The 72,089-nt window shown below is 48.0% G+C and overlaps 2 protein-coding genes and 1 pseudogene across 4 annotated transcripts; all 3 read right to left on the reverse strand.

Annotated features, from left to right (window-relative positions):
- Nucleotides 1–19,694: 19,694 nt before the first annotated feature.
- On the reverse strand, nucleotides 19,695–22,383 carry LOC123142176 (uncharacterized). 2 transcript variants are annotated; one of them, XM_044561176.1, is made up of 4 exons: nucleotides 22,195–22,383; nucleotides 21,250–22,098; nucleotides 20,579–21,144; nucleotides 19,695–19,998 (listed from the first exon to the last, which is right to left on the reverse strand). In XM_044561176.1, the coding sequence occupies exons 1-4, from the start codon at nucleotides 22,222–22,224 to the stop codon at nucleotides 19,767–19,769; spliced, it is 1,677 nt and encodes a 558-aa protein (XP_044417111.1). In that variant the 5' UTR covers nucleotides 22,225–22,383; the 3' UTR covers nucleotides 19,695–19,766. The 2 variants fall into 2 exon arrangements, with proteins under 2 accessions (XP_044417111.1, XP_044417112.1); XM_044561177.1 differs by lacking the exon at nucleotides 19,695–19,998 and adding an exon at nucleotides 20,356–20,499 and having other exon boundaries at nucleotides 22,195–22,381.
- A 14,262-nt stretch (nucleotides 22,384–36,645) lies between these two features.
- On the reverse strand, nucleotides 36,646–40,061 carry LOC123142177 (uncharacterized). 2 transcript variants are annotated; one of them, XM_044561179.1, is made up of 5 exons: nucleotides 39,852–40,061; nucleotides 38,917–39,630; nucleotides 38,070–38,594; nucleotides 37,249–37,974; nucleotides 36,646–37,121 (listed from the first exon to the last, which is right to left on the reverse strand). In XM_044561179.1, the coding sequence occupies exons 1-5, from the start codon at nucleotides 39,885–39,887 to the stop codon at nucleotides 36,837–36,839; spliced, it is 2,286 nt and encodes a 761-aa protein (XP_044417114.1). In that variant the 5' UTR covers nucleotides 39,888–40,061; the 3' UTR covers nucleotides 36,646–36,836. The 2 variants fall into 2 exon arrangements, with proteins under 2 accessions (XP_044417114.1, XP_044417113.1); XM_044561178.1 differs by having other exon boundaries at nucleotides 38,917–39,768.
- A 2,973-nt stretch (nucleotides 40,062–43,034) lies between these two features.
- On the reverse strand, nucleotides 43,035–46,125 carry LOC123146204 (FBD-associated F-box protein At3g52670-like; annotated as a pseudogene).
- Nucleotides 46,126–72,089: the final 25,964 nt, after the last annotated feature.

Here is a 72,089-nt window from a genome sequence, read left to right on the forward strand (position 1 = left end):
GTTCCGGAATGGTCAGGAGGTGAAGAATTATATATAGGAAGTCCAGTTTCGGCCACCGGGAAAGTTTCGGGGGTCACCGGTATTGTACCGGGACCACCGGAAGGGTCCCGGGGGTCCACCGGGTGGGGCCACCTATCCCGGAGGGCCCCATGGGCTGAAGTGGGAGGGGAACCAGCCCCTGGTGGGCTGGTGCGCCACCCCTTGGGCCTCCCCCCTGCGCCTAGGGTTGGAAAATGACCGTTGTTGGATCCCTTCCCGCTCAATATTTGGGAAGAGGACCAGGGCCTCTATAAATAGGGCTAGCCACCATAGTAGAAGGGACGAGTTAAGTTCATCTACACAGCACCACAAGAACACCTCTCCTCGCGAGGCTGTTCTTTCCTTGTACTGTTCATCATCAACCCAAGAGGCAATCCACCACACCACACATAGGAGTAGGGTATTACACCACAACGGTGGACCGAAAACCTGTATAAATCTTGTGTCTCTTGTGTTGTTCATCGAGCTAGCTTAGAGATCGCGGCGAGGCTGAGGGCGTGTTTCGTAGGGAGAAATCTTCGTGCGCACCCCAGTGTTTGAACCTTAAGGGTTTTGCCGGAACCCGATAACCGACATTTGGCGCGCCAGGTAGGGGGTGCGCCGAAATCTTCTTTCCGTTGATCTGCGTCCCATCGCTTCGTCGCATCCATGTCGGACGCCCGCCGAGCCCGCGCCGAGCGCCGGGCTGCTCTCGCCGCTCGCGTTGCCCAGACGGCTCCTGTCGGCGGGACTCCACGTCGTTCTCCGTTGCCTGCCATCAACGCCGCCACCGGCCCGGCGGGGAACGAGCAGCAAGCATCCTCGCTGCACCCCTCGGTGCGGCGGGAAGGCCGCACCGCCACTCTGTCGCTGACCCCAGCTGGCTCGTCGTCTCACGCTCGTTGCGCCCCCACGGACGCGCAAGCCGCGCTGCTTCTGGCACGTGAGCTCCTACATGACCACCCCGTCGACGACCTCTACTAAGAATGGCTCGCTCGCATCACCGAGCTCGTCAGCGCCGTGGGGTGCTCTCCCGCGCCGTCCCTCTCGCTGCCTCGCCCTTCGCCAGGTACGGGCGACGCAGCTCAGGGAGTGCCTCCACCACCTCTGCCCCAAGACGGCACCCTGTCTCCAAGGCGCGCGGCCCCTGGACGTGACCCACCGCATCCAGCGCCCGCGCGACAAGAGAGAAGCTGCCAAGAAATCCCTCGGCCACAAGAAGGCGCCCCCGTGCTCCCTGCACCGGCGCGACAAGACCGCGTACTGCCTCTGGCTGTGGCGCGCAGGAACCATCAAGAGCAAGCTCCGCATCAGCAAAGGGCTCCGGTGACCACAGTAGGTTGTTGCGCCTTCACCCCCGAGCTGCGTAGCGTCGCCTGGCCGGGCAAGTTCAAGCCGGACCTGCCTCCTCGCTACGATGGCACCGCCGACCCCGCGGAGTTCTTGCAGCTCTACGAGCTGAGCACCGAGGCGGCCAACGGAGACGAGAAGGTCATGGTGAACTGGTTTCCCATGGCGCTCAAGGATGGTGCTCGCACGTGGCTCCTGAACCTGGCTCCCGGCTCGATCTCCTCCTGGGACGAGATGCGCAGCCGCTTCATCGCCAACTTCCAGGGCACTCGCGACTGCCCCCCGGCAGCGGGTGACCTGCGCCGCATCAAGCAATAGCCTGGGGAGACCCTGCAGAAATACATCCAGCGCTTCCACAGCGCCCGTCTCAAGACCCCCAAGGTGACGGACGAGGCCATTATCCCAGCGTTCTCTGATGGCGTCCGTGACGTCAAGATGAAGGAGGAGCTCGCCATCCATGATGAGTTGTGCACATCCCTGGAGCTGTTCAACCTGGCGACCAAGTGCACAAGAGCTGAGGAGGGACGCCTCTCCCTCCTCGAGCTTCCAGCTGCTGACCCAGAAGAGAAAAAGACCAAGGCCAAGGATGTGAAGCGCAAGGGAGTAGCCGTGCTTGCGGCAGAACCAGACACGAAGCGCGGCAGGGACCAGCCGGAGTCGTCCAAGGGCAGCCGACCGTTCTGCGCCTATCACAATCTCCACACCCACAACACCAGCGACTGCCAAGAGCTCAGGGCCGTTTGAGAAGGACGCTTCGGTTGACGCCCCGAGCGCAACGACCTGGGCTACGGACGAGGAGGAGGACGAGGCGGAGGACGATGGGACGACCGTGGCCCTCGCCAGGAGTGGCGTGACCAACCTCGTGAGGATCGCTGGCAGGACCAGCCTCGTGAGGGTGCCTCGAGGGATCAGCCTCGCGAGGACCGCCCGCAAGGCAACGCAGGCCTTCCTCCGCTGCCTCCGCCGCCAAGAAGGAATGACGACCACCATCAGGACGAGGGGGCTGGGGGCTTGCAGGAGCCACGTGCTATCGCTTGCATCTTGGGCGGAGCTCAGGCCCCAGCCTCTCAGTGCATCTTCAAGCAGTTTGCTCGCGAGGTGAACGCAGTCCTCCCCAGGATTGAGGCCACGCGCCCGCTCAGGTGGTCCAAGTGCGCCATCACCTTCAGCTCAGCAGATCAACTCAAGTGCGCGGCGGCTGCTGGCGTCCTCCCGATGCTTTGTTCCCCAGTCATCAGCAACGTGTAAGTCACCAGGACCCTCACCGATGGCGGCGCAGGGCTTAATGTCCTGTCCGTTGAGATGTTCGACAACCTCCAAGTGCCATATGATCAGCTCCAGCCTACCAAGCCTTTCTCATGAGTTACCGACGGTTCCACCACCCCGATAGGGCAGGTCCGCCTCCCTGTCACCTTCGGCAAGCGCGACAACTACCGCACCGAGCTCATCTACTTCGACGTTGCCCACATCCACCTGTCGTACAATGCCATCCTCGGGTATCCAGCCCTGGCCAAGTTCATGGCAGTGACCCACCATGGTTACAACATCCTCAAGATGCCAGGAAGCGGCGCAATTATCACGGTCCCCTGCAAAGAAAGATATGCGGTGTGCTCCCTCGAGCGTGCCTTCCAAGCTGCATCAATCGAGGACCCGGACAGCAAGGGCGAGAACCCTCCGGAGGCCACCCCCAAGAAGAAGAAGCAACCGTTCAGCGCAAGGCCTCAGGAGGTCGGCATCTCAGGTGGTGCCGTGTCAGGATCAGCGCCCGTGCAAGGGGCGCCTCCTTCCATCGCATAGGAAGGCGCGCCCGGCGCCCTCCTCAGGCAGGGCTCGGGGGCTCTGTTCTGGAGGGCCTCAGACCTTGCCAACATCACGAGGGAGGTGCTCGGGCACCACTTGGAGGCGTGCTTCGCGACACGTTTCCCTCAGGAACGCACAGGGCGTGGAAAGCCCAACGTTCAAGAGTTCATCACCAAGACCACTCAGGAGCTTTAGGAAGCAAGAGCCATGCGTGGCGATCGCCGCTTGCCTGGCGTGGCTCTCTATCCAGGCGAGGATGGTGGGCTGCGCGTCTGCATCGCTGTCCCAGGGCTCAACCGAGCCGCATCTCAGGAGCGCCTCTGGCCTTCGCGCATGGGACGCTGCGAGGGCCCGCCGCACAGCTACATTCGCATACCTTTCAGCCTGCCGAACGCGGCTGCCACCTACCAGCGTCACCTGTGGAGCATTCTGGCGGCTCAGGAGGCCAGGCATCGCGCGGTCCTAGCGGAGATGGAGACGGTCCTCAAGGAGCCACCTGGACCCCCAGAGCCTCCCGAGGCTCAGGGCCCCGATGGCTCGTGAGGGTCGGTCTCTTCACCGCGCATCTTTGGCTACCTCAACGCCCCTTCTACAACGGTACCAAGTGACATCTTCCAAGTTCATTTCAGCCGGGAGCACCATCAGGGCTACATCATTCCCAGGCCGCGTGGGTCCGTCCCTGCGGCATGTATCTTTTTCTTATGTCTTTAGTTTACCTTGCTGGGGGCGCCCCTTGAAGGAAATATGCCCTATAGGCAATAATAAAGTTATTATTTATTTCCTTGTTTCAAGATAAATGTTTATTATTCATGCTAGAATTGTATTAACCGGAAACATAATACATGTGTGAATACATAGACAAACAGAGTGTCACTAGTATGCGTCTACTTGACTAGCTCGTTGATCAAAGATGGTTATGTTTCCTAGCCATAGACATGAGTTGTCATTTGATTAACGGGATCACATCATTAGGAGAATGATGTGATTGACTTGACCCATTCCGTTAGCTTAGCACTTGATCGTTTAGTATGTTGCTATTGCTTTCTTCATGACTTATACATGTTCCTATGACTATGAAATTATGCAACTCCCGTTTACCGGAGGAACCCTTTGTGTGCTACCAAATGTCACAACATAACTGGGTGATTATAAAGGTGCTCTATAGGTGTCTCCGAAGGTACTTGTTGGGTTGGCGTATTTCGAGTTAGGATTTGTCACTCCGATTGTTGGAGAGGTATCTCTAGGCCCACTCGGTAATGCACATCACTATAAGCCTTGCAAGCATTGTAACTAATGAGTTAGTTGCGGGATGACGTATTACGGAACGAGTAAAGAAACTTGTTAGTAACGAGATTGAACTAGGTATTGAGATACTGACGATCGAATCTCGGGCAAGTAACATACCGATGACAAAGGGAACAACATATGTTGCTATGCGGTTTGACCGATAAAGATCTTCTTAGAATATGTGGGAGCCAATATGACCATCCAGGTTCCGCTATTGGTTATTGACCGGAGACGTGTCTCGGTCATGTCTACATAGTTCTCTAACCCATAGGGTCCGCATGCTTAACGTTCGGTGACGATTTGTATTATGAGTTTATGTGTTTTGAAGTACCGAAGGTAGTTCGGAGTCGCGGATGAGATCGGGGACATGATGAGGAGTCTCGAAATGGTCGAGACGTAAAGATCGATATATTGGACGACTATATTCGGACATCGGAAAGGATCCGAGTGATTCAGGTATTTTTCGGAGTACCGGAGAGTTACGGGAATTCGCCGGGGAGTATATGGGCCTTATTGGGATTTAGGGGAAAGAGAGAGGGGAGGCTGCGCGCCCCCCAAGGCTTAGTCCGAATTGGACTAGGGGGAGGGGCGGCGCCCCCTCCTTCCTTCTCTTCTCTTTTCCCTTTCCTTCTCTCCTACTCCTACTACTTGGAAGGGCTCCTAGTTCTACTAGGAAAAGGGGAATCCTACTCCCGGTGGGAGTAGGACTCCCCTAGGGCGCACCGTAGAGAGGGCCGGCCCCCCTCCTCCACTCCTTTATATACGGGGGAGGGGGGCACCCCATAGACACAACAATTGATCTCTTGATCTCTTAGCCGTGTGCGGTGTCCCCCCTCCACCATATTCCACCTCGGTCATATCATAGCGGTGCTTAGGCGAAGCCCTGCGTCGGTAGCAACATCATCACCGTCATCACGCCGTCGTACTGACGGAACTCTCCCGGAAAGCTCTGCTGGATCGGAGTTCGTGGGACGTCATCGAGCTGAACGTGTGCAGAACTCGGAGGTGTCGTGCGTTCGGTACTTGGATCGGTCGGATCGTGAAGACGTACGACTACATCAACCGCATTGTCATACTGCTTAGGAATTTTTTTGAAATTACTACGTTCCCCAAGGTATCAGAGCCAGGTTTTATGCGTAGATGTTATATGCACGAGTAGAACACAAGTGAGTTGTGGGCGATACAAGTCATACTGCTTACCAGCATGTCATAGTTTGGTTCGGCGGTATTGTTGGATGAAGCGGCCCGGACCGACATTACGCGTACGCTTACGCGAGACTGGTTCTACCGACGTGCTTTGCACACAGGTGACTGGCGGGTGTCAGTTTCTCCAGCTTTAGTTGAACCGAGTGTGGCTACGCCCGGTCCTTGAGAAGGTTAAAACAGCACTAACTTGACGAACTATCGTTGTGGTTTTGATGCGTAGGTAAGAACGGTTCTTGCTCAGCCCGTAGCAGCCACGTAAAACTTGCAACAACAAAGTAGAGGACGTCTAACTTGTTTTTGCAGGGCATGTTGTGATGTGATATGGTCAAGACGTGATGAGATATAAGTTGTTGTATGAGATGATCATGTTTTGTTGAAGTTATCGGCAACTGGCAGAAGCCTTATGGTTGTCTCTTTATTGCATAAGATGCAAGCGCCAAATAATTGCTTTACTTTATCGCTATGCGATAGCAATAGTTGCAATAGCAATAGTTGGCGAGACGACCATGTGACAACACGTTGATATAGATCAAGATGATGGAGATCATAGTGTCATGCCGGTGACGATGGAGATCATGACGATGCTTTGGAGATGGAGATCAAAGGCACAAGATGATGATGGCCATATCATGTCACATATTTTTTGATTGCATGTGATGTTTATCTTTATGCATCTTATTTTGTTTTGATTGACGGAAGCATTATAAGATGATCTCTTACTAAATTTCAAGGTATAAGTGTTCTCCCTGAGTATGGACCGTTGCGAAAGTTCTTCGTGCTGAGACACCACGTGATGATCGGGTGTGATAGGCTCTACGTTCAAATACAACGGGTGCAAAACAGTTGCACACGCGGAATACTCAGGTTAAACTTGACGAGCTTAGCATATGCAGATATGGCCTCGGAACACTGAGATCGAAAGATCGAGCGTGAATCATATAGTAGATATGATCAACATAGTGATGTTCACCATTGATACTACTCCATCTCACGTGATGATCGGACATGGTTTAGTTGATATGGATCACGTGATCACTTAGAGGATTAGAGGGATGTCTATCTAAGTGGGAGTTCTTAAGTAATATGATTAATTCAACTTAAATTTATCATGAACTTAGTCCTGATAGTATTTGCATAAATAATGTTGTAGATCAATAGCTCGCGTTGTTGCTTCCCTATGTTTATTTTGATATGTTCCTAGAGAAAAACTATGTTGAAAGATGTTAGTAGCAATGATGCGGATTGGATCCATGATCTGAGGATTATCCTCATTGCTGCACAGAAAAATTATGTCCTTGATGCACCGCTAGGTGACAGACCTATTGCAGGAGCAGATGTAGACGTTATGAACGTTTGGCTAGCTCAATATGATGACTACTTGATAGTTTAGTGCACCATGCTTAACGGCTTAGAATCGGGACTTCAAAGACGTTTTGAACGTCATGGACCATATGAGATGTTCCAGGAGTTGAAGTTAATATTTCAAGCAAATACCCGAGTTGAGAGATATGAAGTCTCCAACAAGTTCTATAGCTAAAAGATGGAGGAGAATAGCTCAAGCAGTGAGCATGTGCTCAGATTGTCTGGGTACTACAATCGCTTGAATCAAGTGGGAGTTAATCTTCCAGATAAGATAGTGATTGACAGAGTTCTCTAGTCACCATCACCAAGTTAGTAGAACTTCATGATGAACTATAGTATGCAAGGGATGACGAAAAAGATTCCAGAGCTCTTCGTGATGCTGAAATCGACGAGGGTAGAAATCAAGAAAGAACATCAAGTGTTGATGATTGACAAGATCACTAGTTTCAAGAAAAGGGCAAAGGGAAAGAAAGGGAACTTCATGTAGAATGGCAAGCAAGTTGTCACTCCCGTGAAGAAGCCCAAAGCTGGACCAAAGCCTAAAACTGAGTGCTTCTACTGCAAAGGAAATGGTCGCTGGAAGCGGAAATACCCTGAATATTTGGTGGATAAGTAGGATGGCAAAGTGAACAAGGGTATATTTGATATACAGGTTATTGATGTGTACCTTACTAGTGTTTATAGTAGCCCCTGGGTATTTGATACTTGTTCGGTTGCTATTACAGAATAAACCGAAACTAGTTGAGGGTGAAGTGACGATGTGTGTTGGATGTGGTTCCAAGATTGATATGATCATCATCGCACACTCCCTATACTTTCGGGATTAGTGTTAAACCTAAATAAATGTTATTTGGCGTTTGCGTTGAGCATAAATATGATTTGATCATGTTTATTTCAATACGGTTATTCATTTAAAGTCAGAGAATAATTGTTGTTCTCTTTACATGAATAAAACCTTCGATGGTCATACACCCAATGAAAATAGTTTGTTGGATCTCGATCGTAGTGATACACATTCATAATATTGATGCCAAAAGATGCAAAGTTGATAATGATAGTGCAACTTATTTGTGGCACTGCCGTTTGGGTCATATCGGTGTAAAGCGCATGAAGAAACTCCATTAAGATAGACTTTTGGAATCACTTGGTTATGAATCATTTGATGCTTGCGAACTGTGCCTTTTGGGCAAGATGAATAACACTCCGTTCTCCGAAACAATGGAACGAGCTACTGACTTGTTGGAAATAATACATACCGATGTATGCGGTCCAATGAGTGTTGATGCTCGTGGCGGGTATCGTTATTTTCTGACCTTCACAGATGATTTTAGCAGATATGAGTATATCTACTTAATGAAGCACAAGTCTGAAACATTTGAAAAGTTCAAAGAATTTCAGAGTGAAGTGGAGAATCATCGTAACAAGAAAATAAAGTTTCTACAATATGATCGTAGAGGAGAATATTTGAGTTACGAGTTTGGCCTTCATTTAAAAACAATGTGGAATAGTTTCACAGCTCACGCCACATGGAACACCACGGCGTAATGGTGTGTCCGAAATGTCGTAACCGCACTTTATTGGATATGGTGCGATCTATGATGTATCTTACCGATTTATCACTATCGTTTTGGGGTTATACATTAGAGACAGCTGCATTCACTTTAAATAGGGCCCCATCAAAATCCGTTGAGACGACACCTTATGAACTGTGGTTTGGCAAGAAACCAAAGTTGTCGTTTCTTAAATTTGGGGTCGCGATGCTTATGTGAAAAAATTTCAACTTGATAAGCTCGAACCCAAATCGGAGAAGTGCGTCTTCATAGAATACCCACAGGAAACTGTTGGGTACACCTTCTAGAGAAGGAGTTTCTCTCGAAAGAAGTTAGTGGGAGGAAAGTAGAACTTGATGAGGTAATTGTACCTTCTCCCGAATTGGAAAGTAGTTCATCCCAGAAATCAGTTCCAGTGATTCCTACACCAATTAGTGAGGAAGTGAATGATGATGATCATGAAACTTCAGATCAAGTTATTACAGAAACTCGTAGGTCTTCCAGAGTACGGTCCGCACCAGTGTGGTGCGGTAATCCTATTCTAGAAGTCATGTGACTAGACCATGATGAACCTACGAACTATGAGGAAGCGATGATGAGCCCAGATTCCGCGAAATGGCTTGAGGCCATGAAATCTGAGATTGGATCCATGTATGAGAACAAAGTGTGGACTTTGGTTGACTTTCCCGATGATCGGCAAGCCATAGAAAATAAATGGATTTTCAAGAGGAAGACGGACGCAGATAGTAGTGTTACTATCTACAAAGCTAGACTTGTCTAAAAAGGTTTTTGACAAAGTTCAAGGTGTTGACTACGATGATATTTTCTCACCCGTAGCGATGCTTAAGTCCGTCCGAATCATGTTAGCAATTGTCGCATTTTATGAAATCTGGCAAATGGATAAACAAAACTGCATTCCTTAATGGATTTATTAAAGAAGAGTTGTATATGATGCAACAAGAAGGTTTTGTCAATCCTAAAGGTGCTAACAAAATATGCAAGCTCCAGCGATCCATCTATGGACTGGTGCAAGCATCTCGGAGTTGGAATATACGCTTTGATAAATTGATCAAAGCATATAGTTTTGTACAGACTTGCGGTGAAGCCTGTATTTACAGGAAAGTGAGTGGGAGCACTACAGCCTTTCTGATAAGAATATGTGAATGACATATTGTTCATCAGAAATAATGTAGAATTTTCTGGAAAGCATAAAGGAGTATTTGAAAGGAGTTTTTCAAAGAAAGACCTCGGTGAAGCTGCTTACATATTGAGCATCAAGATCTATAGAGATAGATCAATACGCTTGATAAGTTTTTTCAATGAGTACATACCTTGAAAAGATTTTGAAGTAGTTCAAAATGGAAGAAAGAGTTCTTGCCTGTGTTACAAGGTGTGAAATTGAGTAAGACTCAAATCCCGACCACGGCAGAAAATAGAAAGAGAATGAACGTCATTCCCTATGCCTCAGTCATAGGTTCTATAAAAGTATGCCATGCTATGGACCAGACCTATTGTATACCCTGCCCTAGTTTGGCAAGGGACTACAATAGTGATCTAGGAGTAGATCACTGGACATTGGTCAAAATTATCCTTACTGGAATAAGGATATGTTTCTCGATTATGGAGGTGACAAGAGGTTCGCCGTAAAGGGTTACCTCGATGCAAGTTTTGACACTGATCCAGATGACTCTAAGTCTCAATCTGGATACATATTGGAAGTGGGAGCGATTAGCTAGAGTAGCTCCATGCAGAGCATTGTAGACATTGAATATTTTGCAAAATACATACGGCTCTGAATGTGACAGACCCGTTGACTAAACTTCTCTCACGAGCAAAACATGATCACACCTTAGTACTCTTTGGGTGTTAATCACATAGCAATGTGAACTAGATTATTGACTCTAGTAACCCTTTGGGTGTCGGTCACATGACGATGTGAACTATGGGTGTTAATCACATACAGATGTGAATATTGGTGTTAAATCACATGATGATGTGAACTAGATTATTGACTCTAGTGCAAGTGGGAGACTGAAGGAAATATGCCCTAGAGGCAATAATAAAGTTATTATTTATTTCCTGATTTCAAGATAAATGTTTATTATTCATGCTAGAATTGTATTAACCGGAAAGATAATACATGTGTGAATACATAGACAAACAGAGTGTCACTAGTATGCCTCTACTTGACTAGCTCGTTGATCAAAGATGGTTATGTTTCCTAGCCATAGACATGAGTTGTCATTTGATTAACGGGATCACATCATTAGGAGAATGATGTGATTGACTTGACCCATTCCGTTAGCTTAGCACTTGATCGTTTAGTATGTTGCTATTGCTTTCTTCATGACTTCTACATGTTCCTATGACTATGAGATTATGCAACTCCCGTTTACCGGAGGAACACTTTGTGTACTACCAAACATCACAACGTAACTGGGTGATTATAAAGGTGCTCTACAGGTGTCTCCGAAGGTACTTGTTGGGTTGGCGTATTTCGAGATTAGGATTTGTCACTCCGATTGTCGGAGAGGTATCTCTAGGCCCACTCGGTAATGCACATCACTATAAGCCTTGCAAGCATTGTAACTAATGAGTTAGTTGCGGGATGATGTATTACGGAACAAGTAAGAGACTTGTCAGTAACGAGATTGAACTAGGTATTGAGATACCGACGATCGAATCTCGGGCAAGTAACATACCGATGACAAAGGGAAGAACATATGTTGTTATGCGGTTGGACCGATAAAGATCTTCGTAGAATATGTGGGAGCCAATATGAGCATCCAGGTTCCGCTATTGGTTATTGACAGGAGACGTGTCTCGGTCATGTCTACATAGTTCTCGAACCCGTAGGGTCCGCACGCTTAACGTTCGGTGACGATTTGTATTATGAGTTTTGATGTACCGAAGGTAGTTCGGAGTCCCGGATGAGATCGGGGACATGACGAGGAGTCTCGAAATGGTCGAGACGTAAAGATCGATATATTGGACGACTATATTCGGACATCGGAAAGGTTCCGAGTGATTCAGGTATTTTTCGGAGTACCGGAGAGTTACGGGAATTCGCCATGGAGTATATGGGCCTTATTGGGCTTTAGGGGAAAGAGAGAGGGGAGGCTGCGCGCCCCCCCAAGGCTTAGTCCGAATTGGACTAGGGGGAGGGGCGGCGCCCCCTCCTTCCTTCTCTTCTCTTTTCCCTTTCCTTCTCTCCTACTCCTACTACTTGGAAGGGCTCCTAGTTCTACTAGGAAAAGGGGAATCCTACTCCCGGTGGGAGTAGGACTCCCCTAGGGCGCGCCATAGAGAGGGCCGGCCCTCCCCATCCTCCACTCCTTTATATACGGGGGAGGGGGGCACCCCATAGACACAACAATTGATCTCTTGATCTCTTAGCCGTGTGCGGTGTCCCCCCTCCACCATATTCCATCTCGGTCATATCGTAGCGGTGCTTAGGCGAAGCCCTGCGTCGGTAGCAACATCATCACCGTCATCATGCCCTCGTGCTGACGGAACTCTCCCGCAAAGCTCTGCTGGATCGGAGTTCGTGGGACGTCATCGAGCTGAACGTGTGCAGAACTCGGAGGTGCCGTGCGTTCGGTACTTGGATCGGTCGGATCGTGAAGACGTACGACTACATCAACCGCGTTGTCATAACGCTTCCCCTTTCGGTCTACGAGGGTACCTGGACACACTCTCCCCTCTCGTTGCTATGCATCACCATGATCCTCTGTGTGCGTAGGAATTTTTTTGAAATTACTATGTTCCCCAACACCCCTCGGGCTGCATCATCCCCGAGCCGCTTGGGTCCGACCCAGTGGCATGTATCCATCCTGCATTTACCTAGGCCGATTTGCCTTTCGTACCTAACCTGCCTGTGATTATCGCCTGCCGCCTACCACGGGCCTCCTCTCTCTCATGCAAATCGCTTGCGCGTTAAAAGGGGGCCTCCTGAGCATCGCGACTCAGGAGCTCTTACTGGCTCTCCAGCCCTCACCCCCTGGCCTTGACCACGGCATCGCGACCTGGCATACCAGCGGCGGCTGAGCTCGCTCAAGGGCCGGGACCTGAGGACGCAGAGCATTTGTATCTAACCATCTCGCAGGAACACACGGCTGTCAAAGATCCAAGACCAGGCGCAACCCGCCTTGAGGTAGGGCCTCGTGAGTCCCGCGCTGGCTCACGAGTGCCCAGATACACCTCGTCTAGCCCTGCCGTGCAAGCCACGTGTCAGGGCGGGGCTGTACACGCCCCGAGGGCTCCTCCCGGAGGGGGCCCCCCACCCACGCACCAGTGGAAGCACCATGCTCCGCGCTGGCTGACGACACTGCTGAGGAGCGGCTCTGCCCGTACACATACGGAAGCGCTATGCTCCGCGCTGGTGATAAACAACTGAGGACGGTCCACGGCCGTATCAACCTCAGAGAGCCCAGAGCTCAGTGTATGGCCTCATCGCAACACCTCCCCTCGGGAGTGTCGCGCGAGGGGGCTGGACACGGGGGCTGCGCCCGGGTCACGTCTGAGCGCACGCCACCCAACGGTCGTCGCGCGCCCCTCCCCGAGCGGAGCCAAGGTATGAAGATCGTTCGAACGTCAAGGGGGACTCCTGAGCATCGCGACTCAGGAGCCTAACTGGTCACGTAGCCCCTCACTCCTTAGTCTCGTCCTGGTGATCCGGTCAGGGCTAACGGCGGTTGAGGTATGCGCGGGGCCGGGCTCTGCCGATGTAGAACGCCAGATCTACTCCTATATTCCCTCCCTATTTGCTGTTTGCGCGTCAAGGGGGACTCCTGAGCATCGCGACTCAGGAGCCTAACTTGTCACGTAGCCCCTCACTCCTTGGTCCCGTCGGGGCCAACGGCGGTTGAGGTATGCGCGGGGCAGGGCTCTGCCGACGTAAAACATAAAGCAAATAGGAAGGAAACCGCAAAATTTCGAAGCAAACCCCGAAGCAAATATTAAAAACCATAATTGTCTTCACAATGCCAGACGCAAGTTTAAACTCCTCCACGAGGCATGGTGCACATTGCAGGAGTTAAAACAGGAAAGAAGCCGCAAGTAGATCACCCTTGGACAACGCCGTCGTTCGCGAGGGGCTCCACCCCCGTGGTGGTATTGCCTTCACCAGCTCCACCTCCCGAGGCCGCAAGATCAGCAGCACCGCCTGCCGTGGGTGCAGGAGCGAAGGCGCGGAACTTCCCCAGCAAGGCCTCCGCCTGGCCCTTCACAGCTTCAGCAGCAGCGGCGTAGCGCTCGACGCCCACAGGCTCCAGCAGCTCGGCAAGGTTGGCGTCAGGGTCACGGAGGCGGAGGTGGCTGAAGACACGCGTCAGCGCTGCGGAAGAAAGGACGCGAGCTTCTACCTCGGCCATGGGGCCGACGCCGCTCACGACTTCCTCAAGCGCCTCGACCAAGAAGGGAAGCAGCTGGGCGGGGCCGTCCTCGTCGGTAGCCAGCGGCTTCTCCAAGCCCTTCTCATATAGCATCTTCAGCGCCGCGCGAGACCTCTCCTCGAGGAGCCGAAGGCCACGCGGTCCTCGGGCAGGACCTTCGCCTTGGCGTCCAGCTCGGCCCTCTCTGCGCTCAACTTCTGCTCCAGCGTTTCCAGTCGGCCACGCTCAGTGGTCTGCTCCTCCACCAACCGCGTAAGCTCGGTGTCGCGGTCTCTGACGGCGTCCTCCCGAGCATTCATCTTCTCCTCCTCCACTCGGCGGCCACGAGCTTCTTCGGCTTGCTTGTCGCGCAGATCCTTCAGCTCGGCCTCCAGTACCTTGCAGCAGTCCTGGGCGGCCGCGGCATCCTTCAATGCCGCCTCGCGAGCAGTTGCGGCCTGGGTGGCGGCCTGCTTCTCCTCCTCAGAAGCTGCCGCGGCCTGCCTCAGCGCTGCTCGGACAGAGGCGTCAGAATGAAGCCAGCCGGAGACCAGCTCCAGGCGCCCGGCTACCAGATGGGAGTGCTACGTCTTGAGCTTGTGTTGGTTTTCCTTGAAGAGGAAAGGGTGATGCAACAAAGTAGCGTAAGTATTTCCCTCAGTTTTTGAGAACCAAGGTATCAATCCAGTAGGAGGCTCCTCAAAAGTCCCACACACCTACACAAACAAACAAGAACCTCGCAACCAACGCAACAAAGGGGTTGTCAATCCCTTCACGGCCACTTGCGAAAGTGAGATCTGATAGAGATAATATGATAAAATAAATATTTTTGGTATTTTTATGATATTGATTGGAAAGTAAAAGATGCAAATAAAAGTAGATGGAAAACTTATATGATAAAAGATAGACCCGGGGGCCATAGGTTTCACTAGTGGCTTCTCTCAAGATAGCATAAGTATTACGGTGGGTGAACAAATTACTGTCGAGCAATTGATAGAAAAGCGCATAGTTATGAGATTATCTAGGCATGATCATGTATATAGGCATCACGTCCGTGACAAGTAGACCGACTCCTGCCTGCATCTACTACTATTACTCCACACATCGACCGACTCTTGCCTGCATCTAGAGTATTAAGTTCATAAGAACAGAGTAACGCATTAAGAAAGATGACATGATGTAGAGGGATAAACTCATGCAATATGATATAAACCCCATCTTTTTATCCTCGATGGCAACAATACAATACGTGCCTTGCTGCCCCTGCTGTCACTGGGAAAGGACACCGCAAGATTGAACCAAAGTTAAGCACTTCTCCCATTGCAAGAAAGATCAATCTAGTAGGCCAAACCAAACTGATAATTGGAAGAGACTTGCAAAGATAGCTTAATCACACATAAAAGAATTCAGAGGAGATTCAAATATTTCTCATAGATAAACTTGATCATAAACCCACAAATCATCGGATCTCGACAAACACACCGCCAAAAAGAGTTACATCGAATAGATCTCCAAGAAGATCGAGGAGAACTTTGTATTGAGAATCAAAGAGAGAGAAGAAGTCATCTAGCTAATAACTATGGACCCGAAGGTCTGTGGTAAACTACTCACAACTCATCGGAGAGGCCTTGGAGATGATGTAGAGGCCCTCCGTGGTCGATTCCCCCTCATGTGGAGCGCCGGCGAAGGCTCCAAGATGGGATCTCGCGGATACAGAAGGTTGTGGCGATGGAATTAGGTTTTCATGGTCTGTTCTGATGGTTTCAGGGTACGGGAGTATATATAGGAGGAAGAAGTAGGTCGGTGGACGCTCGAGGGGCCCACGAGGGTGGGGGTGCGCTCACCCCCAAGGGGCGTGCCGGGCACCCTCGTGGCCGCCTCGGTTGTTGCTTGACGTCCACTCCAAGTCTCCAGGTTTGCATTTGTTCCGAAAAGATCGCTCCCGAAGGTTTCATCCCGTTTGGACTCCGTTTGATATTCCTTTTCTTCGAAACACTGAAATAGGCAAAAATACAGCAATTCAGGCTGGGCCTCCGGTTAGTAGGTTAGTCCCAAAAATGATATAAAAGTGTAAAGTAAAGCCCATAAACATCCAAGACGGGTAATATAATAGTATGGAACAATCAAAAATTATAGATACGTTGGAGACGTATCAGGGAGTCGGTGCCCTGGAGGTCTTCTCGCAGCTGGACCACCTCGGAAAGGGCGCGGTCCAAGACATCGGAGGAGGCAGAAGAACCCGGAACCGGCGGCGCAGGAGGAGGAGGAGGCAGTGGAACCACGGCTCGGGAGACTGGGGGCTCCTGAGCCTTGGGTACCTCAGCAGCTGCGTCAGGCATCGGCACCTCCGGAGCCAGCAGGGCCATGGGGGCTGGTCCCCCCACCAAGGCACACCTCCAGGCCTCACGAGGATGACCAGGCAGGGGAGGTGCGAACGCCGTCGCCTCCCCTCCTCACGGATGAAGGAGCGGCCGCGGCAGACGAGCCTGCCCCAGACGGAGTCACCGCGTCCCCTTCCTCTTCTTCGCTGCAGGCGGCGGCCTAACCAATCGATGGAGAACGTCGAGCTCCGGCAGCATAATCAAGAACAAGATGAAGCACGGACACTTACTGGTCTACCGCGGCGTAGTTCACCACCCTCTTGCCGAGCTTAAAACCGGAGAGCCTCAAGGCTCGGGGCGCAGCTGCAAGGGCCCCAGGAGTAGGGGAAGGCGCAGCAGAGGGGCTGGAGGTGGCTCTAGGCGGCGCCTGGGCAGAAGCGGCCTCTCGGGAGATCAGCGCCGACCTGCCCTTCTTCGGGATCGCGGGCGGATCCTCCTCCTCCTGCGTGGCGTCGGCCTCGTCGTTGTCTGGCAAGGTGCGGAGGATGTCGGCCCTGCGCGGGGGAGAGGTCTCCCCCGTCCCCTCAAAGGTCGCCTCCGAGTCGCGCTCCTCTTCTTCTTCTTCTTCCTCTCCTCCTCTGCGGGAGTCGCCCGAGGACACGTCCACCGGCGCCGTCGCCCCCTGGACCACAGGGAGCACCGCCGGCACCAGGCCACGTCCGTCAAAGGTGGGCATATCAGCCACCACCTGTGCCCTGTCCTCGCGGAGGAACAAGGGGGCAGGGGCCCCTGTCGGACACTCCTGGTCGTCTCCGACCAAGAGGCGGAGAGCTGAGGCCAGCTCATCATCGGCCAAGGCCGCCGGATTCAGGCGAAGCTCGTCGTCTGCGTCCCCAAGCATCCATAAGGGGCGCGAGTGCGCCTGAAGCGGAGCCACCCGCTGCGTCAGGAACTCCCTCAGGAGCGCGGCCCCGTCAGCTTCGCCGCCTTCGCGTTGCCCGGCTTCAAGTCGGCGTTCATCTTCTCTAGCACCAATTTCGCTCGATCGTCAGCAAGCTTCGCGCGAGACCACCCTTCGTCAGGCTGGGGCATCTCCGTTGGCAGCGTCAACCGGGGGTGGACACACTTGGCATCCATCATGACCCACTTGCTCCGGAAGTTGTCGTCCCTCTTCCCGGCCTTCGAGATCGCGTTGGCCTTGCCGTACGCGACGAAGTTGGCGCACGCCGAGGTGTGGTCGCCGTTGGTTCGGAGAGAGAAGAAGTGGCGCAGCAGAGCCACGGACGGCATCACCCCAACATGCGCCTCGCAGTAGTAGGCGAAAATCGACAAGAGGAGAACGGAGTTGGGATGGAGATGAAGGGCCTGCAACCTGTAATGGCTGAGGACGGTGTAGAAGAAGTTGGAGAAGGGAGGAACCAGGCCTGCGACGATGGCGTTTGTGAAGAAGGGGTAAAAAGTGCTCCCCTTAGCCTCCGGCTCGGCGGAGCCAGCCCGGAGTTCGGTCTCCCCCTTCTCGTTGCCCTCCACCGCCGTCATCAGGCGCGTGGCGGTGAGATTCTTCTCCGACACATTGGGGGCGTCCAGGGCCGGCGCATACCAAGCCGGCAGCGCATCAGCCTTGGCTTTGCGGGGCGCCATCCCTCACCGAAAGGGAAGGAGTGGAGCAGATCTGGAGATTGCGGGAGCAAGGAGCGAGGAAGGGGATCTGGAGCAAGACGAAGGAGAGCAATGAAGGCAAGCCTTGCCCGCACCAGCCTTTTGTCAGTCAGGCAGTTGCCGAGGCAGCGTGGGGAAGCGGAGACGCCCACGTCCAATCAGTCGCCACGCGTCGACCAAGGCCGCAAGCCGTTGGGGCCCGCGGCGCTCCGCACTTGCCCTTTGGCTTCGCCGCTAAGCCAAGTCCGAGCGCGCCTTGGGCCCGGGGGCTACTGTCGGCGTTCTGGGAACGGGGGTCCCCAGACTTGCCTGCCTGCGGCCCGCGGCGTGGCTCCACCAGTGGCCCAGTACGGCCCATCTTCATCAACCAACACTCAAGACCCTCGCGAGGGGCCAAGCCTCGTGGGGCGGACGACACCAGGCCTCCTCAGGAGCGGCCTCACCAGGCAGGCTCGCGAGGAGGCGGAGAGATCAAGGCAAGGGGTACCTCGCGAGGTTCCCGTGACGCAAGCCATGACGACCAAGGCCAGGCGGGCGCCAGCGCGCGCAGTGTCCTCGTTTCCCCTTTGGTGCTAAGGGGGCAAGCGCAGGCGCGGAGTACCGAGGCGTCAAGCAAAGGTTTCCATATCGGTGTAACAAGACCAAGACCAGCAGGACGGCAGGACCGAGGTCATCGTGGAGTCCAAGACGGCGTCACCACCAGCGCCTTTGACAGGCAAAGACCACCTTTAGTCATGATAGCTTGTACTAGCTGTCCCCTTTCAAAATGGCGGTTGTTGGATCCCTTCCCGCTCAATATTTGGGAAGAGGACCATGGCCTCTATAAATAGGGCTAGCCACCATAGTAGAAGGGACAAGTTAAGTTCATCTACACACCACACCACCACAAGAACACCTCTCCTCGCGAGGCTGTTCTTCTCTTGTACTGTTCATCATCAGCCCAAGAGGCAATCCACTTCACCACACACAGGAGTAGGGTATTACACCACAACGGTGGCCCGAACCTGTATAAATCTTGTGTCTCTTGTGTTGTTCATCGAGCTAGCTTAGAGATCGCGGTGAGGCTGAGGGCGTGTTTCGGTAGGGAGAAATCTTCGTGCGCACCCAGTGTTCGAACCTTAAGGGTTTTGCCGGAACCCGATATCCGACAGTTGATCCATGTATTTGTTTTGTCCGGCTTTGTTGAATCTTTGTTGAATGTTTGGGTTGATCCATGCAGAGGCCGGGGGATTCAACCGCTTTCTCAAAAATAAATTCCTAATATAGTATTATTAGCGTTGCCTAGACGATGAAAGTAATAAAAAGACTGAACGAAAGCTATCAAAACACCAACAATATAAAGCTATGACCATTGACACCAATCATATTTTTAAAACGCAAGAACTACCAGAAAGGTCCTCCAAAAAGTAACGCCTTCGGAAAAGAAAGGACGTGAAAACGCGGTCGCCATCGCCAAATCCAACCACCAAAGACCGTGGGTTCACCCGAAAGATCAAGTCCGAACAAATTCCAAACAATATATTTAACAAGATAATGATGCAAATACACCATCATTGGAAGGTATAACTAAGGTCAGACGCCTAGGTACTTGAGAGCACGGGGCAGAGCTACGACTGGGCCAACGTGGGCCATGCAGGGAGCAGTGCGCGAAGAGCATAGTTATTATTGTAAGAGACGGGCAAGAGAGAATACGAGCATGAGGACCAGATCCAATTGAACGGCTATGTTTATGTGAACTGGACGGGTTCTCGTACGACTGATCTGTGGGCATGATCGGGAGGCCGACGCCTATTATTAACCGAATTTGCCTCTCTTCACCTCAATCAATGTCACTATAAAGTTCAGACATCGATCGTTGCAAATCTAAAGCATTGTAGAGTCGTTCTCCATGGAGCTCCAACAAGCCCGAGTGCCCCGAGGAAGCACCGTGTCATCGCCTGGCTGGCGACGTTCGTGCGGACTGAGTTGGGATCCACCACCGCGCCAGAGCTGGCCCCAGACACTACACACGCATTTTCTTCTTCCAGCAATGTTGTCATTGTCAGCAAAGTTTCTCTAAGCTGTTTTCGGTACCTCCATGACAAACGGTGATACGGATCTTAGATTAAGTTTAGAAAAATATCAAAAAATAACAAAACATTATTCATACGAATAAGTGAATATTCACTGTATTCGATGTAAGCACGTACTGCATGAGCACATGATAAAAGAACATTTACAAGAAAACACACGAACATGCATTGACGTGCTTATTGATAGTGTCAAAAATGGTCTTACATTTTGGGATAGAAGGAGTGTAGTAAATAGCGATTCCAAAGAAGTAAACTGCATACGGCCTAGTAAGTTTAGGAATGTTACAAGCTAGTAAGTTTAGGAATGATACAAGCTTCAGCACAGGAGAAACCAATAGAGCACACACCAAATAGCTACTACATTCAAGAACTACTTCCAGATACAAAGTGGATAGATCATGGTGATGCTAATAGCTACTACATTCAAGAACTTCTCCTTGCTGGTTTGTGGATAACTCAAAGGACGAACCCCGAGTCGGTGAGGTAACTTGTCAGCGCGGACCTTGCACCGACGATAGATCAATATGTTGACATACATCAACAGGAAAATGATAAAAATAATAAAAACATGAGAGACTTACATCACGGCAGACCTTATGAGCGGAAGCAATCGGATTGCCATCGTCATCGCCATCGCCATAGTCACCGCCCTCGCCCTCGCCCTTGCGTTGATCACCTCTGTGATCTCGTTTCTGAATGAATCCGCCTGCTCACTGGTCCCTAGACAACTCCAAGGACGAACCCCAAGACGAACAAACTTGTCAATGCAGACCTTGCACACCTTCCTGTCGTGCAAAGATACCTCCTTGATGTTCACCGCAGCTTGAACGACGCGCCTAACGTATCCCATGAAGTTGTCGTTGGACTGGAATCCGTAGATATTTAGCCTGGCCAGATTCATGTGCTTAAAATCAGGAGTAGATGGCTTCCACTTCACAGCCATGCTATTAGAGTAACTTATTTGCGACTTCCTTTGGCACTTATGACCCCATACTGTGATGGAAAGCTCCTCAATGGATGGTGCAGCTTCGAGAAAGAACATCGTCCAAGCGATGTCACATTCCTCAGGGAGATTGTCCAAATTCACAAGCCGTAGTTGGCTCAGCAGAGGAGCGAGCACTTTTGGGCATTCTGGTCGAATCCAAATCTGGGGAAGATGAGAGAAACAAATTAAGGATGAGTACAACGTGTGCATAAATTATTGGAAACATCCTCAAGTGAGAATTAATTAATTAGAAGTTTGAGTGAGTACCTTTTCACTTTGAAAATCGAGGTGGAGATCGCTTATCGGGGGAGCCTTAACAAGCGTCTTGCTTAGGTCGAGGGCCCTGTCTACAGCATATCCACGAGAGAGATCTAGGTTCGAGAGCTTAGGGACAAAACCCAGAGCTATGGGGCAATGATCATCATAGTGCCAATTTTTATAACTCATACGTTGAAGGTTGGGTAGGCGTCCAAGCCTTATCACCAAGAATTTCCCAGAGGTAATGTCAAGCTCGGCAAGTCGAGCATGGTGTAGAGTCAACATTGATCTCTCCCCTGCGTCACACTGGAAGAAGCACAACGACTCCAACCGCGTGCAAGTGCGAAGAATGGTGGGTACGTCGGACTCGCCAAACCTGAGGTTGTGCAGATGCAGCCGCGTGAGACCGGCGAATGCGGCCGGGCACTCGCTGATAAAATCATTGAACAGCTTGGCGAAGGAGAGGAGGTCGTCATGGCTGTAATCATTGTGCTGCCTCTTTGCGAGGATCTCGAACTCGGCGGCGTCGATCTTCTGGGTCGCCATGGCGAGGGCGACGGACCTGCCGATCCTGAGATGGTCGTCGCCTCTCATGATGAACCTGAGCTTGAGATTGCGTATGGGTATCTGCGGAGACCTCGTGCTGAGGATCTTTTCGGTCATGTCGACCACCTGGCGGTTCTTCCAGCGTAGATCCCGGGCGCTGGGGACGATCACGATCTGCGAGAGCAAGGTGGGCAGGTTGAGCGTTCGCTTGGAGACGACGCAGGTCCTGACGGCGTCGAGGGTGCCCACCCTCTCGAGGATGTTGAGCAGCACGTCGTCGGGCAGCTTGATTAGGCTGTCGATTTTCGGCAGCTGGAAAATTCGATTCAGCCAGGGAGGGTAATTATTAAGATAGCTCGATACAAGCAAGAATTTGAGAAGAACACAACACAAGTAACGAGGCCTTACATCACGGCGGCGGCGGCGAACGAACTTCATGGCGGTCCGATCGATCTCAAGGAACGACGAAGTAGATGGCGGATAAAACGGCTAGGCTTACATCGCAACCCTGTTGAACTTCATGGTGGCCCGATCTCAAGGAACGAGGAAGTAGAGGATGACACGGCTAGGATTACATCGGACTTGGAAATCGCATGCACGTTTATTTGGCAGCCTCCTCTGGCTTCAGCAAGGAGGTTTCCTGATCCTATTAAACGTACATGGCCTGGTCTTTTAAACATTGTTTCACAACACGTACGCAGACATATAGTCATGGTATGTTCATTTTTATAATGTAATTTAAACCGGACTCTTATTCCTTCTTCGTTTCAATCCAACTTTGTTTGTGAAAAAGACTCGTATTTATTATAAAAGTTCATCATAAGTATAAAGCAATATAATAAACATAATAAAAATTATATCGAGGTCCCTGGACTACGGAACGACCATTGCTGCCGTCAGAACGAGCCGTCAACGCGTTGCTACCCCTGCTCTATATCGGAACCACCCTGACCTTGTCAATGACAACCGGGAAGCCTTCATGCCTGTGTCGCTAAGTACCAGCACCGCGAAGCCGTAGTCATCGCCATTGAACCCTTGAATCGATCTGAAGAACCTGACACCGAATCTCGTTATCGCGTATGTACGACGAGAGACACAAACACCACCGCCTCGAGGAACTGACATGAATCTGCCCCGAAGCTTCGTCTAATCCATCCCGACGGACGAGCTTGACAAGGACTGGAGCGCAGAAGACTCTCGAAGAAGAAGCGTCACCATCCATCCTAGCGCTGCCCTTACAAGGACTAAAAGGGTTAATTGGATTTATGCCACTGCAATTTTCACGAGTTGGGAAAAAAGCCATTACAAAAACTAAAGTTGAAAATATGCCACTGCAACTTTCACATACCTCTACATATGCCATTTTCTTTAATTAAGAGAATATGGGTTCAATAAATGCTTATATTTCAATGTGTATTTCTGTACTGGGCTGGCTGGAGAATCAGCAGCCGCATCACGCACCCCTCCAGCCGCGGCATGCCCGGTCGCGCCCACCTCCATGGCTGCTGCCGACTGAGGGAAGCAACCGGCGGGACTCACGGCGGTCTCCTCAAGCCTTCACGCGGATTTACTTCTACGAGTCGAGAGTGGGCAGCGAATAAACACAAGCACCTTGCGTGCAAGCGCACAAAAGTTGGTCTTGCTGTGGACGGAGTTTCCCGGCGCGCCTGGCATGACACTGACGAGTCCACTTTTCACGCGACGACGCATGCATCCGCCTATGGCCGCCGCACGTGCCTCCAGCCGTCACCGTGTGTGCCTCTAGCAGTCACCGCGCCAGCCTCTAGCCGTCGTCGCCGCTCCATGAACACGCCTCCAGCCGCCGCCGCGCCAGCCTCCAGCCGCCGTCGCCGCTCCCCTCCAGCAGCCGCTCCCCTCCAGACGTCGCCCGACTTGTGCATGTGCGTGCGGCTCGAATCAATTTGGCCCAGCGTATAAAGGTATGTGAATGTATACGTGACATATAAAAGGCAGTATATGGACAGGTATCGGAGACAATGGCATATGTAGAGGTATGAAAAAGTTGTAGTGGCATATTTCTAACTTCGGCTTTTGTAATGGCATATTTTCAACTCGTGAAAGTTGCAGTGATATGAATCCAATTAACCCAAAATCCTAACCTATCTACTAGTCAGGTCCGAGGCACAAGGATTCCCCTTTTCCATCCAACCTTCGGCCTTGCCTCATTTAATTAATTGATGTAATACACCCCTCAAATAAAAAATAATGTAGAACATGTGGTTCGGGAAGGAGCGTGGAGGGTTGCAACCGGCACAGTGCTGATGGACCTCGGGAGCGACGATGTCGGAGGTTGTTAACTTTGCTCTACGTGCACTTTCTTCTTCCTACAAAACATGTTCTAGTGTAAGAGCATGGCTAATTGAAGAGCCGACAGCGAGCTCTAAACTTGTGCCATGTCATCTTATAGCCTTAATCTTTCTTCTTCCTACAAAATACTACATGCAACTTTCACATACCTCTACGCATGCCGTTTTCTTTACTTAAGAGAATATCGGTTCAATAAATGCTTTTATTGTTGGGTAACGTAGCAATAATTTAAAATTTTCCTACGTATCACCAAGATCAATCTAGGAGATGCTAGCAACGAGAGAGGGAGTGCATCTTCATACCCTTGAAGATCGCTAAGCGGAAGCGTTACAAGAACGTGGTTGATGGAGTCGTACTCGCGGCGATTCAAATCGCGGAAGATTCGATCTAGCGCCGAACGGACGGCGCCTCCGCATTCAACACACGTACAGCCCGGGGACGTCTCCTCCTTCTTGATCCAGCAAGGGGAGAGGAGAAGTTGAGGGAGGACTCCGACACCACGACGGCGTGGTGGTGGAGCTTGTGGTATTCCTGCAGGGCTTCGCCAAGCTCTACGGAGGAGAAGGAAGAGTTGGAGGAGGAGAGGGCTGCGCCAGGGAAGGGGTGCGGCTGCCCTCTCTCTCCCTCACTATATATAGGGGGAAGGGGGGTGGAGGAGGCGCCCTAGGGTTCCCTAGGGGAGGGGCGGCGGCCACAGGGGAAACCCTAGATGCGTTTGGGCGCCCCCACCCCTAGGAAACTTGCCCCCCAAGCCGGGAGGGGTGGCTGCCCTAGGGAAGGCGCCCCCACCTCTCCACGTTACGTGAGATGGGGTGGGAGGGGCGCATAGCCCCTTAGTGGGCTGATGTGCCCCCTCCCCTTGGCCCATAAGGCCCCCCAACGCTTGTCGGGGCCTCCGAAACACGTTTCGGTCACGCTGGTCGTCACCCGGTACTCCCAGAACAATTCCGGACTCCAATACCCTTCGTCCAATATATCGATCTTCACCTCCGGACCATTCCGGAGTTCCTCGTCACGTCCGGGATCTCATCCGGGACTCCGAACAACCTTCGGTAACCACATACTATTTCCCATAACAACTCTAGCGTCACCGAACCTTAAGTGTGTAGACCCTACGGGTTCGGGAACCATGCAGACATGACCAAGACGTTCTCCGGCCAATAACCAACAGCGGGATCTGGATACCCATGTTGGCTCCCACATGTTCCACGATGATCTCATCGGATGAACCACGATGTCGGGGATTCAATCAATCCCGTATTCAAATCCCTTTGTCTATCGGTATGTTACTTGCCCGAGATTCGATCGTCGGTATCCCAATACCTCGTTCAATCTCGCTACCGGCAAGTCTCAATACTCGTTCCGTAACGTATGATCCCGTGGCTAACTCATTAGTCACATTGAGCTCGTTATGATGATGCATTACCGAGTGGGCCCAGAGATACCTCTCCGTCATACGGAGTGACAAATCCCAGTCTCGATTCGTGCCAACCCAACAGACACTTTCGGAGATACCTGTAGTGCACCTTTATAGCCACCCAGTTACGTTGTGACGTTTGGTACACCCAAAGCATTCCTACGGTATCTGGGAGTTGCACAATCTCATGGTCTAAGGAAATGATACTTACATTAGAAAAGCTCTTAGCAAACGAACTACACGATCTTGTGCTATGCTTAGGATTGGGTCTTGTCCATCACATCATTCTCCTAATGATGTGATCCCGTTATCATTGACATCCAATGTCCATGGTCAGGAAACCATAACCATCTATTGATCAACGAGCTAGTCAACTAGAGGCTTACTAGGGACATGTTGTGGTCTATGTATCCACACATGTATTACGGCTTCCATATAATACAATTATAGCATGAACAATAGATAATTATCATGAACAAGGAAATACAATAATAACCATTTTATTATTGCGTCTAGGGCATATTTCCAACAGTCTCCCACTTGCACTAGAGTCAATAATCTAGTTCACATCACTATGTGGTTGTAATGAATCCAACACCCATGGGGTTTGTTCATATCTCGCTTGTGAGAGAGGTTATTAGTCAACGGGTCTGAACCTTTCAGATCCGTGTGTGCTTTACAAATCTCTATGTCATCTTGTAGATGCAGCTACGACGCTACTTGGAGCTATTCCAAATAACTGCTCTACTATACGAATCTGGTTTACTACTCAGAGTCATCCGGATTAGTGTCAAAGTTTGCATCGACGTAACCCTTTACGGCGAACTCTTATACCACCTCCATAATCGAGAAAATTCCTTCGTCCACTAGTTACTAAGGATAAGTTCGACCGCTGTCATGTGATCCATTCCTGGATCACTCTTGTACCTTGACTGACTCATGGCAAGGCACACTTCAGGTGCGGTACACAACATAGCATACTGTAGAGCCTACGTCTAAAGCAGAGGGGACGACCTTCGTCCTTTCTCTCTCTTCTGCCGTGGTCAGGTCTTGAGTCTTACTCAATACTCACACCTTGTAACACAGCCAAGAACTCCTTCTTTGTTGATCTATTTTGAACTCCTTCAAAATCTTGTCACGGTATGTATTCATTTAAAAGTACTATTAAGTGTTTTTGATCTATCCTTATAGATCTTGATGCTCAATGTTCAAGTAGATTAATCCAGGTTTTCCATTGAAAAACACTTTTCAAATAACCCTGTATGCTTTCCAAAAATTCTACATCATTTCTGATCAATAATATGTTAACAACATATACTCATCAAAAATTCTATAGTGCTCCCACTCACTTCTTCGGAAATACAAGTTTCTCATAAACTTTGTATAAACCCAAAATCTTTGATCATCTCATCAAAGCGTACATCCCAACTCCGAGATGCTTACTCCAGTCCTTAGAAGGATTGCTGGAGCTTTGCATACTTGTTAGCATCTTTCAGGATTGACAAAACCTTCTGGTTGTATCACATACAATCTTTCCTCAAGAAAATCGTCGGGGAAACAATGTTTTGACATCCTATCTGCAAGATTTCATAAATAATGCAGTAACTGCTAATATAATTCCAGCAGACTCTTAGCATCGCTACGAGTGAGAAAGTCTCATCGTAGTCAACTCCTTGAACTTGTCGGAAAACATCTTAACGACAAGTCGAGCTTTCTTAATGGTGACAGTTACCATCATTGTCCGTCTTCCTTTTAAAATCCATCTGCACCCAACAGCCTTACGACCATCAAGTAGTTCTTCCAAAGTCTATACTTTGTTTTTATACATGGACCCTCTCTCGGATTTTATGGCCTCGAGCCATTCGTCGGAATCCGGGCCCACCATCGCTTCTCCATAGCTCGTAGGTTCATTGTTGTCTAGCAACATGATTTCCAAGACAGGATTACGTACCACTCTGAAGTAGTACGCATCCTTGTCGACCTACGAGGTTTGGTAGTGACTTGATCCGAAGTTTCATGATCACTATCATAAGCTTCCACTTCAATTGGTGTAGGCACCACAGGAACAACTTCCTGTGCCCTGCTACACACTAGTTGAACTGACGGTTCAACACCCTCATCAAGTCTCCACCATCCTCCCACTCAATTCTTTCGAGAGAAACTTTTCCTCGAGAAAGGACCCGATTCTAGAAACAATCCCTTTTGCTTCCGGATCTGAGATAGGAGGTATACCCAACTGTTTTTGGATGTCCTATGAAGATGCATTTATCCGCTTTGGGTTCGAGCTTATCAGCCTGAAACTTTTTCACATAAGCGTTGCAGCCCTAAACTTTTAAGAAATGACAGCTTAGGTTTCTCTAAACCATAGTTCATACGGTGTCGTCTCAACGGAATTGCGTGGTGCCCTATTTAAAGTGAATGCGGTTGTCTCTAATGCCTAGCCTATAAACGATAGTGGTAATTCGATAAGAGACATCATGGTATGCACCATATCCAATAGGGTGCAGTTATGATGTTCGGACACACCATCACACTATGGTGTTCCAGGCGGTATTAGTTGTGAAACAATTTCCACAATGTCTTAATTGTGTGCCAAACTCGTAACACAGATATTCATCTCTATGATCATATCATAGACATTTCATCCTCTTGTCACGACGATCTTCAACTTCACTCTGAAATTACTTGAACCTTTCAATAATTCAGACTTGTGTTTCATCAAGTAAATATACTCAGCATCTACTCAAATCATCTGTGAAGTAGGAACATAACGATATCCACTGCGTGCCTCAGCACTCATTGGACTGCACACATCAAAATGTATTACTTTCAACAAGTTGCTTTCTTGTTTCATCTTACTGAAAACGAGGCCTTTCAGTCATCTTGCCCATATGATTTGCATGTCTCAAGTGATTCAAAATCAAGTGAGTCCAAACGATTCATCTGTATGGAGTTTCTTCATGCATATATACCAATAGACATGGTTCGCATGTCTCAATCTTTTCAAAAACGAGTGAGTCCAAAGATCCATCAACATGGAGCTTCTTCATGTGTTTTATACCAATATGACTCAAATGGCAGTGCCACAAGTATGTGGTACTATCATTACTATCTTATATCTTTTGGCATGAACATGTGTATCACTACGATCGAGATTCAATAAACCATTCATTTTAGGTGCAAGACCATTGAAGGTATTATTCAAATAAACAGAGTAACCATTATTCTCCTTAAATGAATAACCATATTGCGATAAACATAATCCAATCATGTCTATGCTCAACGCAAACACCAAATAACAATTATTTAGGTTTAACACCAATCCCGATGGTAGAGGGAGCGTGCGATGTTTGATCACATCAACCTTGGAAACACTTCCAACACATATCGTCATCTCACCTTTAGCTAGTCTCCGTAGCCTTTTATTTCGAGTTACTAACACTTAGCAACTGAACCGGTATTTATTACCCTGGTGCTACTAGGAGTACTAGTAAAGTACACAATAATATAACGTATATTCAAAATACTTCTATCGACCTTGCCAACCTTCTCATCTACCAAGTATCTAGGGTAGTTCTGCTTCAGTGACCGTTCCTCATTACAGAAGCACTTAGTCTCGGGTTTGGGTTCAACCTTGGGTTTCTTCACTAGAGCAACAACTGATTTGCCGTTTCATGAAGTATCCCTTCTTTCCCTTGCCCTTCTTGAAACTAGTGGTTTTACTAACCATCAACAATTGATGCTCCTACTTGATTTCTACTTTCGCGGTGTCAAACATCGCGAATTGCTCAACAATCATCATGTCTATCCCTGATATGTTATAGTTCATCACCAAGCTCTAATAGCTTGGTGGCAGTGACTATGGAGAACCATCACTATCTCATCTGGAAGATTAACTCCCACTCGATTCAAGCGATTGTAGTACTCAGACAATCTAAGCACATGCTCAACGATTGAGCTTTTCTCCCTTAGTTGGCAGGCTTAAGAAACTTGCCAGAGGTCTCATACCTGTTGACGTGGGCACTAGTCTGAAATTGGGAACATCTCATATGTTATGCGAAGTTTCAAAACCATCTTTGGTGCCACAATTCTAAACCGTTAGCATTACGCACTGAACTATCACGTAGTCATTAAAACGTGTATGTCAGATGTTTCGCAACATCCACAGATGACGCTCGAGGTTCAGCACACCAATCGGTGCATTAAGGACATAAGCCTTCTGCACGGCAATGAGGATAATCCTCAGTTTACGGACCCAGTCCGCATAATTTCTACTATCAACTTTCAACTAAATTTTCTCTAGGAACATATCTTAAACAGTAGAACTAAAGCGTAAGCTACGACATAATTTGCAAAGACCTTTTTGACTATGTTCATGATAACTAAGTTCATCTGATTATTTAATGAACTACCACTTAGATAGACATCCCTCTAGTCATCTAAGTGATACATGATCCGAGTCAACTAGGTCGTGTCCGATCATCACGTGAGACGGACTAGTCATCATCAGTGAACATCTTCATGTTGATCGCATCTACTATACGACTCATGTTCGACCTTTCGGTCTTTTGTGTTCCGAGGCCATGTGTGTACATGCTAGGCTCGTCAAGTCAACCTAAGTGTTTCGCATGTGTAAATCTGGCTTACACCTGTTGTATGCGAACGTTAGAATCTATCACACCCGATCATCACGTGGTGCTTCGAAACAACGATCCTTCGCAACGGTGCACAGATAGGGGGAACACTTTCTTGAAATTTTGTGAGGGATCATCTTATTTATGCTACCGTCGTTCTAAGAAAATAGGATGCAAACATGATAAACATCACATGCAATTCATAAAGTGACATGATATGGCCAATATCATCTTGCGCCTTTGATCTTCATCTTCGAGGCGCGGCATGATCACCATCGTCACCGGCATGACACCATGATCTCCATCATCGTGTCTTCAAAAAGTTGTCTCGCCAACTATTACTTCTACTACTATGGCTAACGGTTAGCAATAAAGTAAAGTAATTAAATGGCATTTTTCATTGACACGCAGGTCATACAATAAATTAAGACAACTCCTATGGCTCCTGCCGGTTGTCATACTCATCGACATGCAAGTCGTGATTCCTATTACAAGAACATGATCAATCTCATACATCACATATATATATAATTCATCACATCCTTTTGGCCATATCACATCACATAGCGTACCCTGCAAAAACAAGTTAGACGTCCTCTAATTGTTGTTGCATGTTTTACGTGGCTGCTATGGGTTTCTAGCAAGAACGTTTCTTACCTACGCAGAACCACAACGGTGATATGCCAATTTATATTTACCCTTCATACGGACCCTTTTCATCGAATCCGATCCAACTAAAATGGGAGAGACAGACACCCGCTAGCCACCTTATGCATCAAGTGCATGTCAGTCGGTGGAACCTGTCTCACGTAAGCGTACGTGTAAGGTCGGTCCGGGCCGCTTCATCCCACAATGCCGCCGAATCAAGATAAGACTAGTAACGGCAAGCAAATTGACCAAATCATCGCCCACAACTACTTTGTGTTCTACTCGTGCATAGAATCTACGCATAGACCTAGCTCATGATGCCACTGTTGGGTAACGTAGCCATAATTTAAATTTTCCTATGTGTCACCAAGATCAATCTAGGAGATGCTAGCAACGAGAGAGAGGGAGTGCATCTTCATACCCTTGAAGATCGCTAAGCGGAAGCGTTACAAGAACGCGGTTGATGGAGTCGTACTCGCGGCGATTCAAATCGCAGAAGATCCGATCTAGCGCCGAACGGACGGCGCCTCCGCGTTCAACACACGTACAGCCCGGGGACGTCTCCTCCTTCTTGATCCAGCAAGGGGAGAGGAGAAGTTGAGGGAGGACTCCGACAGCACGACGGCGTGGTGGTGGAGCTTGTGGTATTCCTGCTGGGCTTCGCCAAGCTCTACGGAGGAGAAGGAAGAGTTGGAGGAGGAGAGGGCTGCGCCAGGGAAGGGGTGCGGCTGCCCTCTCTCTCCCTCACTATATATAGGGGGAAGGGGGGTGGAGGAGGCGCCCTAGGGTTCCCTAGGGGAGGGACGGCGGACACAGGGGAAACCCTAGATGGGTTTGGGCGCCCCCACCCCTAGGAAACTTGCCCCCCAAGCCGGGAGGGGTGGCTGCCTTAGGGGAGGCGCCCCCACCTCTCCACGTTACGTGAGATGGGGTGGGAGGGGCGCACAGCCCCTTAGTGGGTTGATGTGCCCCCTCCCCTTGGCACATAAGGCCCCCCAACGCTTGTCGGGGCCTCCGAAACACGTTTCGGTCACGCTGGTCGTCACCCGGTACTCCCAGAACAATTGCGGACTCCAATACCCTTCGTCCAATATATCGATCTTCACCTCCGGACCATTCCGGAGTTCCTCGTCACGTCCGGGATCTCATCCGGGACTCCGAACAACCTTCGGTAGCCACATACTATTTCCCATAACAACTCTAGCGTCACCGAACCTTAAGTGTGTAGACCCTACGGGTTCGGGAACCATGCAGACATGACCAAGACGTTCTCCGGCCAATAACCAACAGCGGGATCTGGATACCCATGTTGGCTCCCACATGTTCCACGATGATCTCATCGGATGAACCACGATGTCGGGGATTCAATCAATCCCGTATTCAATTCCCTTTGTCTATCGGTATGTTACTTGCCCGAGATTCGATCGTCGGTATCCCAATACCTCGTTCAATCTCGCTACCGGCAAGTCTCAATACTCGTTCCGTAACGTATGATCCCGTGGCTAACTCATTAGTCACATTGAGCTCGTTATGATGATGCATTACCGAGTGGGCCCAGAGATACCTCTCCGTCATACGGAGTGACAAATCCCAGTCTCGATTCGTGCCAACCCAACAGACACTTTCGGAGATACCTGTAGTGCACCTTTATAGCCACCCAGTTACGTTGTGACGTTTGGTACACCCAAAGCATTCCTACGGTATCCGGGAGTTGCACAATCTCATGGTCTAAGGAAATGATACTTACATTAGAAAAGCTCTTAGCAAACGAACTACATGATCTTGTGCTATGCTTAGAATTGGGTCTTGTCCATCACATTCTCCTAATGTTGTGATCCCGTTATCAATAATATCCAATGTCCATGATCAGGAAACCATAACCATCTATTGATCAACGAGCTAGGCAACTAGAGGCTTACTAGGGACATGTTGTGGTCTATGTATTCACACATGTATTACGGTTTTCAGATAATACAATTATAGTATGAACAATAGACAATTATCATTAAAAAAATACAATAATAACCATTTTATTATTACCTCTAGGGCATATTTCCAACATTTATTTCAATGTGTATTTCTGTACTGGGCTGGCCGGGGAATCAGCAGCCGCCTCACGCACCCCTCCAGTCGCGGCATGCCCGTCGCGCCCACCTCCATGACTGCTGCCGACTGAGGGAAGCAACAGGCGGGACTCACGGCGGTCTCCTCATGCCTTCACGCGGATTTAGTTCTACGAGTCGAGAGTGGACAATGAATAAACACAAGCACCTTGCGTGCAAGCACACAAAAGTTGGCCTTGCTGTGGACAGAGTTTCCTGGCGCGTCGGCGCCGTCATTGTGGCATGACACGGATGAGTCCACTTTTCACGCGACGACGCATGCGTCCGCCTCCGGCTGCCGCACATGCCTCCAGCCGTCGCCGCGCGTGCCTCCAGCAGTCGCCGCGCGTGCCTCCAGCCGTCGTCGCCGCTCCATGCACACGCCTCCAGCCGCCGTCGCCGCTCCCCTCCAGACGCCTTCCGACTTGTGCATGTGCGTGCGGCTCGAATCAATTTGGCCCAGCATATAAAGGTATGTGAACGTATACATGGCATATATATAAAAAGCAGTGTATGGACAGGTATTGAAGACAATGGCATATGTAGAGGTATGTGAAAGTTGCAGTGGCATATTTCAACTTCGGCTTTTGTAATGGCATTTTTTCAACTCGTGAAAGTAGTAGTGATATGAATCCAATTAACCCAAAATCCTAACCTATCTACTGGCCAGGTCCGAGGCACAAGGATTCCCCTTTTCCATCCAACCTTCGGCCATGCCTCATTTAATTAATTGATGTAGGACACTCCTCAAATAAAAAATAATGTAGAACAACTGGTTCTGGGAGGAGTGTGGAGGGTTGCAACCGGCACAGTGCTGATGGACCTCGGGAGCGACGATGTCGGAGGTTGTTAACTTTGCTGTACGTGCACTTTCTTCTTCCTACAAAATATGTTCTAGTGTAAGAGCATGGCTAATAGAAGAGCCGACAGAGGGCTCTAAACTTGTGCCATGTCATCTTATAGCCTTCACAAGAAAATAACGCTGGCTATACATGACCTGCTCAACTGGCTATAGTAATTAGTATTTACATGCATAGGGAAGAAAAGAAACGTATTGATTAGGTGGGAGAAAGCAGCGCCTGCTTTGAAGGGTTGCATGCCATCCTTTTCTCTCTTGTAGTGTGCTACAGCCCTGCGAGTAGTGAAGCGCCGGCTACCTTCTCTTTCCTCTCTTCTCTCTCTTCCACATGGGATTTTGCTGATGTAAAATGGCTTATAGCCTACTGATTTGGACCTATTATACTTGCTCTAATGATGTTGAGGTTGTTGCTATTATTGGAAAGCATTAATTTTTCATCCAATTTTCCCTAAAAAGACACAGAATTTAAGTTCCCGTTGTCTTAGGACTTTGGGAATAACCCTAGCTTGTTCAGTTTCTCTCTTGTGGATGATTTGGATCAACTATTTATCTGTATGTATCTTGTGTTGCAAGTTGTGTGTTGATTTGTACTAGTTTTTCTTGTGTTTCCTCGTGATTTTTCTCGTGTTCTTCGTGTTTCCCCTCAAATCCACCTCAAGTTCGTGAAGATCGGACCGCCCTAGTGTCTTGCCCCGTATCATTGTGGTAACAAATCGAGAACGTTTCGCAAAAGTTTCAAGTAGACAGCTTATAAACCAGACCATCTCCGACGATGAAATTACGTTTTAATAGCGTGTAGGGTGTATGCGGAGCACCTTAGGCTGGGTGCAACACTCAAGAATGCCTTTGGCAAGTTCAAATTGCCCTTCTCCGAGTACACGGGGTATTTGAAAAATAAGTTTTCCAGTAGTGAGGTCACCGCTCACTGGTGGAGATTGATCGCGAACATAACCACCCATTGTGTGTCACACACCATTCTTAAATCTCACAAAATCTCCTAACGTATGTATATAGAAAATATATATCATTTGCAGTATTAGTCATAAATATTTTGTCACTCAATGCACTAGCTAGTTTGGTGGAGCCCTTCTAAGTCAACCCGATCAAATAGCAGGCACAATGCTATGACTGCGTTCTAGATAATATGGATCATACTAGAGGGTGACGTGAGCTTCGCCACACCGTTACTTGGTCGTGAGTTAAGTCTCCTATTTTACACGGGCTATTTTGGTTACAGGTGAGCACTATTACATAGAGTTGACCGATATTCCTGGTTTATTTGGTTTATGGTGTCCGGTTCGCTGTTTCCATCGCTAGTTGTTTGATGTTTGGGTGTATCGTCAGTTTTCATCCTATATACCATCGGACCATATGCATCAAAACTGGCCTCCTTTTTCTCTGACTTCCCTACTTTGCTGGCGTGTGTATAGGCATGGCCCAAGGCCCATACACCATGCACACCCGCACACACAACCCATTTTACTCATGCCTCTGCCTCTCAAAATCACACTCCCTGCACTGTTATTCACCACCAAATGGACTCCAATATCTCAACCTAGTCGCCTCCCAACCTTGGGGTAGATCTACTGATGTAACATGTGCTCATGTTGGCTTGGATCTCCTATGCCTAATCTTTCCGTTCTTACTCTTCCCCACCGCTTAGCACGATGTCGGTATTCCATATCGCAAATCCACCACTTGATGAGTCCGATGGTGTAGACGGAGGATGCAATGAACCAACTATTCGACATAGAATTAGCAAGCTGCCGCCGCCCCCTCACAAACGCACGAAGCAAAAAACTAGTTCACCCACTCGCCTAGCAGTAAAATCACCCATAGGGGCGGGAGATCCTATTCAACGTGCAACGTGTTGAAGGACCACCAAATGTGCACGTCCCAGGACACTCGCTTTGACCTGGTAGCCAGTCGGCCTTATTGGGCCATGGGCCATCCAGAAAAACGAAGGGAAAAAACAAAGAAAGGAAGGAGAACTGGAAAAGGTAGAGGGATTGTTCTTGAAAAAATAAAAAATGTTTGCAAATTTTTAAAAAGAATGTAAAAGCCTAAAAATATTCCTGAATTAATAAAAATTTACGAGTTTAGAAAATTATTAGTGAACTTAAAAATGTTAGCAAATTTGAAAAAAGTTAGTGTTCGTGAATTTTAGAAAATCTTCCCTGGATTTTAAAAATGATCACGGGTTTCAAATGAAGTTTCCTTGATTTCAAAAATGTTCAAAGATTTTAAAAATGTACTCATATTTCAAAAAATGTTTTCACATCTATAGGGATTCTGTCTGTACTTACGTGTAGCCCAAATGAGCAAGCATTCAACATTCTTTGTGCCAAAAAGAGGAATAAAAAAACTTTCGTTCGTACCAAGAAGTCAACAACATGTATCAAGGGAGACTGATCTTGTAATCAGAACAACCTGTCCTGAATCGACATATGCTTCTCTTCATGAGTAATTTCACACGAGATGCAGATCAAGATCGATGCTGATGGTGACATGATCCATCGATCCAACAAGCAATATATTCCTATATTTAGCCCCCAGACGGTCGCCGGCGCCAGCAGGCAAGTTCCTCAGTGTCTACCTTGCCGGTTATCAAAGTCAATGACTGCCAGGGTGTGATTTTAAATAAAATATACTCCCTCCGTTCTTAAATATTTGTCTTTTTAGATATTTTAAATGGACTACCACATACGGATGTATATAGACATATTTTAAAATATAGATTCATTCATTTTGCTCCGTATGTAGCCACTTTTTGAAATCTCTAGGAAGACAAATATTTAGGAACGGAGGGAGTAGATTGTATTCCACACCAGAAAAGAGAACACACATATATAGGTTTGCCCAACAAGGGGGGTAGCCGATATACATTTCATACGATGTATAGTCAACTAAGAAACAATTAAGAGGAAAACAACATGCGCAATAGCTACTAGTATAAGCTCTGGATGTCCAGGAACAACAAAACCACAGAGATGCCATGAATGATTATTGATTTATATGGACCTTGACCTTATGAGCGGCGGCCATCGCCATCATCCTCCCCCTTACCTTGAATTGATCACCTGTATGACATTCTTCCTCAATGAGTCCACTTTCTCCTTCGCCTCTATGATCTTCTTCCTCAACGAATCCACCTCCTCGCATACCGTGATGCGACTTCCTTTGGCACTCGTGATGCGAAGCGCTTCTAGAGATGGTGCAACATCAAGAAGGAACATTGTCCAGGCGATATCACATTCTTCAGGAAGATTGTCCAAATTCACAAACCGTAGTTTGGCGAGCAGTACCACACGAGTAAGCAATTTCGGGCATTCCCGTTGAACCCAAATCTGGGAGAGATAAAAAATAATAATAATGAAAAAAAGTTGTTCATAAATTACATCTCAAGTGATGCTACAGTTGCATATAACAATCATACAAAGAGAATTGAATAGAGATGATTGGATCAGTGGGTACCTTTTCACTCCAATATTCCTGATACAAATCGCTTACGGAGGGGACATTGTAGGTCGTCTGTTGGAGCTTTGGTAGACGGTCAAGCTCCTTTGTTTTGAATTCCCCATAGGAGATAACAAGCTCAAGGACTCGAGTGTGTTTTACATGCAATGTTGAACGGATCCCCGCGTCACACTCAAAGAAACACAATGACTTGAGGCGCTTGCAGGTGCTTAGAATGTTTTGTATGTCCAGTTCACTAAATCTCATATTATGCAGTTGCGGTCTTGTGAGGCCAGCAAAAGCATTTGCACAATGACGAACAAAATTAGAAAACTTCCTAACAAAGAGCAGGGGATACGCCTCGGTGCAATAATAGGTATCCCTTGGCGTCAAGATCTCAAACTCGGTTGCATCTAGTTTCTGGGTCACCATGGCGAGGCCGGCTGATTTGCCAATCGAGTGACAACGAGAGGGACTCAAGAAAACCTGAGCTTCAGCTTGCGAACGGTAATCTGCCGAGACCACATGCTCAAGACTTTGTCTATCACATCGGCCACGATGCAGTTGATTCGAACGAAATAGTGGGGAATAATATCGTGGAGAATCAGCGAGCCGAGGCAGTTTATGCATTTGCCTTGAGAGGATGCAGGTTCTTACAAGATCAACCGTACCCACCCTCTCGGCGATGTCGTCATTGGGCAGCTTGCTTAGTAATATGTGGTCATTGTCAGATGCTTTCGTTAACTGCAATTCTCCAGGAGGGAAATTAGTCATGGGTGATAGATCAATATATTGACCTAGATCAAAGCAAAAAATAGCAATTGCAAAACGAGACTTACATCATGGCGGATTTTGTGAGTGGAAGCCACCGCCATGGCCCTCCCCTTGATCACCTCTGCGATCTCCAGTCTGAATGAATCCACCTCCTCGCTGGTCCGTGGACAACTCCAAGGACGGACTCCGAGATGAGGGAACTTGACAACGCAGTGCTCGCACACCTTCCTGTCGTGTAGAGATACCTCCTTGATGTTCTCCACAGCTTCAATGACGCGCCTGACGTATCCCATGAAGTTATCGTTGGGCTGGAAGCCGTAGATAGTTAGTCTGGAAAGATTATTGTGCTTGAAATCAGGAGTAGATGGCTCCCACTTCACATCGGTTTTCTGGTAGTAACTTTTTTGCGACTCCAATTGGCATTTATGATCCCATACTGTGATGCAAAGCTCCTCTAAGGATGGCGCGGCTTCAAGAAGGAACATTGTCCAAGAGATGTCACATTCCTCAGGAAGATTGTTAAGATTCATGCGCCGTAGTTTGCCGAGCACAGGTGCAAGCACTTTAGGGCATTCCGGTAGAACCCAAACCTGGTAGAGATAAAACAACACTTGTAAATTACATCTCAAGTGATGCATACGTTACTACCGTTGGCATATAACAATCAGACAACGTATATTTCATATGCATATATATCATGGACCTAGCCACACACAAAATATGTTAGATTAGAAGTGAACTTATTATATCCGGCTTTCAATGCCATGAATGAAAATAGGCTCACGTACACTTGGACTCATGCTTTCAGTGGATTGTCCACTTTGTGATAATAAATGCTTCTAAGGTACTCCAATTTTTTACCATCATACATATATAAAAACAAAACGAGACAAAGATAATTGTGGTGAGTACCTTTTCACTTTGAAAATCGAGGTGCAGGTCACTGATTGAGGGAACATTAACAAGCAGCTGGCTCAGCTTGAGGGTCCTGTTTATAATGAAGGCATGCGCCAGAGTTAGCTTGGAGAGCTGAGGGACATAGCCCAAAATCAAGGGATTGTCTAGGTTATCAAATATCCATCTATGCAAGGTCATCCGTCGAAGCTTGGGTAGGCAGCCGAGCTCCACCGTTGAGAATTTTGCATAGGCGAATGTAAGCTCAACGAGCCTGGCGTGCTCTACGTGCAGCACCGGAAGTTTCCGCGCGTCACACTGGAGTAAACGCAACGACTCGAGCCGCTTGCAGGTGGTTAGGATGTTGGTTATGTCCCATTGACGCAACCTGAGGTTCTGCAGATGCAGCCGCGTGAGACCGGCAAACGCGTCCGCACACTCGACGATGAAATTGTTGAACAGCTTCGCGGAGTCGAGGAGATCGGCATCGGTGCGCCTATAATAGATGTCCTTGGTCAGGATCTCGAACTCTGCCGCGTCGATCTTCTGCGTGGCCATGGCGAGGGCGACGGCCCTGCCGATCTTGATATGGTCGTCGCCTCTCATGATGAACCTGAGCTTGAGGTTGCGGATGGGGACCTGTGGAGACCTCGTGCTGAGGATCTTGTCAGTCATGTCTGCCACGCCGCGGTTCTTCCGGTGTAGATCGCGGTCGCTGAGGTCGATGACGATCTGCGAGAGCAAGGACGGAAGATTGAGCGTTTGCTTGGAGACGACGCAGGTCCTGACGGCGTCGAGCGTGCCGAGCCTCTCAAGGATATTGAGCAGCACATCGTCAGGCAGTTTGATTAGCCTGTCGACTTTCAGCAGCTGGATAGATATAGATTTGATATAAATTCAATGACTCATGCACAAGAATTTGACAAGGAGGAACACAAGCAACGGGGGCATACATCACGGCGGCGGCGGCGAACCCGGTTGAGCTTCATGGCGCGCGGTCCGATCTCAAGGAACAACGAAGTGCCAGATGGCGGCTAGGCTTACATGGCGCACGGCGGAAATCGCCTGCACGTTCCTTCCTACTAGTAGGTGCGATGATCAATATTGCAGACGTTTATATGGCAGCCTCCTCTTGCTTGAACACGGAGGTTTCCTGATCCTACTTCCACCTAGGTAAAGACAGCCAGGTATTTTTAGCATTGTTTCACAAGACGCAAACATATAAAAACAGCCTCTCTTGGTCGGTTATTTTTTCTTTCTAATGCAACCTTTATTCTACGAAGGTAACTTTCGATCTATTCATCAACTATCAAGGTAGTAGTACAAAGAACATCAGAAGTAAAAAATACATCTAGGTCTATATACCACCCAGCAATGACTACAAAGCACTGGAGCGAGCTGAAGGCGCGCCGCCGTCTTCTCCCCTCCCTCATCGGAGCCGGACAAACCTTATTGTAGTAGACAGTCGGGAAGTCGTCGTGTTAAGGCCCCATAGGACCAGTCCAGCAGAACACAGCAATCGCCACCGATGAAGAGAAATATATATCAGAAGGATCCAACCTGTGAAAAAGATCATGAAAAAACGAAGCCCTCCCACCAGTAAAGACAGAGATCTACCACGCCTATATGGCTCTAAGACCACGGAAAAGGAGGTAGACCGACGAAGACACCGGCGGGAGGCATCGTCGGTGTTGCACGATGCGACGACAACATCACCGGTGTTGTGGACGTCACCGTGCAACTTCGCCGACGTTGCAATTGATGCTACAATGCTACAAAACATCGCCTGTGTTGTTGAAGCACCGGGCAACACACAACACCTCGTAGCACCCGAGTGGATCGGCTTGTACGACAACGTGGGCTTGCTACACCGGCGTCCCCTGACTACTCCATTGCGGCGGGAGTGCGGCGGCGGTGGCTGGCGCTTCATCCGGCATTCGGTGGCTCGGTGCCCCCAGCCTGCCATACCCGTGACGGGCAGTGCCTCTCCTTGGAGCAGTAGGCGTCTTTTTTAGAGTATTTTTCGGATGAAGCAGTAGGCGTCTTGCGTAGAGTATAGGGGGAAGAGCATCGTGCCGCCTATTAACAAAAATACCACGCATCAAAATTGTTCATAGTATATTTTTTCAGCGTGTATTTTAAAATTGATCTTTGTGTTTTAAAAATATTTCATCTTATATTTTAAAAATGTTCATTGTATTTTAAAAATAGGTTCGCCGTGTACTTGAAAATATTCATCGTGTATTTGCAAAATGTTCGCTGTGTCTTAAAAATACTTCGCTGTGTCTTCAAATTTTTCATCTGTACTTTAAAAATGTTCATCATGCTTTAAAAATATATGCATCGTATATGCTCATCGTGTCTTACTAATGTCCCTTGTGTATTCAAAAATATCCATCATGTGTTTTAAAAATGTTCATCGTGTATTAGAAAAGTACCATGCATCAAAATTGTTGATGTTGTATTTAGAAAATGTTCATCGTGCATTTTAAAAATGTTCATCTTGTGCGTCGTGCACGAAAAATACGAAGTTTTCTTTACACTTCAGGATCGCCTTGTGCTTGGGTGCTCCTATCATTCTGAAGAATTCGGTGAAAATCCATGGAAACGAACTATTTTTTAAATTCATGAAGATCTTTTTAATTCCTGATCATTTCTTCAAAGACGCGGACATTTGATTTTCCTATTCACGAACATTTCTCAAATTCGGAAACATTTTTGCAATTTCGTGAACATTTTTAAAAATACATGATTTTTTTGGTATTCACGAACATTTTTTCAAGTTGATGAACATATTTTCAGATACCCAAACATTTTTTCCTGTTCACAATTGTTTTCAGAATTGTGAGGCAGTACACGTACAGGGGGATAAAGAAGGGCACGTAAGGAAACTCTGTCCATTCACATTGTCTTAGACATCGCCGCATTATAACTCAGTTACTCAGAGTATGCAGATTGCAGAAGCATATAATTGCAGCACTTGTCCCCTAAAAATAGTTGAATATCTCTGCCTCGTATCAAAACTTCTCAAGGCTCTCACATCACAAGGTTGGTGTTCAGTTATGATGCCCACATATATATCAATATATGCCAGGTTCTGGATGAAATCTTGAACCAAGACTTTCAGTTGGCTAGCTATGCCACCTGGGTTGGCATGTGGTACTGCCGTATTATATCATTCAACAAGAAGTTTAAATTTGTGAACCTTTTGAAACAAAAGAAGCCACTGATCAATGTTTGAAAATAAACCTTGCGGTTTCAGAAACTTCAGTTCAGGAGGTTCAGTTTTAGGTGTCATTTTCTACAGTTTCGCCAGTTTTGCCATTTAGCAGATTAGTAAATTAGTTAGCAGATTTAGCTGGCAGGCTTAACAACCCGCAGCAAGTTTCTCACCTCTTTGATATGTTCGTGGGATGGCACGAACGTTGTGGATGATGATGGCGCATAGTCCGGGCCATGAGCTCCGTCTCTTTTTCTGTAATCTGAATAAGTAGAAGAGAAAAAAGAGTAGAAAAGCCGCGGTTGTTTGAGCAGCACAAAACCTCTCTTCCACCTCTCATAGTTTTGGCAACCGACATGCATGCTGACCCCATTCAATAAGATATCATGCCAAATGATATGCCAAAGACTTGGTCATTAGTCAACGGTAGAAGTAAAAGAAACTGAAGCCACTGAAACTGAATTCCCTCAAAAAATAAATAAAAGCCACTGAAACTGAAGCACTTCCCCTGGAAAGCAATGTTTGCATTCTTCAGGAGCCTGCTTCACAAGAAAATACAACTTGTGAATTGTGATGCGATGCGCTAGAGTGGTCTACCAGCCAAGACTAGCACAGCGGAGGTCGTGTCCCGCTTAGTACAATGAGAAGTGCAATTCATTTCACAGTGAAAACCAGCTTCAAGGAGTTATCATGAATACGAAATATCCACGATATCCATTTGATAAAATAGTACTCCCTCCGTTCCTAAATATAAGTCTTTGGAGAGATTTCAGTATGGACTACATACGGAGCAAAATGAGTGAATCATACTTTAAAATGCATCTATAATTCTATATACATCCGTATGTGGTCAATAGTGGAATCTCTATAAAGACTTATATTTAGGAACAGAGGGAGTACTTGACAAGAGTACACCTTATCCTCCTCGACTCAGTACCATCTCAAAATACACATAATTGAAAAGGTTCACTAGTGACAACTAATCCATGAATCATACAACAGTGTCTGTAAACTTTAGCTTGCAGTGCAAGAGCATTATTATTTTCAGAAGACTTGCCCCAAACTCGGAAAGTGAATCCGGACATGCGAGGGAATCTCCTTGCTGAATTCATAGCGAAGCCAAGACGTCTCCTCAAATGTCCACTCCTGAAGCATGTGCTTGCACCTCACACACACTGGACTCTTATATAGTCTTATGTCCTCCAGATTCACCGCTGCTTCCACGACATTTCTCGCAAAGCGCACGAGTTTGTCTACTGCATGAAACCTCCCATAGATACTGAGCCCAGCCAGGTTGTGGTGCTCGAAATCAGATGTAGATGGTTCCCACTCTAGTCCCTTGTCCTTCTCCTTGCAAACCACAGGCAACTCCCTCCGTTTCCCGTTACCATTTCACATAAATGATTCCGCACCTGCATTTGGTCAGGTAAAAAATTCCTAACTGGCCAGGGAAGTTTGAACATCGAAAATGAGAATTGAAGAATCGGTACAAGAGTTCACCAAGATGTGTAGTTCCTTAAGGCTGGGTGCACCATCCAGTAAGAACATTGTCCAAGTCAGGTCGCACTCTTCAGCAATGTTAATCAAATTCAGAATACTGAGTTTGTGGAACACCGGTAACAATTGTCTTCGACCTTCCGGTTTGACCCAAATCTGCAAAAGATGTAGTAATGCAGAATTATGTTAACCAAAAAATAATGATTACAACCTCCCCATGACATGGCCAGCAAAACATATACACTTCACTGACAACATTGAGGACCTTCACTAACTTTTTCGCTTTTGAAGTCCAAAGACAGGTTGCTTATGGCAGCTTTATCAAGCAACTCACTTAACTTGAGCATCTTGTGCCAAGTGAAAGCAACATTAATGATGGACACAGTCTGGAGCAGTGGGACATAGCCAAGACAGAAGGGGTCATCCCGACATCTAAACACATTAAACTTCAGTTTTGTGAGCTTTGGTGCCCACTTCAGATCAACCCTCTCAAAACGGCCACAGACAATCACTAGTTCACTGAGTTGCGGGTGTTCCACTTCCAGCAAAGACTTAATACCCATGTCACATTCGTAGAGGGAGAGGAACTCCAGTTGCTTGCATATACTGAAAATCTTGGGGAAGCCTGATTCTCCTAACCTCAAATTCTCTAGCGTGAGGCGTGCAAGACCACCAAATGCGTTTGGACATGAATCAAAGAATGACATGAATTGCTTCCCATATATGAGCAGCTCATTCTTGGTACACTTCTTACGCACCTTCGTCAAGATTGTAAACTCAGCTGAATCAACCTTTTGTGTTGCTATGGCGTTGGCAACAGTCTGGCCAATTAAAATGGACTCATCTCCCAAGTAGAATTGCATGCGCAACAGGTGAATGGGGTACAGACTTCCAGCTCTCCTTTCCAGTATGCTCCTGGTTGCTTCCAGCACGGTGGTGTTGGCCCGAACTATATCATCTGGGGTTAACTTGCTCCAGTCTTCGTGCTTCGGCTCAAAAGAACCAGCCAATATAACAACTTTCGAGAGTATAGCAGGGATCTGCTTCCAACGTCTGGACAGGACGGTGGTTCGTGCGACGTCAACGATACCAAGTCGCTCGACAATGTTGAGCAAAACGTCATCAGGCAACTTGCTGAGCCGATCATCTTGACTGTCCTCCTACATTTGATAAGGAAACAAATCAGAGTTGATTTCTTATTAGCATCATCATCATAGATGCCTGCGAAGCACGGATACGGACAAATCTGCCATTTCCACGTACATAATGCCGCTTATAGAGAGGATGATCCAGCTAGAGCTCAAAGGGTGACAACACCAACAACGATACACTAATTGGTAAGTATAAAAATCCGTATAGCAGTTTCGATATTATATAATTCGTATATTTACCCACATAAAAATGCAATACTGATTATATATTCCCACCAAAACTAAAAAAAAAAAAAACCATGAGTTCTGAACTTCTGCTTATGGTTCCTACTTTCTATTATTCACCACCATGTAGTTTTTTTTGGCGGGTGATGTTGTACGAGGGCCTAGGTAAGGAAAGAGGATCAGGAGGAGGAACTCACCACCATGTTCGCCATCACCGGAGAGGTTTTGCGATGTCTCGGGACTTGCTGGCCTCCGGCGAATTCTAGTGACTGCCAGGGAGACCACCGCTTGGCAGGGGCAGAGCTAGCAATTGACAACAGGATGGTCCGCCTCAAAAGGTTTGACAACAAATATGACATGTAAACATTGTAACTAATTGCAAATTACCACATAGAAATAGATTAATATGGTCTTACAAACACACTAAAATTCTCATTTATGTCTCAGTTTTATAAACACATAAAATTCTCATTTATATCATCATTCACCTCAGAAAAAGCATCTTGCGTTTGTTCGACCACCACAGCCGGCATATGCACAAGCTCTCTAATTTGCTCTTCAGCCACATCTAACATATCATTCTTCCCTATCTTCCTAGCATGCTTGTGGAAAAGTTTTGCAATATCTCCGATCCTCTTCATTCTTCAATAATTCTTCAACAAGAATCTACTTTTATCGATCAATGACACAATTGAAAAGAAATGATGTGCTAAATTTACCGGTCCATGTTCATGTATTTTACTGGACAGAGCACAAATCAGCAAGCAATGAATTGAAGCTAACCCTAAATCAGAGGTTGGGGAATCGGAATATGGTACCTCAAATCAGGCTGAGCCGAGTGCCGGAGTGAAGACCGGGCGGTGGGCGGCTGCCGCCGGCCTGCGGGGGCGCCAGGCGGCCGGGGCAGGGCAGCAGGGTTGCGGCCACGGGCGGTGGCGCGGCTGGCGCCGAGCGCCGGGCAAGCCGAGGGCGCGACGGAGAGTCAGGTGCGGAGGAGCCACCTGGGAGGATGGGCGGCCGGCGACGGGCAAGGGCGGCGAGGCAAGCAGAGGCGGGGACGGGGCGGACGGCGGCTGGGCGTGGGGCAGGTTCTAGCGTCGCGTTCGTGGTGTCTAGTTTTTTTTTCGAGGAAGCGTGGTGTCTGCCTGAGAGCAGAGGCCTTGCTTGATGGGCTGAAGCTAGCAAGCAATACGGGATGCTCTAATTTTATTTTTATTTTTTATTCGGGAGAAAACTTTCGATCTATTTATCTTCAATCATAACAGTACAATGAACACTGGAAATAATAAAAATTACATCCTGATCCGTAGACCAACTAGCGATGACTATAAGCACTGAAGCGAGCCGAAGACGCGCCACCGTCATCGCCGGAGTCGGGATGCTCTAATTTGGTGGTGAGAACGGACAACAACATGGTTGTGGATGCTATAAACTGCAACAAAGGATATTCTATGGCGACATCGTCTGTTCTTGATGATTCTCGTAGTATTTTACTAGATTTCGGAAGGGTTTTATTGAGCATTGTAGTAGAGAGATAAATTATGTAGATCATGGGTTGGCTAGATGGGGACGTGCAAACAACCCTTCTCTTTGGATTGATGCCCCACCTAGCTCATCCTAAGACTGTTAGCGAACGATGTAACTATTATTTGATTAATAAAGTAAACCTTCCCTTAAAAAACCGAAAAAATAGTGAAAAAGTTCATTATTTTCTGATTTTTATGATAAACATTGCTGAAAGTTTTAGCTTCCTGTAAATTTTCGTGATGAAATAACTTTGGTGGCGGTCTGGACAAAAAAGAACAAAATCCATGCTCCAAGATGCTTCCAACAATAGTTTTTTCGGAGCATCATTTTTTTCAGACCTACATGAATGTCATTTCATCACAAAAAATTGCAGCAAGTTAAAACTTTGACCAATGTTTATAAAAAAATCAGAGTTTTTTTTACTAATTTTCCAGATTTTATGTTTCATTAGGGAGCATGTGAGCTTGGATTCAAATACTCCACGTCCAAGAAAAGTATACTTTTCCCCCTCAAATCCATCTAGCTGGATCAAATCCCCCCCCCCCCCCCCAAATCTAAAACCAGTTAAATCAACCCCCAAACCTTGCAATACCGAATCAATAAGCCCCTCGAGTGGTTTTGGGAAGGATTACGGCCGGTTTTGACTATAGGTTGTTGACTTGTGCCCCGCGATGCAGTGTTCAGAACTTTAGTCAAAACCACGTGCAATCCTTCCCAAAACCACTCAAGGGGCTAATTGATCTAGTATTGCAGAGTTGAGGGCATGATTTAACTGGTTTTAGACTTTGGGGGGAATTTGGTCCAACTAGAGAGATTTGAGGGGGGAAAGTATACTTTCCTCATAGGTATAATTCTTTAAAACTTGAACAATTTTTTAGAAATGTAAACAGTGTTTGAAATTGAGAACATTGTTTGAAACTGTGAAAAGAAATTAAGCATGAACTTTCTTTAAACAAAATATGAAAATAATTAAATTGAGTAAAAATTATGAAAATTGTGAATACTTTCTGAAAGTTCTGAACATTTTTTGAAAAAGCAATCAGTCTTTGAAATTCCAAAAAAATAACTTTTTTAAGAACGTGAACAAAATTTTGAAGCTTTTGAAAAAACGAACATCTTTTAATGTTTTGAAAGATTTTTATGAAACTTACATGATATTTTGCAAGTTTTATAAAAGAAGGGAAAAAACCAGTAACAACGTAAAAGAGAAAACTTGGAAGAAAAAACCATCAAGAAAACAACAGGAAAAAAAACAGAGAAAATAAAAAAAATTAACCAAAACCTTTGGGAAGGTTCCCAAAGCCATAACCTTCAAGAATTGGGATCTCTTGCACGTTCCTAGCTATTGGGCCAACCTATCTGGCTGTCGCTCGCTCGCTCGCTCGCATGTGCAAAGCAGCGACATTTTGCGGCTCGAATAGGATTCTCCACCGTTCGTTCCTTCCTTATATAGGTCAAGCTAACTGTTTTTTTTTTGTAATGCGGCTAAGGACACTTGACGCCATGCCTTGATTGAATGTCGGATGGCCTAATGTTTATGGGCGTTGGGAGATGAAGAAACGCTGGAACATATGATCTCTAATCGTTCGGACAATGCCCGGCTATGGTTGTTTCTGTTTGTTTGAACCCATGAACCAACAAGAGCTTACACAAGTGCTTATTACCCTATGGGCCATCTGGTGGACTCGAAAGCAGGCAATTCAGATGACAAATTTTAAAGTCCTCTTTCTATGATGGGTTTCATCAATAGATACTAGGAAGACTTGGAGATAACCTCGGCATGCAATAGGTCTCCAAGTTATGTCTCAGCAAGAGCTCGTCCAGCAAAGGTAACATGGCTTCCCTTGCTATTGGCGACAAGAAGTTGAATGTTCAGCAGTCTAGGCACGACGGCAAAGGGGCAACAACAGTTGTATGTCGAGATGCTAGTGGCAAGTTCGTTGGAGCTTCAGCAATGGTTTTCGATGGTCTTGTTGATCTAGCTAGCTTGGAGGCCCATGGATGCAATGAGGTGTTTGGTGCTAGGATAGGATCTTCTTATGACAAGATTGACCCACTGGTAGAAAAGAGGGCTTTGGTTCAGGCCGGGTCAGCCCATTAGTCCCGGTTCAGTCCAGAACCGGGACCAATGGGGGCACTGGTCCCGGTTCGTGAGGCCAGGGGCCTGCCGGGCCTCGTGGGGGCATTGGTCTCGATTCGTCTGGTCCCTTTGGTCCCGGTTGGTGGGACGAATCGGGACCAATGGGCCTCGCTCCTGGCCCACCACCATTGGTCCTGGTTGGTGGCTTGAACCGGGACCACAGGCTGCCCTTTAGTCCCGGTTCATGTCACGAACCGGGACCAATGAGGTGCCTATATATACCCCTCGCCCATGAGCAGAGCACTCCAGTGCTCTGTTTTTCTCTGGCCGGCGAGGGGAGGGCTTTGTGGTGCTCTAGCTCACCTCCTATGCACATGAGGTGTTCGATGAAATGACCGAGCCACACTAGTTAAGCTTTCTCCTCTCGAAGCTCGACCTCAAAGCTCCATTTTCCTCGAGATTTGTCTAGGTTTAGCGGTCCGTCACGTCCCATTCCCGTCTTCACCGCTGTCGATCGCCCGCGCCGATCTCGTCGCCGGCACCACCGTGGTGAGCCTCTTGTTCTTATCTTCTTTCTGAAAGAAAAAAATTCTTATTTTAGATAGATACTTGTCTAATTTTCTTACTATTTTATTGCTTGTTATTATATAGTGCGATGGTTTTGCTATCCGCCCCCGTCGGCCCTCGTCCTGTCTATGATTCGAATGTGGTATATATTATCTTTATAAATATTGGTTCATTTATTGTTTATGAAAATTATGCCGACCAACGTGACATAGATTTTATTTATCTAGGAGGTATGTGAACCGGAAATTCCAACCGACCCTATTGTCGAGAGGATAAATTTAGTTGAAGAAGAAAACAATTTCTTGAAGGAAAAAATAAAAAAAAATTGAGGAGGAGAAGATGATATTGGAGTTGCATGTTGCGGATGTCGTCGATGATCACAAGATCAAGATGGATGCAATGCGCTTGAAGATTAGAAAATATGCCATTCATACCGAGGCTTGGTATCATTATGCCGTTGGATCAATTGTTACCTTGGTTGCGATTATGATCGCATTTGTTTTCGCATTGAAATGTTTTACATAGTTTCAATGTACGGTTTAATTAATTAGATGCTCTGGAGAGCTATATGTTGTTAGATGAGTACTATGTATGTACTTTGGTTTTAATGTGATGATGAACTTCTATTAATTTGGTCACTTAATTATCTATTCATGATGTTCTGTAATGGTTTTTGACACACTTAATTATATATAATGCACGCAGATGAACCGGCAATGGATGTACGGTGACAGACACACCTCCGAGTACATTAAGGGCGTGCATGATTTTCTCGAAATGGCTGAGGCAAACAAGCAAAATGGTTTTATGTGTTGTCCATGCCCTAAATGTGGGAATACGAAGTCTTACTCTGACCGGAAAATCCTTCACACCCACCTGCTTTACAAGGGTTTCATGCCACACTATAATGTTTGGACGAGGCACGGAGAAATAGGGGTTATGATGGAAGACCGCGAAGAAGAAGAGGACGATGACAACTATGTGCCCCCTGAATACGGTGATGCTGCAACGGGGGAAGCTGCTGAAGATCAAGAGGAACCAGACGATGTGCCCAATGATGCTGCAACGGGGGAAGCTGCTGAAGATCAAGAGGAACCAGTGCCCGATGATGATGATCTCCGCCGGGTCATTGTCGATGCAAGGACGCAATGCGAAAGTCAAAAGGAGAAGCTGAATCGATCGCATGTTAGAGGATCACAAAAAAGGGTTGCACCCCAATTGCGAAGATGGCAACACAAAGCTCGGTACCGTACTGGAATTGCTGCAGTGGAAGGCAGAGAATGCTGTGCCTGACAAAGGATTTGAGAAGCTATTGAAAATATTGAAGAAGAAGCTTCCAAAGGATAACGAATTGCCCGACAGTACATACGCAGCAAAGAAGGTCGTATGCCCTCTAGGATTGGAGGTGCAGAAGATACATGCATGCCCTAATAACCGCATCCTCTACCGCGGTGCGTACAAGGATCTGAACGCATGCCCGGTATGCAGTGCATTGCGGTATAAGATCAGACGAGATGACCCTGGTGATGTTGACGGCGAGCCCCCCTGGAAGAGGGTTCCTGCGAAGGTGATGTGGTATGCTCCTATAATACCACGGTTGAAACGTCTGTTCAGAAACGAAGAGCATGCCAAGTTGATGCGATGGCACAGTGAGGACTGTAAGAAAGACGGGAAGTTGAGAGCACTCGCTGACGGGTCGCAGTGGAGAAAAATCGAGAGAAAGTACTGGGCTGAGTTTGCAGCTGACCCAAGGAACGTATGTGTCGTGGAATTAACACGTCAGATGTCCTAGGTGTAAGGACCTAGTCGTGAGGCCAGCGCATCTATGTAGTAGCTTGAGAGGGGTTGATTGGGATGAGAGACGCAGGGCGGATCAACGCACCAGACAAGGGTTTAGACAGCTTCGGGCCCCGGGAAACATCATCCGGTAACAACCCTACGTGCTGTTTGAGGCTAGGTCTCATTATGATCACGGGAGAGTCGCCGGCTCCGGCTCTCGGTGTTTAGCCCTAGAGATAATTTCTTGTTGCTTCTCCCTCTTTCGGGTGCCCTGCCCCTCCTTATATAAGTTAGAGGGGCGGGTTACATGTGGAGTCCTAGTAGGACTTGGACTAATCTATCTTCTCTTACAAGTTGATTACAAGTCCGGGTCTTGCTTCCTCGTAAAGGAAGGATTTGTCATCCCTTTCTTCTTAAGCCGGCCCATAATAAACGTGAGCCGCCTTCTGGGCCTTGGGCCTAGTCTTCTATCTGACCCGCCGTCGGGGCCATCTATGAGTCGTCTGGTTCATGAGCTCGTCTGGCTGGGAGCCGCCAGACCCGTGAGTCGCCAGTCCTCCGGCGGGTCACGGTGAAGCGCCAAGTCCGGCCGGGTCATACTTCCGGCCGGGTCATTCCGCGGGGTATATCCCCGACATTGGCCCCCAGTTTAATTTGGATTTATCCATGTTAAACTAATCTGCAATATAAACACAAGAACAAATTTGACAGGTTGTGTTCCGGGTTAAATATTCTTGGTAAGCCGGCACTTGATCATCCTTAAGTCCTTGTCATCTTCCTTCTTGATATGTATCCATAATCTCATAGCAAATCTCTTTAGTAGATATGTTCAAATTTTGCCAATGCAAAAAATCCAGATACTTCCTTTGAAAAATCCGGGTCAATAGGCCAGCTTCAGAGTCAATTTGCTGACATTGGTCTCTTTGTTGAGAAATATTGTAAGAGATAACCCACTTGAGTCGGCTTTCAATGCTCTGACTTGACAAAAATATTGGTCTTCAAATATTCAACTTATATTCAGCCGGCTTAAAGATATAAAACTTGCCGGTTTATGAGTACCAAAATTGCCGGGTTATAAAAGCTGATACTTCCGGGTCATGATTGTTGCCAACACCGGTTCATGTTGATAATTCCAGGTTGTAGACACAGGGTCATAATGATTGGTGACGCCGGGTCAATCTGGTTTGCTCAAAACAAAGAATTTGAAAATATTTCTTCGATAATAATATAATACCTGTAACCCCCAAGTCTTGAGGAGAACAAAGTGATGGCTTAAGACTTGCTTCAATATAAATGCTGCCACTTTGAAGAAATCCATATTGTTCATCTCAGTCACTAGTAAAAACTGAATACTCCATATTATGTAGCCCCCAAGTGCCGGGTTGTCATGCTTGCAGCAACCTCGGACTTGTAATTGCCTTATGCTCATATAAACTTCAACCAGCGTAGCCCCCAAGGGTCGGGTCATTATGCAATAATGAGCAGGGACTTTGTAAATATGATCATTGATAATAACAATGTATAATGTAATCTCCACCATGGGGCTTGAACCCACGTCCACAAGGTTAAGAGCTTTGTACTCTACCAACTGAATAGTGGATCTTTCAATATAATGGATTAAGGCTTGTGTACCTCGAATTTTCGACAGGAGCAATTGGTAGCCCCTAAGGGCCGGCTCATTTAGAATGTGATGAGTCGGGTCTTCAATAAGTTGATCCAAAAAGAATGACTTTGCATTAGCCCCCAAGTGCCATGGTGCATGCTGGCAGTGACATGGGACTTGTATATTCGTTGTAATCTCGATTTGAACAATGTAGCCCCCAAGTGCCGGGTCGTAAGCCTGCAGCGACTCGGGACTATTTCCTCCATTGTAAAATAAATCATGCCCATTGATAACAATAATAGCCGTTGCGCTGAAGCGACTTTGAAAACCTGGCGGCTCTTGGCCAATGACGACTTAATGCGCCTTCATTGTAAGCCGGAATTTTTGTAACCCGGCGGCTTATAGCCTTTGAGAAAACCAAGAATTGATAACCGTTTTGAGACACCAATTTCAATCTTTGATGATGGGCTTGAACTTAATCATTTATGTAAGTCATAGCCCTGTAAATCCTGCACAGAGTTTAAACAACATATGCCCTGGCGACTTAACGTTAAAAGCCAGGGCGGGTAACCACCCAAATGTAGTCTTATCCTGCACACAAGTAGATCACAAGATCCCTTGGCGGTTTACCGCAGGGCGGGTCATAATATCTCACATATAACCACTGTGATATTGATTTTGTACTGCCGGTTTACATGACCTGTGCAGTAAGGGTGATAATCCGATCCTTAGAAGCCAATGCTTCCACATAGATGATGATTGTCATAAGCTGGCGATTTATCATCGAAAATCAAGCCGGGTTAAATAGCAACCACTCATATACACTTTAGATATGAAAAAAGAGCTTCAAATAAAATCCAAAAATTGTTTGCAAAAAGAGACTTTGAAATTTTTTGAGGCTTCTGATTCGAATACGATCAGAAAACCATCCCAAAGGGGTTAAGCTAAGATTCGAATACGATCATATAGCCCCCAGTGGCTTTGGCGTTGCCGATCAAGAGGGTACCGACAGCTATGTTCTCTTTGGTTCGAATACGACCTATGTTTGAACAGGAAGCCCCCAAATGACCTTGAGAGTTGTTTAACGACGCTGATTCGAATATGATCCACGTCGGTTCCCAAAGGGGGTTGAGCTATGGTTCAAATATGACCAAGAAACTCCCCAATGAGCTCGGCAGTGTGCCGATCAAAAGAGTATCGGCAGCTATGTTCTCTTTGGTTCGAATACGACCTATGTTTGAACAGGAAGCCCCCTAGTGATCATGAGAATATTTAACGACTCTGATTCGAATACGATCAGGGTCACACCAAAAGGGTTAAGCTAAATTCGAATACGATCAGCTCCCAATGGTCATTAAAGCAGGGTACCTATATTTGAGTTGTGCCTTGAAACAGACTCTCTTTGGTCCCTTTAATTTTTCCTGAGAACTCGAACTTTGCGAGAGATAAATTCTTTTTGAACCGGAAAAACCGGATATTGAAAGTTTCAAAGCTTTGTGATAAACAAATTTACCTTAAACCAGATTTTGAACCAGATTTGAGAGCTTCAAAACTTTGTGGCAGATAAATTTCCCTTGAACCGGATTTTAAACCGGATATTTAAGAGCTTCGGCGCTTTGTGGGAGATGTCAAGTCTCTTGAGCCGGATCTAAACCGGAATCCTTCTTTTTAAGCCGGAAATTTTCTGACGGCCTTTAAACTTTCACCAATATGGCGGCAGCCTCCGGGACCGGGTTATTTTTCCCTCCAATGACCCGGAGTTCTTGAATGCATTGAAATCAACCAATGATGCCGAGTCATATCATTGTAGCCCCCGAGTCTCAGGACGACTCGAGGAGTTGGCTTTGAGATTCTCCATATTGACCATAACATAAGGTGTATATCATTGGTGTTGATAGCGTGATGTGAATCCACAGAAAATTGAGGTGACTGCGGCGGGTTATAAATGACCCCGTATGAGCCGTGTCAGCAACTCGACCAATGGTTCCTTCCAACTGGATGTTTTGAAGTTAACCAAACTGTAGTGACGGCGACTTGTGTGCATGCCCATTGAGCCGTCCAGTGCCGACGGCGGCTGATAACACATGACAATTTTCCTCCAAGCTGTTGGAAGAAAACTGGGCTTCCCAAGTAGTGACCTGCTCATATTCAATAATCCGCTCATGCAGACAAATGCAGTCCTGGTGTGTCGATGTAGACCAGGCCGCGAGAGGCGGACGGAAAAGACGACCTTAGCATCAGAGGCGGCTCAGACAGGTGAACCGGCCGCGGTGTTGTAAACCTGCGCGGTCGGGCGAGTTAACCACGTCGTTTTGATGTAGTGAACAATTGTCCTGCATCAACAATATTGCAGACCAAGACAAAGATAAACTGCTCTTTTGATAAAAAATAATATGTACCAATAAAATATATTTTAGATGGATATCACCTGATGTGCCAGGCCGAAAATAATCCGCCATGAAATTAATGATTGCTAGGTGAAGTTGAAGTCGCTCACGGGTGAGCCGGCCGCGGCGTGGTAAACTGGTGCCGACGGGTGAGTCGACCGTGGCGTTGTAAGCCGGCGCGGACAGCGAGTCGGCCACGACGTTGTAAGCCGGCGCGGTCGCGAGAGACGGCCACGGCGTTGTAAGCCGGCGCGGACAGCGAGTCGGCCACGACGTTGTAAGCCGGCGCGGTCGCGAGAGACGGCCACGGCGTTGTAAGCCGGCGCGGTCGCGAGAGACGGCCACGGCGTTGTAAGCCGGTGCGGGAATCCGTTGAGTAAGGACAACCACCTATGCCAAATAATGTTTGGCGTGTCTCCATCTTCGCGGTATAATACCACTTTGTGATGGATAATTTTCCTGCATATAAAAGACAACAGGGCAAAGTAGCTCTGCTCGGATGAATTAATATGTGCTTAAAAATAAGGTGAATGGCACCTGGTTTTTGTCGGAGGTTGATCCAGTTGTGATAACAAGCCGACCATAAAAATCACCCGGTAGGTACAGTCAGCCGCGGCATTGTAAACGGTGCAGACGGAAAAATCAATCACAAGCACAGTAAGCCGTGCGGACGGCTAGTCAATCGCGGGCATGGTCCCGGTTAGTTGATGTAACCGGGTCATAAGGACGGCGACTTGTGCACGTTCGTTCAGCGGGCAGTATGGCGCGGACGAAACGCCGGTACAAGAACATTGCCAGTGCGCTCTATACCCGCAGTATAACGCCTCATCTGATTTTGTTCGGACGACTGATGATCCGTAAGTAGCACCTGTAGATAACTTTTTCAACTGGCTCACACTCCAACCAGGCCCTTTTCCTTTCTTTCTTTCCTTGCATAAGCAGATGGCCGAAGCAGACCGCAAGGGCGGCTCGATCGTAAAAACTGAGCTCGTGTCAGATCTGACCCCGGGTCGTGTGCTGTCAACGCATGGCACCTGTCTGAGTCCATGTTGCAGGCGGCCACGACGAAATCGACCGAATCCTCCTCTTGTCGGTTTACTCTACGCACATCCACATCTCAAGTTGTCCCAAAAAAGTCTGGGTATCACGTGGAGTAGCAATCAATTCATGTTCTCCGTGCTGGTCATGTAGTAGCACTACGGTGCTTCACGTATTAGCAGCTGCCGTCAGTGGACATGTGCATTGGAAAAAGAGTAAAAAAACTGATTTGGATGCTTTAGCACTGGATTCTTCCCTTAAGTAATTCCTTCATCTTTGGAAAGGGTCCCGGCAGATCACCGGAAGAAGCCCGCCATGCGTACCGGTGATCACGTACTTGCTATGGTCAATGATTTACACGTAATCTTTGGAAAGGGTCCCGGCAGACTAGCTGTTCCGAATGACGTTGAGGGACACACACCCATGTGGAAGAAGAAATCTATATTTTGGGACCTACCCTACTGGAAAGAGCTAGAGGTCCGCTCTTCAATCGACGTGATGCACGTGATGAAGAACCTTTGCGTGAACCTGCTAGGCTTCTTGGGCGTGTATGGGAAGACAAAAGATACACCTGAGGCACGGGAGGACCTGCAACGTTTGCACGAAAAAGACGGCATGCCTCCGAAGCAGTATGAAGGTCCTGCCAGCTACGCTCTTATGAAAGAAGAAAAGAAATCTTCTTTGAATGCCTGCTCAGTATGAAGGTCCCGACTGGCTTCTCGTCGAATATAAAGGGAATAATAAATATGCCAGAGAAAAAGTTCCAGAACCTAAAGTCTCATGACTGCCACGTGATTATGACGCAACTGCTTCCGGTTGCATTGAGGGGGCTTCTACCGGAAAACGTCCGATTAGCCATTGTGAAGCTATGTGCATTCCTCAATGCAATCTCTCATAAGGTGATCGATCCAGAAATCATACCAAGGCTAAGGAGTGATGTGGCGCAATGTCTTGTCAGTTTTGAGCTGGTGTTCCCACCATCCTTCTTCAATATCATGACGCACGTCCTAGTTCATCTAGTCAACGAGATTGTCATTCTGGGGCCCGTATTTCTACACAATATGTTCCCCTTTGAGAGGTTCATGGGAGTCCTAAAGAAATATGTCGGTAACCGCGCTAGGCCAAGGGAAGCATCTCCATGGGCCATCAAACAGAGGATGTCATTGGGTTTTGTGTTGACTTCATTCCTGGCCTTAAGAAGATAGGTCTCCCTAAATCGCGGTATGATGGGAGACTGACTGGAAAAGGCACGCTAGGAGCAGACTCAATAATATGCAGGGACGGGCATTCTTGGTCTCAAGCACACTACACAGTTCTGCAGAACTCTACCTTGGTGACCCCGTATGTCGATGAACACAAGAACAGTCTGCGCTCCAAACACCCGGAGCAGTGCGACGACTGGATTACATGTGAACACATCAGGACTTTCAGCAGTTGGTTGGAAACACGTCTCAGAGGTGACAACACTGTTTGTGATTAGCTGTACTCATTGTCCAGGGGACCATCTTTGACTGTATTGACTTACAAAGGATACGAGATAAATGGGAATACATTTTACACGATCGCCCAAGATCAAAAGAGCACCAACCAAAACAGCGGTGTCCGCTTTGATGCAGCAACCGAGAGGGGAAAGGACACATATTATGGTTACATAGTGGACATATGGGAACTTGACTACGGACATGATTTTAAGGTCCCTTTGTTTAAGTGCAAATGGGTCAATCTGTCAGGAGGCGGGGTATAGGTAGACCCACAGTACGGAATGACAACAGTGGATCTGAAAAATCCTGGGTACACTGACGAACCGTTCGTCCTAGCCAATGATGTGGCACAGGTTATCTATGTGAAGGACATGTCTACCAAACCGAGAAAAAGAAAAGACAAGGAAACGAATACATCGTACGATGAGCCAAAGCGCCACATAGTTCTTTCAGGAAAAAGGGACATCGTGGGAGTGGAGGGCAAGACAGACATGTCTGAAGATTATGAAAAGTTTCATGAAATTCCTCCCTTCAAAGTCAAGGCTGACCCAAGCATCCTGATAAACGATGAAGATTATCCATGGTTACGGCGCAATAAGCAAATGACACAAGCGAAGAAAAAGTGAAGACTATTATGATGATACCATGCCAACTTTGTAACAGACGAGTATGATACCATTGTCCGTTTTGTACACGAAGTGCATCCAGTTTTTGCCGTAACCCTCTCAACTTTCTTGCACATGCTATGTGGATGAAATGATGATACCATGCCAACTTTCAACCTCTTCAGAGTTCATTTGAAATGCTTTTCAATTTCAGGGTCTTATAGCTCAAAATAATCAATAAATGCATGAAAAATAAGAAATGAAGTCAGAAAGGGTTGAAAATTGATGATGTGGCTTTGAATGGTGCATTTTGAACACACAAAAAGTCAGGAGTTCAAATAAGTTTAAAAAAATAAAATCCCTTTGTAACAGACGAATTTCCGTATGAAATCTTGATACTTCGAAAGAGATTGTTCGTTTTGTACACGAAGTGCATCCAGTTTTTGCCGTAACCCTCTCAACTTTCTTGCACATGCTATGTGGATGAAATGATGATACCATGCCAACTTTCAACCTTTTCAGAGTTCATTTGAAATGCTTTTCAGTTTTATGGTCTTATAGCTCAAAATAATCAGTAAATGCATGAAAAATGGTGCATGAAAAATAACAAATAAAATAAATAAGTAATTATAAACAAAATAATATAAACTTTAATGAAATATAGAAGTACAAACAAAATAAAATAAACTTTAATAACATAAATAAAATTTATGAAACAAAAATTATCAAAGTATTTTTTGTTCAAAACATTATAAGCAACCTCTAGTATTATTGAAACTAAAATTATATAAAATTGATGCAACTAAAATTATCGAAGTATTTTCTGTTCAAGGCCTTTGGTCCCGGTTGGTGGCACCAACCGGGACTAAAGGGGTGCATTGGTACCGGTTGGTGGCACTAACCGGTACCAATGCCCCCCTTTAGTCCCGGTTGGTGCCACCAACCGGGACCAAAGGCCGCCGCTTCCCGCCCTTTGGGCTGCTGAAAAGAGACCTTTGGTCCCGGTTGGTGGCACCAACCGGGACTAAAAGGGGCATTGGTCTTGGTTGCTTCCATGAACCGGTACCAATGCTCTCCATATATAAGCAGGACTTGTAAATTTTTCAGTTTCATCGAACATTTGCCCCCCGACGACACCGAACTCATCGACGCCGCGAGGCTGCCCGTGCTCACCGTCGCCGCCCCGCGCCCTTGCTGCGCGTGCTCGCCGACGCCGCCAGGCTGCCCGTGCTCGCCGTCGCCGCCCCGCCGCCCGCTCCTCGTCACCGCCCACTCCTCGTCGCCGTCGCCCCGCGCCGTTGCCCTGCCCCGACGCGCCGCCCCGGCCCGTGTCCCTGCCCCGACGCGCCACCCGGCCCGCGCGCACCTGCCCCGACGCGCCGCCCCGGCCCGAGCCCCTGCCCCGACGCCGCCCGACGCCCCCGGCCTGCCCCGACCACACGCCGCCGCCACGTTCGGTCCGGCCGCCGGCCTTCCTCTCCGTTTTTTTTCATATATATGATATTTTTTTTCAGATTTTTTGTTCATATATATGATGATTTGTTTTTTGCATTTTTATAAAAATGTATGTATGTTCTCTGTGCATATAAAAGTTAGATTTTTAGTACATTTGGGTACATTTTAGGTTAGTTTCATTTTTAGAAAAGTTTTATATATTTAGGAAAAGAAGGAAGAGAAGGAAGAAGGAAGAAAAAGAAAACGTTTTATATATGCAGAAGTTACATTTTTAGAAAAGTATTATATATCTAGCTAGGAAGATAATGAAGAAGAAGAAAAAGAAGGAGAGGAAAAAGGAAAATAAGAAGAAGAAAAAAGAAGAAAAAGAAGAGAATTCCTTTCTTCTTCTCCTCTTTTTTTTTCTTCTTTTTTTCTTCAATCTTCTCCTCTATTAATATCTTCTTCTCCTCTTTTTATTTCTTCTTCGTCTTCTTATTTTTTATCGGATATGTCGTTGTCGATATACCCCGTGTCCCGATAACTTCAACACGAGGGGGGGTTCGACCTACCCCCTCCCCGATAACATTATTTTCCCATGTATGTATGTCGTCGTTGTCGATATAAACCCCTCCCGGATAACTTCGACCGTGATAACTTATACCACGGGAGCACCCCCCGGCCCTCTCGCTCGACCAAAACTCTCGAGGACACCCAAACCCTAGAAAAAAAACGATGTTGGTCTCCTACCCCCTCCCGCCGCGCCCCTACCCTTGAAGCGTTGCCAAGGCCACCCCAAACCCGGAATAAGCTAGGTCTACGTTTGCACTAATATATCCACCTGCTGTCATGTTTGTGTAATAATTTCCATGTTGTAATATTTGCAGAAACAATGGAGCACGGACAAGACGAGGAAGCAGAAGAGGTGTTGGGGGACATAATCTTAGCCGGAGGTGATGTCTTGTCGTATCTTAACGACAATGATGGTCTAGAAGAACAGGGTGAAGAAGCAGGCTACGGTGATCGAAGAGTGGAGGAGGAAAGACATGATTATGATGGCTCCGGTGACCCAATGCTGGTGCAAGAAGGAGCCCGTGGTGACGGCTCCGGTGACCGAACAGAGCCCGGCCAGGTAAATATATTAGTTAAGCCTGTGTTGACTAGCTAATTGATGCATTCATTGTTTTGGTATGTACACATATTAATTAACTCTCGTCTTTCTTCTTTTTTCTAGCCCTCCGGATCGAGCACAACTTCGGTAAAGAGACGAGGCCCGAAGAGAAAGTTGCGCTCGGATGAAAGGTTTGAGATCACAGCAATCGCGCGCGACGGCCAATCGATTGAACCCATCCGGACAAAGGAAGCATTTGCTGCTCAGTGCGGGGTTCTTGTTAGGGACAAGATCCCGATTAGCATCCACCAATGGTATAAGCCTAAGAAGGAAGACCCTGAGGTGTCTTATGTCAATGATATGCAGAAAGATGATCTTTGGACTGAGCTGAAGGCAAATTTCACCCTACCGCCAGAGAAGGATCTGGAGAAGCCAGTTAAAGAGCAATTAATCAAGTCTCATGCTCTTAAGAAGATGGCAGACCTATTCAGGAGGTGGAAGAATGAGCTGAAAACGTTTGTCGACAAAGAAGAGACACTAGAATTCATCGGCAAATATGAGAAGATCAGAGATCACTGGCCCGCATTTGTGGCCCACAAGACATCGAAAAAGAGTAAGAAGTTGTCAGCGACAAACAAGAAAAATGCTGCGAAGAAGAAGCTTCACCATTGCACGGGGTCAGGTGGCTACCTCAAAGCCCGGCCTAAGTGGGCCAAGGCTGAGAATGATCTGCTTGATAAAGGGATCGAACCAGAGACAATGAACTGGCCAGACCGTTGCCGGACTTGGTTCTTCGGGGCTGGCGGAACCTTGGACCCTGTATCAGGGAAGTGCGTTTGGACGGACGAGCAAATGAGAATACCAGTCAAGAGGCTTTAGCACTATATCGATGCAGCTCACCAAGGGACGTTCGTTCCAGACAGAGAGAACGACGAGCTCACAATGGCCCTCGGGAATCCTGAGCACCCTGGACGGACACGAGGCATGCCAGGCTCCGTTCCGTGGAAGGCTGGTTTTCCGGACGCAGGCAGTTACAAATGCCAGGAGAGGAGGAAAAAAGTGGAGCAGACCCAAATTCAGAAGCTGCACGAAAGGGTTCAAGTGCTAGAGGAACGAGACGTAGCTCGCAGCAATCGACCTGCCGAAACTACCCCCGAAGCTACCCCGCCATCTCAGCGGAGAAGCAGCATGGCTTCCACCGAGCTGCTTCAGCCAGAGCATGTCTTGACGGCTCCTGCTAGCTATCCCGTGGATGCTATCACGGAGTCTCAACATTGCCACCTTATGACGCGATGGGAGAACTTCAAAGTCAAGGCGGCTGTCGGCTCTGTTCGACCTCCTGAACCCGGTGCAACTTTTCACTGTCGTCCGATTCCAGAAGGATATGCTAGGGTGACGGTGGACGAAATAATGGAGGGATTTGAGGACCTACAGCTTGACCACCCTACCGGTGAAGGGGAGACTCAACTGGGTTCTGCTCTGAAGACTCCATGCCTATGGCGGAAGGAGCTCATCAACCTTCCAAACTGGACGCCTCCGGCGAGTAAGGGCACTCCGCCTCCTCCTCCGGCGAGTGATCAGGGCACTCAGCCTCCTTCTCCGGCGCGTGGCGGCACTCCGCCTCCTCCTCCGGCGAGTGATCAGGGCACTCAGCCTCCTTCTCCGGCGCGTGGCGGCACTCCGCCTCCTTCTCCGCCTGCGCCGGCGCGCCCGAGCAGCCAGCCTCCTCCTTCTCCGCCTCATCAGCAAGGGCGGAAGAGACCCGCCGCCGCTCCGGCTGCTCCTGCGCGTCGTAGTCCTTCTCCTTCGCCTCGTAAGCAAGGAAAGAAGACAGCCGCAGCCGCTCCGTCTGTTGGGAATCGTAGCATAATTTTAAAATTTTCCTACGCTCACCAAGATGCATCTATGGAGTATACTAGCAACGAGGGAAAGGGGTGCATCTACATACCCTTGTAGATCGCGAGCGGAAGCGTTCCAATGAACGTGGATGACGGAGTCGTACTCGCCGTGATTCAAATCACTGATGACCGAGTGCCGAACGTACGACACCTCCGCGTTCAACACACGTATAGTGCAGCGACGTCTCCTCCTTCTTGATCCAGCAAGGGGGAAGGAGAGGTTGATGGAGATCCAGCAGCACGACGGCGTGGTGGTGGATGCAGCGGGATGCCGGCAGGGCTTCGCCGAGCTTCTACGAGAGAGAGAGAGAGAGACGTGTAGCAGGGGAGGAGGGAGGCGCCCAAGGCTGTGTGTTGCCGCCCTCCCTCCCCCCTTTATATAGGCCCCCTGGGAGGGGGGCCGCCGGCCAAGACCCATCTAGGGTGGGGGGCGGCGGCCAAGGGGGAAGGGGGGTGGCTTCCCCCCCAAGCCAAGTGGGGCACCCCCCACCCTAGGGTTTCCAACCCTAGGCGCAGGGGGGAGGCCAATGGGGGGCGCCCCAGCCCACTAGGGGCTGGTTCCCTTCCCACTTCAGCCCACGGGGCCCTCCGGGATAGGTGGCCCCACCCGGTGGACCCCCGGGACCCTTCCGGTGGTCCCGGTACAATACCGATAACCCCCGAAACTTTCCCGGTGGCCAAAACTGGACTTCCTATATATAATTCTTCACCTCCGGACCATTCCGGAACTCCTCGTGACGTCCGGGATCTCATCCGGGACTCCGAACAACTTTCAGGTTTCCGCATACTCATATCTTTACAACCCTAGCGTCGCCGAACCTTAAGTGTGTAGACCCTACGGGTTCGGGAGACATGCAGACATGACCGAGACGCCTCTCCGGTCAATAACCAACAGCGGGATCTGGATACCCATGTTGGCTCCCACATGTTCCACGATGATCTCATCGGATGAACCACGATGTCGAGGATTCAATCAATCCCGTATGCAATTCCCTTTGTCAATCGGTATGTTACTTGCCCGAGATTCGATCGTCGGTATCCCAATACCTTGTTCAATCTCGTTACCGGCAAGTCTCTTTACTCGTACCGCAATGCATGATCCTGTGACTAATGCCTTAGTCACATTGAGCTCATTATGATGATGCATTACCGAGTGGGCCCAGAGATACCTCTCCGTCACACGGAGTGACAAATCCCAGTCTCGATCCGTGCCAACCCAATAGACACTTTCGGAGATACCCGTAGTGCACCTTTATAGTCACCCAGTTACGTTGTGACGTTTGTGTTGGGAATCGTAGCATAATTTTAAAATTTTCCTACGCTCACCAAGATGCATCTATGGAGTATACTAGCAATGAGGGGAGAGGGGTGCATCTACATACCCTTGTAGATCGCGAGCGGAAGCGTTCCAATGAACGTGGATGACGGAGTCGTACTCGCCGTGATTCAAATCACCGATGACCGAGTGCCGAACGGACGGCACCTCCGCGTTCAACACACGTACGGTGCAACGACGTCTCCTCCTTCTTGATCCAGCAAGGGGGAAGGAGAGGTTGATGGAGATCCAGCAGCACGACGGCGTGGTGGTGGATGCAGCGGGATGTCAGCAGGGCTTCGCCGAGCTTCTACGAGAGAGAGAGAGGTGTAGCAGGGGAGGAGGGAGGCGCCCAAGGCTGTGTGTTGCTGCCCTCCCTCCCCCCCTTTATATAGGCTCCCTGGGGGGGGGGGGCGCCGGCCAAACCCCATCTAGGGTGGGGGGCACTCAGTCTCAGGCTTGGGTCCATTCTTCGACTTCTTCCCGGTAACTGGCTTACCGGGCGCGGCAACTCCCTTGCCGTCCTTCTTGAAGTTCTTCTTACCCTTGCCCTTTTTGAACTTAGTGGTTTTATTCACCATCAACACTTGATGTTCTTTTCTGATTTCCACCTCCGCTGATTTCAGCATTGAATATATCTCAGGAATGGTCTTTTCCATCCCCTGCATATTGAAGTTCATCACAAAGCTCTTGTAGCTTGGTGGAAGCGACTGAAGGATTCTGTCAATGACCGCGTCATCCGGGAGATTAACTCCCAGCTGAGTCAAGCGGTTGTGCAACCCAGACATTCTGAGTATGTGCTCACTTACAGAACTATTTTCCTCCATTTTATAGCTGAAGAACTTGTCGGAGACTTCATATCTCTCGACCCGGGCATGAGCTTGGAAAACCAATTTCAGCTCCTCGAACATCTCATATGCTCCATGTTTCTCAAAACGCTTTTGGAGACCCGGTTCTAAGCTGTAAAGCATGCCGCACTGAACGAGGGAGTAATCATCAGCACGCTGCTGCCAAGCGTTCATAACGTCTTGGTTTTCTGGGATTGGTGCTTCACCTAGCGGTTCTTCTAAGACATAATCTTTCTTGGCTACTATGAGGATGATCCTCAGGTTCCGGACCCATTCCGTATAGTTGCTGCCATCATCTTTCAGCTTGGTTTTCTCTAGGAACGCGTTGAAATTGAGGACAACGTTGGCCATTTGATCTACAAGACATAGTGTAAAGATTTTTAGACTAAGTTCATGATAATTAAGTTCATCTAATCAAATTACTCAATGAACTCCCACTCAGATAGACATCCCTCTCGTCATCTAAGTGAAACATGATCCGAGTTAACTAGGCCGTGTCCGATCATCACGTGAGACGGACTAGTCAAGATCGGTGAACATCTTCATGTTGATCGTATCTTCTATACGACTCATGCTCGACCTTTCGGTCCTCCGTGTTCCGAGGCCATGTCTGTACATGCTAGGCTCGTCAAGTCAACCTAAGTGTATTGCGTGTGTTCCGAGGCCATGTCTGTACATGCTAGGCTCGTCAACACCCGTTGTATTCGAATGTTAGAATCTATCACACCCGATCATCACGTGGTGCTTCGAGACAACGGACCTTCGCAACGGTGCACAGTTAGGGGGAACACTTTTCTTGAAATTATCATAAGGGATCATCTTACTTACTACCGTCGTTCTAAGCAAATAAGATGCAAAAACATGATAAACATCACATGCAATCAAATAGTGACATGATATGGCCAATATCATTGTGCTCCTTTGATCTCCATCTTCGGGGCACCATGATCATCTTCGTCACCGGCATGACACCATGATCTCCATCATTGTGTCTTCATGAAGTCGTCACGCCAACGATTACTTCTACTTCTATGGCTAACGCGTTTAGCAACAAAGTAAAGTAATTTACATGGCGTTATCCAATGACACGCAGGTCATGCAAAATAATAAAGACAACTCCTATGGCTCCTGCCGGTTGTCATACTCATCGACATGCAAGTCGTGATTCCTATTACAAGAATATGATCAATCTCATACATCACATATATCATTCATCACATCTTCTGGCCATATCACATCACATAGCACTTGCTGCAAAAACAAGTTAGACGTCCTCTAGTTGTTGTTGCAAGTTTTTTTACGTGGTTTGTAGGTTTCTATCAAGAACGTTTCTTACCTACGTATGACCACAACGTGATTTGCCAATTTCTATTTACCCTTCATAAGGACCCTTTTCATCGAGTCCGTTCCGACTAAAGTAGGAGAGACAGACACCCGCTAGCCACCTTATGCAACTAGTGCAAGTCAGTCGGTGGAACCTGTCTCACGTAAGCGTACGTGTAAGGTCGGTCCGGGCCGCTTCATCCTACAATGCTGCCGAAACAAGACAAGACTAGTAGCGGCAAGAAGAATTGGCAAAATCAACGCCCACAACTGCTTTGTGTTCTACTCGTGCATAGTAACTACGCATATCCTGGCTCTGATACCACTGTTGGGAATCGTAGCATAATTTTAAAATTTTCCTACGCTCACCAAGATGCATCTATGGAGTATACTAGCAACGAGGGAAAGGGGTGCATCTACATACCCTTGTAGATCGCGAGCGGAAGCGTTCCAATGAACGTGGATGACGGAGTCATACTCGCCGTGATCCAAATCACTGATGACCGAGTGCCGAACGGATGGCACCTCCGCGTTCAACACACGTACAGTGCAGCGACGTCTCCTCCTTCTTGATCCAGCAAGGGGGAAGGAGAGGTTGATGGAGATCCAGCAGCACGACGGCGTGGTGGTGGATGTAGCGTGATGCCAGCAGGGCTTCGCCGAGCTTCTACGAGAGAGAGAGAGAGAGAGAGAGAGAGAGAGAGAGAGAGAGAGAGAGAGAGGTGTAGCAGGGGAGGAGGGAGGCGCCCAAGGCTGTGTGTTGCTGCCCTCCCTCCCCCCCTTTATATAGGCCCCCTGGGAGGGGGGGCCGCCGGCCAAGACCCATCTAGGGTGGGGGCGGCGGCCAAGGGGGAAGGGGGGTGGCTTCCCCCCAAGCCAAGTGGGGCGCCCCCCACCCTAGGGTTTCCAACCCTAGGGTTTCCAACCCTAGGCGCAAGGGGGAGGCCCATGGGAGGCGCCCCAGCCCACTAGGGGCTGGTTCCCTTCCCACTTCAGCCCACGGGGCCCTCCGGGATAGGTGGCCCCACCCGGTGGACCCCCGTGACCCTTTCGGTGGTCCCGGTACAATACCGATAACCCCCGAAACTTTCCCGGTGGCCAAAACTGGACTTCGTATATATAATTCTTCACCTCCGGACCATTCCGGAACTCCTCGTCACGTCCGGGATCTCATCCGGGACTCCGAACAACTTTCGGGTTTCCGCATACTCATATCTCTACAACCCTAGCGTCACCGAACCTTAAGTGTGTAGACCCTACGGGTTCTGGAGACATGCAGACATGACCGAGACGCCTCTCCGGTCAATAACCAACAGCAGGATCTGGATAACCATGTTGGCTCCCACATGTTCCACGATGATCTCATCGGATGAACCACGATGTCGAGGATTCAATCAATCCCGTATGCAATTCCCTTTGTCAATCGGTATGTTACTTGCCCGAGATTCGATCGTCGGTATCCCAATACCTTGTTCAATCTCGTTACCGGCAAGTCTCTTTACTTGTACCACAATGCATGATCCTGTGACTAACGCCTTAGTCACATTGAGCTCATTATGATGATGCATTACCGAGTGGGCCCAGAGATACCTCTCCGTCACACGGAGTGACAAATCCCAGTCTCGATCCGTGCCAACCCAACAGACACTTTCGGAGATACCCGTAGTGCACCTTTATAGTCACCCAGTTACGTTGTGACGTTTGGCACACCCAAAGTACTCCTACGGTATCCGGGAGTTGCACGATCTCACGGTCTAAGGAAAAGATACTTGACATTGGAAAAGCTCTAGCAAACGAAACTACACGATCTTTGAGCTATGCTTAGTATTGGGTCTTGTCCATCACATCATTCTCCTAATGATGTGATCCCGTTATCAATGACATCCAATGTCCATAGTCAGGAAACCACGACTATCTGTTGATCAACGAGCTAGTCAACTAGAGGCTTACTAGGGACACGTTGTGGTCTATGTATTCACACATGTATTACGATTTCCGGACAATACAATTATAGCATGAACAATAGACAATTACCATGAACAAAGAAATATAATAATAACCATTTATTATTGCCTCTAGGGCATATTTCCAACACCGTCTGCTCTGCCGGCGTCTAGCAGTACAGCCAGAGGCGGGAGGCAATACAGATTCGGTCCTTCTCTGAAGACTCCAGAGAAGTTACCATGCGAGAGGACCGAGGAGGAAACCACGAAGATCGTGCGTGCCGTAGTGACGAACTTCTTTAAAGGGGTGAAAGCAAAGAAACATCCACCTCCGAAGGAGAAGGTAGATCCGGTGAAAGCGAAGCGCACTCTGGCTGCCCTGACAAAACCACCAAAGTCTCCGCCGAAAGGCAACTATGAGCGCATTATTGCAAAGACATTTGTCGAAGCGGAGCGGTCGGGAAGTACTGTCAGTGATCAAAGGTTAAAAGAACGACGAGCTGGGAAAAAAATTGCCCAGCTCGGCGAACAAGCGAACCAATCGTGCCCCCCGCTCAAGGTGTCTAGCGACATCGTCGCTAATGATCCGAGGATGGTGGCCGGTTATAGCAATCTTGGAGATTACCTGCCCGACGATGTACATTATGATTTCTTGGAGGTGGACGAACACAAATACCATTACGGGAAGCCTCTCGTCAAAGATGAAAGATCTCTAACAACGATGATGCGAAGATTACATGATTGGTACATGAAAACCTGCAGAGAGTCTGGGGGGAGGGATACTTTGCTGAGAGTTAAAGAGGAGCATGACCTCGTTGGAATTGAACTGTTGAATGTTCCATTTGAGGAGTTCTTCCAGTTTTTCAATCAAAAGGCCCTCGATAAATCAACGGTCACTTGCTATTGTCTGTAAGTAGTACTACTTCTGTCATTAAGTCTCTCTATATAGGTCAGCTCTTTCATTGCATGTATTTATAATTATCCTCACTATATTATGCAGATTGAAGATCGCCGAATTGAAGAAAAGACAAATCGGTGATATTGGATTCATTAACACAAATCTTATAGATGCAACTGAGGTTAAATATCATGCCGAAAATACCGAGGCCAACTTGCTACGATCGTTGGTAATAAATGAAAACAAAGATATAATACTCTTTCCTTACAACTTCAAGTGAGTGTTACTGTCTTGTGCATATTCGGTTTCCCTTAGTAGTCCAGGTTATAGTAATGTAACTGATGACTTATGCATGCGTGCGCAGCTGCCACTATATTTTCCTAGAGATTAAGCTTGAGCAGGGAGTAGTAACCGTCTTAGACTCGAGACGAAAAGATCCCCATGACTATGCGGACATGACTCAAATGCTCGAGAAATAAGTTAAATCGATCATTATCCATCATATCAGCAACTTTGTTCATTTCCTGATATCAAGTAATTGTTTTCTTTGTCTGGCAGGGTTTGGAGAAAATTCACCAAAAAAGCTCCGGGACTGCCGAAGAAGCTGCAATTTAGACACCCGAAAGTAAGTACTATAGTAGCATATTCCGCGCATCTCCTAGTGATTCAAGCGCTAGTTTCATCAATTCCATTTAGCATGCTTGCTTATCAGTTTGATTGACCTCTATTTCTTGTAAAGTGGTTGTGGCAGGAATAAGGGAATGATTTCTGTGGATACTACGTTTGCGAGTCCATCCGCCACACGACCTGTGAGCGGGGCTACTCTGACGAACAATATGAAGTGCGTAAGCAATAATATTCACAATTTTATTTTATTACCATCATTTTTGTTGAGTTTCATTTATTCATTTATTCATATATATATATATATATATATATATATATATATATATATATGTATGTATTGACCCCTTCTTCAAATTAGATCTTTCAGATGCGGGATGAACTCTTAGCACCAGATCGTATGCGAGCAATTCAAGAGGAATTGGCGGCATTCTTCCTTGACCACGTGATCGCTGAAGACGAAGAATACCATGTGGACCTTGACTTCGTATATAATTAGGAGATTATATTGTAAGAGATAATTATTGTATATATGTAGCCAGTAGTGTCGGATAGATATACGAGAACTTGTTGTTCGACCAATCTCTCGGAGAAGGAGAGGTGGTCGATATCACTTCTCTCTGTATGCATATGTTCATGACGATCTTCTGTTTCCTTCATTTTCTTACTAGCTAGCGTGTCTAGTCCTCTCTATACGTATATAGTACGTAGCGTCGACCAAGCACGGAGATAAGAGAGGACACTTCTCTCTATTAATTAGCTAGCTAACACAATATATGAAAGACCTAAATTAACCCCCCAAAACCCCCCAACGCCCCCCCTTTAAAAAAACAAAAACCCCAGCCCCTGAAATGCTGACGCGTGGATGCCTATTGGTCCCGGTTAGTGCCACCAACCGGGACCAAAGGCCCTCCTGCCTGGGCTCGCTGCACCGGCCACGTGGAGGCCCATCTGTCCCGGTTCGTGTAAGAACCGGGACTAAAGGGCTAGGGCATTAGTAACGACCCTTTAATTCCGGTTCAAAAACGGGACAAAAGGCCCTTACCAACCGAGACAGATGACCCTTTTTCTACTAGTGATCATTGCATCTGACTGCTTGGAGGTAATCAGGAATATCACCAGCAAAGCCACATGTGTGTATGCTGCTATTCTTAAAGAGATCAATTTTCGGCGGACAATGTTCCAAAGTGTTTCCTTCCGGCATGAGTATCGTGAATCAAATGTTGAGGCTTGTTCGTTGGCAAAAGCTTCTTCTTCCCTTGACATAGGATGCCATCTATGGCTTGGGACTCCCCCTGTGATTGCCTGTATCGCCATGCTTTTGAACTTTGAATAAAGCCTTGTTTGCACTCAAAAAATCTAGTTGTTTTTACATGCAGCGGATGCCTGAATGGTTTCCCTACGATTTTCTAGGGTTTACATTGCCCTCCGGTGGATCCCCGTGGGAGTGCACAAAATCAAGTCGATTTACTAGGGTTCTCCTTGGTGACCAAGAGACCTATAGGTTTCACGCGGCGGGGCTGTTTGGAACCGATGGTTCATCATGACGGGGCAAGATCACAAGGGAGTTGGTCATGGCGGTAATCGGGAGAAGCATGAGTCTGTCGATGTCGCAGACTGCCTGTCAGCATTAATCTTGATCGTGTAGTTAGATCGGCTGGGAGCTGTGGCTGTTAGTAGCGGCCGTTGGAGTTCGTTGGAGGCAGCCGCGTCGTGCGCGCGGCCGAGCTGCATGGAGTTTGTTCGTGGGTTAGTTAGTGCCCGGGTGTGATGCGTGCATGCATTGGTTAGTGGCTGTGTGGTAGCCGGGTAATGCGTGCGTGCGTGTAGTGGGTGTGCACAAGCCTGGGTATAAAAGCCTTCCCGTGTATTGATGAAAAGTGCACCGGTATGAGCCGAGCCTAGGAGCTAGAGATGAGGTAGTCTCCGCGCGACTGTGATATGCGCCCGGTCAGCTGTGAGAGAGCTCCTCTGGGTAGGCTGCGGTGTGTTGCCGCGCCCGGGTATGTGCCTAGTATAGTGGGACCGTTCGTGCGGCCGAGGCGCCGTTCGTGCGGCGGAGGCGTTTGTGCGCCGGAAAAATTGTGTGCTCTATCTTCCACCTTCGTTTGTGCGAGTGAGAGAAAGAGAGCGGCAACAACATTTGGTATCATGAGCTTGGTTGTCTTGGGCGGGGTTAGCCGTGCCGGAGGCGTGCCGGTGGTGACGGCATTCGCCGGCGTCTGCGCGAAGCTCCGGGCTGTGTATCGGCCTATGGAGGTGCGCGGTGCTGCGGCTATCATGGTGGACGCGGAGGTGGCGCGCGGTTAGTCCGCGGCGAGCGCGGCGGACATGGAGGCCAGGGTGGCATGGACGCGGTGTGCGGCGAGCGCGTGACGACAACGACCCGCGGCGGTGGCGATTGGCGTCACCGCGCCAGGTCGAGCCCGCGGCCTACGTCAGTGGCGAGAGCTGCAACAACTCTGGCGACGACGACATGCGGCGAGTCCAGACATGGTGGTGGCACACGGCGTCGTGACGGCATGAAGGTGCTGCTCGGCGGCGGAGCGCGCGGTGCGAGGGCCGTGGAGGCGTGTAGTGGCGTCGGGCGGAGGCGTACAAGGTGACGGCCGACGACGATCCATGTCAAGATTATAG

This window comes from Triticum aestivum, chromosome 6D (assembly GCF_018294505.1).
Source record: "Triticum aestivum cultivar Chinese Spring chromosome 6D, IWGSC CS RefSeq v2.1, whole genome shotgun sequence".
Classification (NCBI taxonomy): domain Eukaryota; kingdom Viridiplantae; phylum Streptophyta; class Magnoliopsida; order Poales; family Poaceae; genus Triticum; species Triticum aestivum.

Bases quoted from the DNA above. Each gene is read 5' to 3' on its own strand.
- LOC123142176 (XM_044561176.1), bottom strand. From the start codon at position 22,224: ATGAAGTTCGTTCGCCGCCGCCGCCGTGAT. The intron at 22,099-22,194 runs GTAAGGCCTCGT...CGAATTTTCCAG, and splicing joins TTCGCCGCCGCCGCCGTGAT to CTGCCGAAAATCGACAGCCT. The intron at 21,145-21,249 runs GTACTCACTCAA...CATCTTCCCCAG, and splicing joins TCGATTTTCAAAGTGAAAAG to ATTTGGATTCGACCAGAATG.
- LOC123142177 (XM_044561178.1), bottom strand. From the start codon at position 39,887: ATGAAGCTCAACCGGGTTCGCCGCCGCCGCCGTGAT. The intron at 39,769-39,851 runs GTATGCCCCCGT...ATATCTATCCAG, and splicing joins TTCGCCGCCGCCGCCGTGAT to CTGCTGAAAGTCGACAGGCT. The intron at 37,975-38,069 runs GTAAGTCTCGTT...GGAGAATTGCAG, and splicing joins CTCACAAAATCCGCCATGAT to TTAACGAAAGCATCTGACAA.